Source organism: Xenopus tropicalis, chromosome 3 (genome assembly GCF_000004195.4).
Source record: "Xenopus tropicalis strain Nigerian chromosome 3, UCB_Xtro_10.0, whole genome shotgun sequence".
NCBI lineage: Eukaryota > Metazoa > Chordata > Amphibia > Anura > Pipidae > Xenopus > Xenopus tropicalis.
This window is the reverse complement of record NC_030679.2, coordinates 119,129,445-119,201,533: the sequence shown is the minus strand read 5'-3', so window position 1 is coordinate 119,201,533 and position 72,089 is coordinate 119,129,445. Positions and strand designations below refer to the sequence as shown.

General features: G+C 40.4%; 2 protein-coding genes across 3 annotated transcripts; both read left to right on the top strand.

Moving 5' to 3' along the window:
• Nucleotides 1–40,232: 40,232 nt before the first annotated feature.
• erlin2 (ER lipid raft associated 2) lies at nt 40,233–59,189 on the top strand. 2 transcript variants are annotated; one of them, NM_001016719.2, is made up of 12 exons: nt 40,233–40,287; nt 42,211–42,327; nt 43,430–43,511; nt 44,816–44,862; nt 47,816–47,877; nt 48,218–48,343; nt 48,468–48,541; nt 50,522–50,580; nt 52,039–52,130; nt 53,605–53,694; nt 53,823–53,902; nt 54,598–55,450. In NM_001016719.2, the coding sequence occupies exons 2-12, from the start codon at nt 42,221–42,223 to the stop codon at nt 54,784–54,786; spliced, it is 1,008 nt and encodes a 335-aa protein (NP_001016719.1). In that variant the 5' UTR covers nt 40,233–40,287; nt 42,211–42,220; the 3' UTR covers nt 54,787–55,450. The 2 variants fall into 2 exon arrangements, with proteins under 2 accessions (NP_001016719.1, XP_017947582.1); XM_018092093.2 differs by lacking the exon at nt 40,233–40,287 and adding an exon at nt 40,412–41,101 and having other exon boundaries at nt 54,598–59,189.
• Nucleotides 59,190–63,842: 4,653 nt separating this feature from the next.
• plpbp (pyridoxal phosphate binding protein) lies at nt 63,843–71,811 on the top strand. The gene is made up of 8 exons (XM_002932955.5): nt 63,843–64,000; nt 65,639–65,746; nt 66,923–66,958; nt 68,459–68,534; nt 68,665–68,799; nt 69,331–69,473; nt 70,044–70,142; nt 71,195–71,811. Exons 1-8 carry the CDS (start codon nt 63,911–63,913, stop codon nt 71,303–71,305), a joined length of 798 nt encoding a protein of 265 aa, XP_002933001.1. The 5' UTR covers nt 63,843–63,910; the 3' UTR covers nt 71,306–71,811.
• The last annotated feature ends 278 nt before the right edge of the window (nt 71,812–72,089 follow it).

Sequence of the window (72,089 nt, the reverse complement as noted above, 5' to 3'; positions counted from 1 at the left end):
CCAATACCCCTTTCCCAAAACAAATTCCATCTCTGGAAAGCAGACCTAATGACTTGCCAGGGGCAATGGCTATCATCAAGTGTCATATGGCTGTCAGCATGATGGCATGATGCTGGGCAATGAAAAATTGACATACTGTTTAGGGGTCAAGTACAGCTTCTGCTTGAGTCTGTTTTTTCAAGCTAAGGTTCTTAGTCCATTACTTGCTTTTAGGGGTGCAAGTCATCTGAATTTCCGACTTACAAAAATGATTAATGCAGAAATATCAGTAATGTGGAGGGAAGTTGTCCCAAGTTAGGGGAGAGGTACACTTTGTAGGAGCAGTCACTAGTAACATGTGGGGACAGTTTTCCTAAGTGCAACACAGTGATGATGGAATTCAGACAGTATTGATGTACTGTTGTAAAAAAAGAAAAGAAAACAGCAAACTGCAATATTTTTTGTACTTTGCACTCACATAGTAGATGAGCCTTCTAGTCTGCTATATTTCTGTAACAGGTTGGTGCAGACTATTAAACTATAGAGCATTCTAGCAATCACATTGTAGTGTATTTTGTTGGGAGCAGTTGCATTGTCTCTCAGGCAGCACAGATGCTCATGCATAGTAGGCATCACACCCTTTACTTGGGACCTTGGGAGCAGTTTAGAGCTTCATGGGGGTGTGCAATAAAGCCCCAAGCCAGTAGCATGATCTCATTCTATTTGTAGCAGCCCAGCTATTTCTCAACAAGAGATGACAGAATCTACCTCAATTGAACTGTAAGAAACATTTAACAAATGTAAGGGGTCCATACACCCAGAAGGGTGACAGTTTCACATGCCTTGTGTAAGGTTTATTCCTGTCCTGCCAAATATCCTGCCATTTATCTTCCTGGATTAGGCTGGAATGCTTCACTTAATGTCCTCTATAGGACAGAACCAGCTGTAATAAAAGAATTGGATGGAATGCCCAGTGTCAGAGGTCACAGTGGCTTATTGGCATTGTCTCCCACTTCTTTTCGAGTGATGGTAACCCTTAATGAGATACTCCCACAAAAAGTTTTTCCCCTTTTGCCAGTAAAGCCATTGTCATGCTCTCCTTTGTTTTACTCTAAGAGATTACTGCCATTTTCTGCATGCAATGAAAGGCTTATTTCCTGTAAATCGTGTAAATTTTATCTACTTCTGTCATTAGTCTTTTTTAGGAATGGAGATTTTTTAAAATCAAATACAGTGAAGTGGATGCAATGAGCAAAGTGCAATTTCGAGCACAAATGCCATGGTTTTTTTCCCCACAATGCATTGATTTTTCCCAAAATTCCAGATTCATTGCAGACTCAAGCAGGCAATTCTCTTGATATAATTGTGTTGTGCCTACCACTATTGCATTTGATTTACCAAAATGGACACAACTGAGTTTTTTTTTTTTATTATATATGAGTTAAAATTTAGCTATATACAGCAATAGAAGAATTTCTCTGGATTAGTAACATAGGATTTCAGCTGATTTCCCCTAATGTAAAGCAAGCGGTGAAAGGGATCAGTCTCTTTGGCTATTGACTATGGTAAAAATTTCAAGATGCCAATTGAGCTTTGCAGCTGTTAATGAGCCCTATAAACGTCAGTTTTATAGCTGCAAAGCATTAATATGGTTATGTTATAAAAGGCAAGAGCAGTAGCCCACAGCAACCAATCAGCAAGTAGCATTTACTGGTCACCTGTTTAAAAGCAAACATCTTGTTGGTCTGTCTACATAAAATGCCAGGGCCTATTCTGAATCCCAGTCCAGGCCTGTTTGTACTCCTACTACGTTTGCAGGAAATGTTGAGAGTACAGATCAGGAAGTTTGCATTGGCATATGAATTCAAATAAGGCAGAGAAAGAAAGTTATCCACAAAATGGGAAAAAGGACCAGATATGTCATCCAGTCCACTAAGTGACTTACATATGTCTTCTAGTGCACAGAAAAGTTTTATAAGAAGTCTTTAAAGGGATTCTGTCATGATTTTTATGCTGTACTTTTTATTTCTAAATTAAACTGTTTACACAAATAATTCACTCTACCATTTACAAATGTATTCTTGAACCAACAAATGTATTTTTTTGCTGTAATATTGGTGTGTAGGCGCCATCTCAGTGCATTGTGCCTGAGTCTGAGCTTTCAGAACGAGCCAGCGCTACACATTAGAACTGCTTTCAGGTAACCTATTGTTTCTCCTACTCCCATGTAACTGGAGGAGTCCCAAGCCGGACTTGGATTACTTACTATTGAGTGCTATTCTGATACCTACTGGGAACTGCTATCTTGCTCCCTTCCCATTGTTCTGCTGATCGGCTGCTGGGTGGGGGTGATATCACTCCAACTTGCAGCGCAGCAGTAAAGTGTGCCGGAAGTTTATCAGAACACAGGTCACATGGCTGTGGCACCCTGGGAAATGAAGAATATGGCTAGCCCCATGTAAAATTTTAAAATTAAATATAAAAAAAATCTGTATTTTGGAAAAACAGATTTCAATGCAAGACTCTACTGGAGAAGCTCTATTAACTGATGTGTTTAAAAAAAAACATGTTTTCCCATGACAGTATTCCTTTAAAAACAACATTATTTTATACTACAGTCTTTCACCACCCCCACCGCAATTACTAAGCCTGTCTTGTGCAACTAATGAGCGTATAACAAGCTTTTCTTGGTTTTAACTTAAATATAAAGGTCTTGATGCCTACAACACAAAAACAGAAGTGTTGAGATAATTATACTATGGAAAACTGAACCATTAGTGTTAAAGTGAGAAAAACAGCTGAAAAAGTTCCTCTCCATCTGCAAATGAACAGCATTGCGGCAAACCCTAAAAAGCCACTTTTGGTTGATGGCTGCCAACTGAACCCTCGAAGAGAACGTGTAACAGACGGTTAACTTGGTTAACTCTTTAGCACTGCCAGATAAACAGAGCAAACCTGTGTGAGTTCTCCAGAGGTTAATACATTGCCTCTGTACTGTATACTGCTCCAAAATATAATGTACACAGAATATTTGCTTGTTTTCTCACAAGGGAAACCCATGCAGGGAGGTTAACATGAGAGGTCACCGAACAATTGTTGTTTAACGGAGCACATTGTCTCTGAGCTGTTATCTGGCCTTTCTGATCACAAACACCAGGAGAGTTCTCAGCTACTTCACCAGGCAAAGTCCCCTTTCATCTGAGCTGTGCTATAAACATCGGCCTACAGAATCTCAAGCTCGGAAATGACTAATACCAAGTGCTGCTTTGTGCATGTAAAGTTGAGGCCCACTCAGCCAATAACACAACATTCCTTTTGTGTGCCGCATTTCCTTCTTCATCTTGATTTATATATTGTTATAGAATTATCTTACAACATTGTGTGGTGCAGGAGCAGGGCTTAGTAAATTCCATTGTGTGGAACCTGGCAATGTGGTGTTTATTATTATAACTATAGTTTTGTTCTTCTGTTGACCAATGAGAGCACTTGAGAATATCAAGTAGAGGCAAACATGTACTGAGAGGGCTATGATGCAACTGTAGCTCTCATGTCTGAAGTTTATTCCTCAACCCCACCCCAGTGTTGCCCGTTACTACTGACATGTTAAAGAAGAACTAAATCATTCGGTTTTTATACTGAATTTACTGTACCAGCCCAGAGGTCCAACAGCCCTGTAAAATTAATGATCAATGCCTTCAAAGTTGTCAATTGTCTTGTTGGTGGATCTACTTGTGATACAGTGTAGCTAGTAAAGGCAATTTAATTGTTGCAACTTTCCATGTGCCAAATGATTGAGGAAAATCCAGCATTTTGTTCCTTAGCCAGAAGCCATAGCATTTTTGCAGCTGCTAAGAAACATACAAATATCTACAGCTTGTATATTGTGCATGGCTGAAGCCCTAAATTATAGTCTAAAAAATGTAGATTTTTAATATTCATTAAGTAAAAAAACACTAAAAAAATCTGTTGTAATGCTGCTTTTTTTTTAGCCTTGCGAACCATTAAAATGACACACAAATTATGAATTTAAGGTATTTGATTTTGTCCTATGGTTTTAGTTAGGTTTTTTAATTCTTATTTTTTTAATAAGTAAGGTAACATTCAGGTTTTTAAAGATGTTGTAGTACAAAAAAAATACGAAAATTACACAAATACGAATTTTGGAAATTCATATTATGGAAAATAATGGCAAACATTTCTTTGGGGCCCCAGTTTGAAGGTAAGCAGAACTAGTAAATTGTTGGAGTCAGCAGAACACAAATTGATACAATAAATGGAGGGCAGGAGACAGCTGAGCTGAGCAATAAGAGCCTGCTGTTTGGTGAAGGACTTGCTCATCAGAGCAGCTCCCATAGAACATTGCCCAGCTGCAGCAAATAGTCCGTGTCCTGCATGCTGGTGGGGCATAAGGTGACTGTACGGTAACCTTATATTAAACCCTGGTTCTGCCGCAGAATAAAGCACAGCATTGCTTCAATGAGATGATAAAAATTATTATGGCATGAGTAGACCAGACCTCGCTCCTTATTTAACACAGGTTGCCTACAAAAATACATTACACTACCAGTAACTGATATCTAAGCAAATCTTACAGTACCAGGGCCTCAGTCCACCACAGTTACAAGGAGATTTTTCCCCAAATCCCCAAAATCCTCCGTTATTCTCTTACTAAGAGTCTGCCTCTCCCTCTGCCTGTTAGCAAGTCAGCCTGGCGCTTGAAAGCCACTAAAATTAGCTACAGTTGAGGCAGAAAATCAATCACTTAAAACACAATCAACATAGTGCATTAAGGGCAATAAAATTGATAGGATATTAGTGAGCCAGCAGCCGGGTAACAAATATGACAACCCAAATGGCTAATAATCAGCAGTAAAATTTAAACGATCTAATGAAAATGAATCAGGCCAAAAAATCCATGTGCAACAGTAGTCATAAATAGCAATATTGACATATCTGTGAAATCAATTCCACTCCCATACATTATCAGTGTGAGCGCCACGTTAGGCTTTAGATCATGCAGTAGCAATAAAAAAATTAATGGCTGTGTACGTGTGCTTATGTTTTTTTAATAATTTTGTATTCTGTATGTATTTTTGTTCTAATATTGACAGACCGGTGTCACACACTCACACTTTAACGGCTTATCAATGGACAGTTCATTGTGCATACACAATATTTGCACTTAGGCTAGGAATGAGAACATACGTCAGTCAGTTTCCTTATTGTGATGCCCAAAGAACATGAGGAATCCAGGCCAAAGAGACCTGTGGAAATTTACAGTGCAGGAAAGGACATGAAGTCTGAGTGCAAAAAAACATGATTGCACCCATCCCCACCCTGCTCTGCACTTAGTGAATGATCCCTGTATAGGGTTGCCTAGCTGGTAAAATACTAGCCAGGGCTGGGCCTGGTAGTACAAATTTACTGGCAATGTATTTGCCAGTAAATTTGTAATCGCATGTTGTCCACCTCCATCCTGCCCCCAATTCCAGGTCTTGTCCTATATTATACTGCTCCCCCCCCTTCCCGCCAGATCATTCCACAGAACAGTGATTTACCTGGGCTCTTTAATTTGATTGATAAACAACTCAGAGCCACTGATTAAGAGAGTTCTGCCTGGTTATAAGGATAGGATGACACGGGATGAAGTGTAATCAAACTATCTATAAAGATGGGGGCAAAGGAATCAAAGTAAAGCAGTGGAAGGGTTACTTTTCATTCAATGTACCTATAGTATATAAGTAAGCAGTGGTAGCAGTAGACCAATGGGTGCCTTTTACAATCTCTAAAAAAATATTTTCTCTTTAGGAAGATATGCCGGCATCCTCACAGGATAAAATTGGATTCTCTCTTTTGGACACATTACCTTGACCCTGTTCATACCTTATATGCTAACATATTCACAATTGTCAAAACACATTTTTAGCTATTCAAGCCAATTGCAGTGCTTTTCTACTTCAGCGGTTTGAAACAATGCATATAAAGTGCATTATTTGGGGAAAAAATTTAGAAACTCACAAAAACAAGTTGTGACAAACTTAACCCATAGCCAGGGTATAATGACACAATGTCTTAAAACATATTTTTCCCAAAAATGTGACCTAAAGCAAATACATGTGACCCCAGCTTTCCAACCAACTTTAGTTGGCATTTGGACATTGATCACATTACAGGATAGTAAATGAGATACTGGTTTCTTAATTCAGCTTCTAACATTCTGGACTTCCAAGACTGTATTAAAGGCCATCCAGCCATCCAGTAGTCCTGTAAAGAGTCACTATTCTCTGTTAGAAAATACTGTATTTAAAGGTAACAATGCCAAATATTGTGGTTGCTAGTTGAGATACCTTTGTTCTCTTCATTTTTGAACCTATTCATAATCCCAACAGTGGTCATTACTAAGTACTGGAATATTTTTGCTTCCTAACCTAAACCTCAGCAGTGGTCATTACTCAATACTAAAATATCTTCACTCTCCTAAACTTCAGATTCTCATCATATTCCCACCAGTGGTCACTACTCAATGCTGAAATATCTTTGTCTTAACCTTTGGAACTACCTTATATTCTTAGCTGTTGTCACCACTCGGTGCTGGAATATCTTTGCTTTTCTAACCTTCTGAATGTCCTCATATTCCCAGCAGTGGTCACTCCCCTGTGCTAGTATGTCTTCACTCTCCTGACCTTCTGAACCTCCACATATTACTAGCAGTAATCACTGTTCAATGCCTGAATATCTTTTCTCTCCTCACCTTCAGAACCTCCCCATATTCCCATCAGTGATCACAACCCAATGTTAGTTTGTCTTTATTCTCCTGACCTTCTGAACCTCCCCATATTTCCAGCAGTGAGCCAGTGTTCATTGTCTTAACTCTTCCCTACTTCTCAATCTTCCATATTACATTAGTGGGTCAGTACTCAGACCTGGAATATCTTCAACCCAACCTCCCCATATTCACAGAAATGGTCACCTTACATTACTGATTTTTTTACTTCCTTTCCTTTCCCAAGCCCCAGGTTGAAGTGCACTTAATGCCAACATTTCCCACAAATAGTGCTGTTATTTTGAAGTCTAAAAATTCCTTCTGCAGTTATTACTTTGTGCTTTTCATAAAAGTGCCTTCAATCAAGTCAGCTGACATTAAGAAGCCCTGTCCGACCGAAGGCTCTCGAACGGCATGCTTCAAGTATCTGGAATGCATTTGCACAATACATTTACAGAGCCTCTAGTTTTTATGCAGGCAAACCCCCCCCCCCCCCCCTGCTTTCCCAACTCCTTCAGGACATCATGCAGGCAACCTTCTCCATCCCCTTTTAATGCAGATAAATATAACTGATGTTATTTTATGTAACAGTAGAACTGTCTTTATTACTTTATGTGCTGCACTGCAGCCCTGTGATACATGTATACAGCTTTCTGCTCTGCAAAAGTAGAAAAACCGATTAAACCCCAAGGAGACATCTAGCTTACAGCTCTAGAGTTGAATTTACTTTATAAAAGTAATTCTTGACTCAAGCTGCTAAACCAATTGTGCCTTAGTAAAGCTTTGACTGGGATAAAGCTTGCGATGCGTTCAGTGCAAGGACTCCCCTCTATGTTTATCTCTGACTTAAAACCATACAACTAAATCAGAGGCTAATCTTGCTTGTCCTACTTGATTGAAAAACCTTGGCTGTTGTTAGCATTCCAGGAAGGCTGCCCCTTCTCTCACAAGACAGGGGGAAACAGTTCTCATATTAGAAAAATGGTTCCAATATGCCCCTCAAACAGCCTCTGTTATTCACCCACATATGATCATGAAAGAAAAGCTTGGAGTGATGGCACCACTATTATCCCTTATGTATATGTTTCCATGGCAACCACACTAATCCCCCTACCTACATGCAGTCTTTCTGCCACAGCCATGCTTGCTCCACCTTATAAACCATACATTACAAGCAGCACTGTCCCATTATCTACATTTATGAGTTTGAAAAAGCAGGCATAAGTACACTAGGGTCATTCCTGTCAAAACTCCCTTAGGAAATGCATCACTCAGAGGTACATGATATGTATATGTCAAATAAATGTGCAGTTTATAGAGTGGCTTTCATTTTTCCCATTAAATAAGACAAGGTGATAGCACCATACCCCTTCCAGCCATTTTACAGTAGGCAGAATATTATCTGTAGGGTAACACACGGGACCAGACTGGCAATCTGTGGGTTCAGGGAAATGCCAGAGGGGCTGCTGTAAGATGCCATAGACAGTCACTATTTATTGGGTCTGTGGGGGGGCTGTTTGGGCCTCTGTGTACTTGATATGCCAGGGCCTATTTTGAATCCTAGTCCAAGCCTTGTAAATAATATTCTTATAATTGTTGAGTTCTGACGTAATAACACACAATGATATAAGGAATAATATACTCCCTTATTGTAAATTATAAGGATATTATAAGTCACCAACAAATTTCATGACCATGCAAAAATCACAAGGCCACAGGCCTAAGAATATTTTTTACAGGGAATGTAAGGTAACAGCCCCCAGTGGTAATTGGGAAGGCTAGCTTCTAAAACAAAAATGGAGGTGAGGAACAGCTTGTGTTTTACATTACAAGGTAATAAGAATACACCAAAGCACAGAACATTAAACATTGGTACAGTCAGCATTATAACAAGTAGCAGTCTTGCTAATGGAAAAGTACAGAGAAGGCCTCTTTCCCTTCATTTCCCTTAAATTCTTATTTTTCAAGTGGATACATCTTGCTCAGAATATTCAAACAGGGAACAATAAATAGAAACGTTGCAAAGCAAGACGCTGATCAATACGAATGGTTAGAGTGCTTGTGGGAGCTTACAATCACTAACTTAATCACAAAAAGATAGGCTTTCATGTTCGCTATATCACAATTTCAGTTTATCACGTGCCATTCCCCTCATCACACTAAAGTATAGGATACACCGGGCAGCAATCATTTGTAAATCAATCGATGTTACAGTGTGTACGTATATTCCTACTGGTGCAGCCATTTCTCTGAGTGTTCTCCAGGGCAGATAATTGTTAGTATTCCGTTTGTAGGCTCAATGAAAGTTTGTCAGCAGTCTGCAAAGGTCACAAGGCAGCATGATCCATGAGTTTTAACAAAGAGGCATCTCCATGCTCAGATGATGAGAACCAAGCAGTCAACACACGCTTTTCCTACTACATGCCTTGAACACTTAAAAAAATACAACTTTTGGGTACATGGTAGGTGTTGGAGAACATCCCATGGAAAAGGAATAGCTTTGGGAGAGGCACCAATGTGCATTTCTCTCAGTCCTGAAGGTGTTATATTCACCTGAAAGCTTCAGTAGGACAACAAGAGAAAACGGCTTCCTATTCTGTTACATACACACTGTTATAGGTATGGGAACTATTATCTGGAATGCTTTGGAACTGGGACTTTCCTGATAAGAGGTATTTGTGTAATCTGATCACCATACATATTCCCTTCGTGTATAATAAAAGGCACAAAGTTTGCCCAGGAGTTGTAACCCATAGCAACCAATAAGATGCTTGAGTTTAAACATGCGAACAGTAAATGCTACCCAATGAACGGTTGCTATGGGTGGTAAGAAATGTAGTAAACTTTGCTCCGATAGGATTGTTTTGCCAGCAATATGGATTCATGCAGCTTAGTCACAATTGGGTACAAGGTATTGTGTTATTATCACACAAAATAAGAATAATTTGCTTAAAATTGAATCTTTCACATTGCTTTCCCAAATTTTTGGAGAATAACTGTATTGTATTCCTCTAAATGGGGTTTGCACCTTTGAATTATCTTTTAGTATGATGTAGAGGGAGATACTCTGAGACAATATGCAGTTGGTCTTCTTTTTTGTTATTTGTGGTTTTTTAATTATTTAGCTTTTCTTCAGCAGCTCTCCAGTTTGGAATTTTAGCAAATTACCAAATTCACCTAGCAAGTTTGAATAAAAGATTAGAATATGAACAGGCAAGCACCAGAATAGAAAGCAAAGTAATAAAAAATTACAATAACAAAAATACTGTAGCCTCACAAAGCGATAGTTTTGGCTTCTGGGGTCAGTGACCCCCTTTTTGAAGCTTGAAAGAGCCAGAAGAAGGCAACAAATTTAAAAACTATAAATAATGAAGACCAACTGAAAAGTGTCTAATAATTGGCCATTCTATAACAAATATAGTAGTACTGTCGGTCCATATCTCACAGTACATCGAAGTAAAGAAGGATACTGAAAGTAGTGATGCAAAATTTGACTGGCCAGTGGGGTAACAAGAAGGAATTGAATGAGCAGCAGTTCAAAACACAGCAAAAGTCACTTCCCCACTGAGATACCACATTAATAGGAGTACTCCCTGCTGATTGGTTGCTATAGGTGACCTATAAAGAGCTATAAAAAGCTTTACCCCTATATAACCCTAACTGGGAGTAATGTAATAACAAGAGCAAAGTTTGCTCCAGTTCTAAAAGGCCATATCCCCAGTCAGTTGGTAAAATTTACTGATCTGCCGTTCAGAAGCAAACGTCTTATTAGTTTCTAAGAATTCCTAGGCCTGGAATATTCATTGCATCTTAAATTAAATAGCTCCATGCATTTGGAGTCCAATCCACAGAGAGAGGTTTCCCTGAAGGGAGTAGGAACCTGACAAAGGACTGCACCCAGGACCCCTCAAGCCTGAAAGCTGCTAAACCATTGATGGTGGTTTTCTTCACTGGGGTGGGGTAGGTATAGTTTAGCACCAAAATTGTGATATTTGGTGCAGTTTTGGAATCTCTTTTACACAGATAGAGACTTGACAAAGAAAGAAGAATATTCTGAAAGCTTGCTATGGTCATCATCTTAGATCAGTGATCCCCAACCTGTGACTCAAAAGCAATATGTTGCTTGCCACCCCCTTTGATGTTGCATTCCATCACCTCAAAGCAGGGCAGAGCTTCCTACAGGCTGGCAGTCTACATGGGGCTACCAAACATCCAATCACAGCCCTTACTTTGCAACACCCAAGAACTTTTTTTATGCTTGTGTGACTCCCCAACAGTGTGGCTCATGGGTAAAACAGGTTGGGGACCTCTGATCTTAGATAGTATAATAATAATGGTACAATCTTCATCATTTACAGCACATTTAGGTTTAATTTCAGATTCATTACCCTATAACATTTTTACACAGAGCAATGTGTAGGCTGAGGTTTATGGGGTAATAATGTTATGATAATGTTAGATAAGCACAATGACAAAACCACTGTCTATCCATGTCATCACCAGCTCCTACAATGTGTTCCAAAAGAAACTACTCACTGTAGGGCCAAGGGGCTTATTTGCATGATTTACACAACCCCTTCTTTGGGTACCTTTTGTAACACCTCTAACCACCTGAACTGCAATATGCAGAACAGTATCCATATAAGCAAGTTTGGTCCTATGGCACCCAATTAATGATACTTTAGCTTTCCACAGCATGGGAAATGTTTGGTGGTTTTGTCTTTGCTGCTGTGCAACCAAACAAAATCTCTTCTAGATTACTGTCCTACGTATTTGACCTATCCTCAGGGGTCCCCAAAGGGGGACAGATCTCACATGCAAGAAGGAGTGAGTGAACTCATTTATACCATTGGATATATCTGTCAATAAACCAGCTAGACGGAAATAGAATCTCCTCGTCATGTGATATTAATCAACATTAGTGCAAGCCATTTATCACATCGGATGAAGTAAATAGGGCTGATAGGTTTCAGATACAGGAGAAAAGTAAGTATTGCAAATGAGGGCTTTGCAGGATTTATCACAGCTAATCGAATTCAGCCTACTGATAGCATCCTCCATGTTCGAGCTAAAAAAAAAAGCACGGAAGATGTAAAGCTCTCATTTCATCAGGAAGAGGAAGAACCCATAAAATGAAAAACATATTTGCATGTCTAAAGCGAAATCTTTATGTCTGCGACGAAAATCTGCTTTAAAGCTCTTTATGGGTTTTCCTTAATTTTTCCCCTCAATAACCTTATTTTGTTTGATTCCTTGCCCTTAAACTGCAGGTCTGGCTGTGCTTCTGATATCCCAGCTCTCCTTTTTAACAGTGCTGAGCAATGTAAATCATTACACACAGCTAAGCAAAACAGCTTGTGTTATTTAGTGCAGCCTAATGTATGGAGCTACTGTATGAAAGGTCACTTCAGTATTAATTCTCTGCTGCTTCTATACCCAGGTCTAATTTAGGATGCACAGCTTGTGCTGACAGCAGGATTTTTCTGTGCTGTTAAGGCTGTTAGGAAACACAGATCTGCCGGCTCTTTGTGATAGCCTGAGATTTAACACTTGGTGGCTGCAGTCCTACTAAATGCTGCTAAAACTCAGGCAAACATAGAGGGGAATTTACAGTGCTTTCTGGTTATTCCACCTCCAGCATCCACATCTGATGTTACAGTCTCTCTCCTCTCCTGTGTGCTCCACTTTACCATTCTGCAGGTAGACTGCAGGGAACCTTGGTTATTTGCCACCTTTCTGAGTTGCCTGATATCTCCTCTCCAGATGGGCAATCTGTGGCTTCTGGCAAACACCACAGGGGCTGCTGTAAGATGCCATAAACAGTCACTATTTAGTAGGCTGGTGGGGGGCTGTTTAGGCCTTTGTGTACCTGACTTGCCAGGGCCTATTTTGAATCCCAGTCCGGGCCTGGATGGAAGATGTAGAAATGAGCTACAGCTCCCCCTCATTTCCTCATTGATCCATTCATTCAGGACGTAAGCCCCAATGAACAGGTCAGTATCATGTGGCAATCCATGTGGGCAGCCAAATCTAACATTATCTAGAAGGATTATTAGTCAGATACCAGGCATATTTCCCCATGTGTGGCCTCCTCAATGATTATACACATGGAAAATAAGTAGCTGCTTCTTTTAGTAGGGTAGAAATAGATTTTATGGTTTTCTATGGCGCAAGTAGACATAGGAAAAACATAATCACATTTAACTAACTACAATTAGCATTACCAATCTCCCTGTGTGCCCTCAGCCTAGTAGCCTTATTATTAATATTATATCTATATACAGTATAAAATTTTTTATCTACACAGACAATTGACATGAAAGCCTCCAAAGCCATTTTATCTTGTTATCATGCAAATTGTAGCTGATGACTGTTAGACTACCACTAGTTCACAACCAAATAACAAGTAGTTTATACAGGGCAGAGATAACCCATGTGAAACACAATATTGATCTTAATGGCTCCATGGGTTCCATGATGATGAGAAAAGCCAATGGACACATCATACATCATGCATCTTGTTTCTCAATACTCAACACTGACTAATAGGCTGATTGATTTCTACAATGGATCACCTGGATGTCCTGTGCGTATTCTGTTCTGTATATATATATATATATACACTGTATATATATATATATATATATATATATATATATATATCAATCCAAATGGTGTCCGCACTCCAAGGCTCAATATTCTGCGGGGTGCTTAGCCAAAATTATGTATGCATAGAAAATAATCATCTGTGGCCAGCACACCCTTCAATGTTTCTTCAAAAAATTTTTTATTGCAGATATATTGTTAAAACCAACGTTTCGGTCCTTGTTTCGGTCCTTGAGAAAGGTCCTAACAAGGACCGAAACGTTGGTTTTAACAATATATCGGCAATAAAACATTTTTTGAAGAAACATTGAAGGGTGTGCTGGCCACAGATGATTATTTTCTATATATATATATATATATATATATATATATAGTATGTTGCAAAAAGACAGGCACTCACGTATAAGTAGGTCCAAGGGAGCCTGGGTGCAGTCCCAAAATAATAGATGGAATAGCTGTAGAGAGAGTCCGCACTCACAGGTCTTAAGAAAATATAGAAGTTTTATTCAAATCAACATCTAACGTTTCGGCTGCATCCACAGCCTTTCTCAAAGACGTCTTTGAGAAAGGCTGTGGATGCAGCCGAAACGTTAGATGTTGATTTGAATAAAACTTCTATATTTTCTTAAGACCTGTGAGTGCGGACTCTCTCTACAGCTATTCCATATATATATATATATGTGTGTGTGTGTGTGTGTGTGTATTTATATATGTTAAATGTGTAGTACACTGACATTTTACACTCCCACCAAGCCCAGTTTATAATAATGGGAGAAAGGCCATTTGCTTTGGTCCCCTACTCTCAAAGCGAATACCCGTGTCACCAAAATCAATGGTAAAATAACAAATTATGTATAATAACAACACTAAGGTCCAGCCTTTGTTTCTCCAATGCCCAGTTTTCCTGTCATGTAAAATAAGCAGTAAAAATGAACTGTTAATAATGGCTGATAAAAAATATTGCCATTTAGAACAAGGTATTGAAACAGAATTGCAGAGCACGGCATTTAGCATTAGTAAGGCAGAAAATCTATGTGCGAGGGGGCTGTCGATTCAGCATGGGGATCGTCGGACAGCCGGGACGCATCCGTCACATCGCCACACAATCATTTACAGTATGTCCTTTATAAGGTCACCAAAAAGCAACACAGTAATTACTCACAATCTATACCTCTTCCCTCATTACTTATCTTTAAGCTTCTCTGTTATCCATCACTGTTATTGGCTGCAAATAGGACGGCAAATGAGGGCGGCTGCTTTAGCTGAACGCTCCACTCAATACAATCACTGCTTGGATGCTATTTCAAACCCCTGTCTTCTGCCTCTTCGAAGAACATTTGTAACAAAAACTGAAAGACACATTCAAAGACATGAATCAGTATAGATTTTCTTGGGGATGGTAAAAGTCAATAAACCTTATTTCATTTCATTTTATCTTGGTAATAAATTGTCTTCTCTGAATCAGGCAATGATGTCAAACACTGCACAAACATGGAATAATGAAATACTTTCAGGCCATGATGTCAGTTGCGCCCCCAAGAAAGGCCTCAGCAATATTTCCCTTTTGGGGGTTGCGCAGAATAAATCTGGAGATGTCCAACCATTTTTGCCTGATTAGGAGCAACCTAAAAGTTGCAGGTTCTGCTCTTACTAAATACATGGAACAGCTGTCCCTATGTTTTATCACCTTGTCTAGTAAGAACGCGAGTTCAAAGCCTCACTTGTCATGCATCCATTTAGACTGAGGAGGTGAATATCTCAAGCGGACACTTCCCTGAGCCAATTCCAGCCTGTCATGCAATGATTAATTGGTGGTGGGGACACTGAAAGGCTTTTACAACCAGGTGCAAGGGAGCCAAATTTATCTTTAACCCCTTGATAGCAAGATGATGCTAATGAACAACCTAGGAAGGAAAATGACAGGACAATAATAACAAGTAACCTCAAAAACATAACATAAGCTAATGTTAAAGGAAAACTATACCCCAGAATAAATACTTAACCAACAGGCAGTTTATATCATATTAAGTGGCCTGTTAAACAATCTTACCAAATTGGTATATACATATATTTCAGTAAATATTGCCCTGTTACATCTTTTCCCTTGAGCCACCATTTTGTTATGGTCTGTGTGCTCCCTCAGAGATCACCTGACAGGAAGTGAGGCAACTCTAACTGTAATAGGAAGTAGTATTGGCGTAAAAGACAGAACTTTTTCCATTATTATTATTATTAACATTTATTTAGAAAACGCCAACATATTCCGCAGCGCTGTACAATAAGTGGGTTACATACATTGGACATACAGAGTAACATATAAAGCAATCAATAACCGATACAAGAGGTGAAGAGGGCCCTGCCCAAAAGAGCTTACAATCTACAACGTGTATGTGTGCCCTTGGTTTGTTTGTGTGCACTGTGAATCATAAGGTCCCATGGGTACCTTTAGTACTTGGTACTTGGTATATTTTTATATTTTTACTTGGTATATTTTTATTAAAAAGATTTATTTACATCAGCTGTTTATGCAATACATTTTCATAGTGACCTACATTGTTTGGGCGTATAGTTTTCCTTTAATGAGAAGAAACAATTTATTAAGAAGCTTGATATCTCAACATAGCATCATTTAAGTGGTTTTCACACATTTCGTTGGGAATATTCAAAGCAATGGTTGGCTACACAGACAGCTTCTAGTCCTGCCTACTTTAAAAACAATTTCAGCAAGCACTAATATCTATGCAAAATGCCTCTGGCAACTGGACAAATGGTCAATATTAAAAATAACATATTACCAAGTCCATAGCTATATTTTCTAGGCCTATGTAACAACTTAGTAGCTTGCTGCCATGACGTTTGGGTTGATAGGTATCATAAGGCAGGTAGGTATTTACCATACATCCATGGGGCACTGACGAGTACTCTGTTCTTGGAACACAAAAGCCATCATCTGTTTATTGAACACAATAGAGTCCATTCATTTAGGTGATGCAATGTGGAAAGCCAACACAGCTGTACCGTTGCAGAATTTAGTAACAGAACACTAACTTCCTTTAGAAAATGGCAATTACAAGGTTGTATTTGGCTGTAACAACTGGTGGGCAAACCAGTCTGATCATGTAATCATAATGATCATCCCTGTTCAGTGTAATTGGTGTGCCATGCCATGCTGGAAAACTTTTGTGTTCTATATGTTATGCAGTATGGCCTGAAATGTACCCTCTTTAGCAAATTTTCATTAGTATATATAGCCTTTAGGTGCAAATCTTTACACTAACTTCCTCCTCTTTGTATTACTTGCTTCCAGAGGAACCATGTGTGTAAAGAAACAAGGTGACCTAGTTAACTTTAAAATAGAACACCGGGGTTATGTAATGTAAGGCAATAAGCTTGCCCAGGAGCAGTATCCCATAACAGCCAATCAGCAGGTAAAATTTAGTGGTCACATGTTTAAAAGCAAACATTGTATTGGTTGCTATGGGTTACTGCTCCTGGGCAAACTTAGTGCCTTTTATTACATAAAGGGTCACAAAAGACCCAGAGAGACATCAGTTATCCTATACTTTTGAGATTCCTATCCTATAATTTTGTTGACCAAATCACATTGTAAAGGAATCCATAAATTGACTATAATCATACAGGGCAGCCAGAAAATAGCTATTGACCATGTTCAAATAAAGAGATAGGTAATCCTAATGTGCTGGACAGGAGGGAATCATAGAAAGGAACAACAGAGGGTAGGCACAATGGTGAGAAGGGCAAGGCCCTGGAAAACTTTTAAAAATATTATTCACAATAGAACACAACGAGTGCGTAAGCAACACTGAGCTTAACTTCTTTCAGCACCTGGCTGTGGATCTCTTTGGGGTTAAAGAGCCGGGAAGCAATATATACACATGTCATGAAATATGGCTGCAGACCAATACAGATGGTGCAGATGGCCCTGTTTGTAAGTGCTTGCAATCGTTAACATTTATTTCAAAGGAGCCAAACATATTCTGTGGAGCTTGTACAACCGTCCATCTAATGAAATTCAGACACCCAGCCAAAGTATATATAGAAACAGTGTAACAGAGTAACGGAGAGCACTGTGTTTATCCTGCCTAAATGATGTGAGAGGGAATGTTTGATAGGCAGGGGAAATGCTGGCTGAGTCTCAATTAACGGGGTGAGTGCAGTTTAGGCCGGTGATTGGTTGGCTATATGGATTCATTGGTAGTGGCAAGGCCCAAACTTGTCTGATCATCTATCTATCTATCATCTATCTATCTATCATCTATCTATCATCTATCTTATATATACAAAAACAGAAAAAATGGACACAGCACTCACTATTAAAATAAGTCTCTGACCCCTTTCTCACTGGGTTGAACAAACACAATATAATGTGCAACAGTACAGCCATTTTTAAAGTGCTAAACAGGAAATTACCACTAGGATATGACATCATTACAAAGGCTCAGCACACAATATTAACCCCCTAATTTCTTACTAAGTCTTATAATTGCAGTTGTTCATTCCACATTCTCAATATCCCAACCTCAGCTAAAAGAGAGAAAACAGAATAAATAGAAAAACAGTAGAAACAAATACTATTTCCAAAAAAACATATAAATCTTTATTTAATCTATTCGGTGCCAGTGAATTTAATTGATTGAAAAAAGGTTACCATGGCCTCTCCATAGATCTTACTTGCCCTATTCCATGTGGTATGGACGTATACAGTGAGGAGACTCACCACTATATTATCCCAATCATCCACATGGACAGACTGCAATTTTTCAGAAAAGTGATTGCTGTCACGGAGGTAGGACCTACCATGCAGTTAGGGCTATGCTATTATGTCCACTGCCTCAAGCACTGCTCTTCTATTACCCCTCTTCTCTGGGGCTTGATCTGTTATTACCGCCATTGCTAAAAGCACTGTTGTGCTAAAATGTGCACAGCTACATATGTCGCAGTTTCTATTATACCCAAATGATGCTACAGGCATTACAGTGCTATTTTCTCCATTGCTAAAGGCCCTGCTGTTTTGCTATGCCCGTGGTTTCAGGTGCCTTACTGCTGCTACAAGCACTGCTGTGCTGTTATCCCAACTGCTGTCAGTATTGATGGGCTTTTATCTGCCGTGCAACATTTGCTGCTGTGCTATTAACCTCTCTGTTAGTAAATTACAAATTACAAAAGAAAAGAAAATTTTATTAAATACAGTCTATGTTTTATATTTAATAAAATTTTCTTTTCTTTCTTTCTTGAGTGTGCAGACACTTTTTTGCTTTTATGATTATTTTTTGAGTCGCTGAATGGGTTTTCTCCGTGCACTGCACCTCGTTCTTGATTGAGGTTCTGGTAAGGTGTGCAGTCTGATATTTTGTACTATTCTGCATACAGGCATGGGACCTGTAATCCAGAATGCTTGGAACCTGGGGTTTGCCAGATAGCAACTCATTTTATAATTTGAAGCTCCATGCCTTAAGTCTAATAAAAATCATTTCAACATGAATTAAACCCAATAGGATTTTTTTTGCCTCCGATAAGAAGGAATTATAGCTTAGTTAAAGTACAAGGTACTGTTTTATTACTTTCTGGTTAACCGGTTTCCAGATAACAGATCTTAAACCTGTACTAGGTACTGAACCAATATCTTCCCAAACAAAAAACAGCTCTGTTAAGACCCAAGATGTGGATGAGCTACCCTTATATATATATTGTAATAGATTTTTTTTTATACAAAATGGTAGGGGGCTTGTCCAATAAAATCTGGCATTGTTAAATAGGGCGCAAGGCAATAATATATATAAAGGCAAGTCCTTCCAAACCCCTCACCCAAAGGTTACTGCTTTAAATTTTCCATCCCATGTTGTTAGGCAGAGGCTTTCCAGTGCTATGGCGGCTGGACGGCTGCTTCCTGCTCTGCAAAGGAGCCACATATGACGGTTTTATAATTACCAAAAACATATGGCAGAGCTCAGCATAAAAGAGATACAAATAGCTGCGCGCTGAGTAACAAAATAAGACTGATTAATTAGCTGTTGAAAAACACGGCCCAGTTTATATTCTCGGTTTCTCCAAATGGAAATTGCAGGGGACAGGTTGAGAAGGGAAGTCTGCAGGATGAATTTCGATGAAGTGCACGTTCAAAGCAAAGGCTCAGAGAGCCCCCCCCCCCCGTTTTTTTTTAAACAAGTAATCATTAAGTGCCAGCGTCAGGTGGAGTAATTATATTGAACTGGGGGTCAGGATATATTTTCTGCTCACACATTTCTGTGTTAAAAGTGGTTTTACTTTGCTTAGTTATTAGCACTTAAAGTCATTCTACAAGCCCCTCCTGATGCATTGTCAATAACCATTAATTACCAGTTTGCTTTCTTGTATCCCCAAAGATACTTATTTAGAGTAACTATCAAAATCTCCCCATCCTCTCCAATTATTATGTTAACTAAAATCTAGGAGTTAGGGAACTTGCCATGAAGAATTAGCAGAAAACTGTTATCTACTGTTGAATGAACAATGGCTGCCTCAGTTACAAATAGTACAACCTTGTAAAGAGAAACTGCTTTATATTAAGAAAAGAATGAAGTGGATTTTTAATAAATCCTAGTTATTTATACGTATTCCTATATTATTTTTCCTGTAAGGGGCCCTCCGCCCCAAAACCGGTTTTTGTATCATCAAAAAAAATAACACATATCAATATATAATTCTAAGCAACTTTCAAATCTGTGTTAATTAAACATTTCCAGTTGTTTTCAAGTAATAAGTAATTGCTATTGAAAGTGGTATTTGTTTATCCCTTTCTGTTCTTTGGGTCTGACTCCTAAAACAATGTAACAGGTGTCAGTCTACTCCATATGGACATTTACTTTGAGCCCAGGACACAAGTGCCAGAGCACTATGGGGCTCAAAAACATGACCCTTAGCATCTAGAATCTGCCTGCCCAGGTGTGCCCCCTCCTGTACTGACATGCATAGGCATCTCTGTATAAAGTGCAGCTCTTTGTGCTCAATTCTGGGAGTACAAAAATCTGCAAAAGGCCAAGAATCTCATTTTTTGATCCTTGCCTCTTGAAATACAGCAAATAAGCCCTGTATTGGTTATTTCTGAGATTTTCAACCCATTTTACCTTCATCGGACAATTCATTTAAGTTGTGAAACACAGGGTTTCATCTATGATGGTGGGGCAAGAGGCAAAGTGCACAAAAGAGGAATTGTGTGTTTTTTGCACTTTGCACCTCACCAGTGTTATTCTGTGCATGGTCCTAAACATAGAAAAAAGGCAGGCACTCCGGAATTTCAGTGAAAAAAGGCAGTTGTTCACGAAAACGTGAAGTAAAATCACAAAAAGTTCATTATAGGCCTATGATTAATTACCGCTAGGTACGAAATGCGTACGGCTTATTGTATCATGTATAATAAACTTTTTGTGATTTTACTTCAGCTTTTCGTGAACAACTGCCTTTTTTCACTTAAATTCTGGAGTGCCTGCCTTTTTTCTATGTTTGCGATGTATCCATGATGGCTCCCTAAAGCTGAAGGTCTGGGGCATGAACACCTGGGCCCATCTATACTACGGGTGAGATTTTGATGAACTTTCCACTTATGAGCATATGTTTCCCTCTATTTGTATTTTGTGCATGCTCCTATACACATAACTCTTTGTGCTTAACATGGTTTGGAACATAGATATGTACTGGCAACCCTTAAGTGACATTCACGGTGAGCAAAGCATAATCCCCAGAGGATGGTGCTAGCAGGAAGCCCTGTGCTTAACACTTGCTATACATGGCTCCCTTGCACCCACACAAGCCTGGACTGGCAGTCTGTGACAGCAGAAGGGCTGCCATAAGATGCCATAGACAGTCACTATTTATAGGGCTGGTGGAGGGATATTTGGGCCTCTGTGTACTTGGAAGTTCCAGGGCCTATTTTGAATCCCAGTTTAAATCTGTGCCCATACAAGCTGCTCTCTGTGCCCTGCACACAATTTCTATTTAGCTCTGATGGCAGCTTTCGCATATAAGCTGTTGCTTTTCTTAAACAAATGCTACAGACTAATTTTCATGGTGTAACAAATACCCAGCAAATAGAATGCTTCCATTGCTTGTAGCACAAAAATACAGGATACTTAAGCTACATCCCCACAGGTGCATGTTGGGAAAAGATTTGGGCTAATACCATTAACCAAAGGCTGGTGTAAATTTATCTCAAAAAATGTTATTAACAAAAATCTTATCTGAAAGTTCTGCACTGTCAGACATCAAAATGATTAGTTGTGGGAAACCAGAGGAAGGGGTCCTCACTTGTTGGGGCAACAGTATGGTCCAATGGGGCTCCCACAAGATACTATTAATAGGGAAGGAAGTGCCCTAAAACTGCATTAGTTCTAAGAGAAAGGGGTAAATACAAAATATTTTAATAAGCAATAAAATAGCAAAAAATGTACCAAAGACATCTTTTTTGGACTTATAAGGAGTCCACAACAACATAATGCAAGTGGGTTGACTTTACTCAGTCTAACAACTTGTCACAGCCCTATGGCTCTACAAATAAGTGCTACTCCATTTAAACAAATCTGTTCATCATCAACAACCTTATAGTGGTCATAACTGATTCTAACCCGCATCTAAAATGGATCTTCACTCTTGAGATTTGCAGAATGTTGGGGTGAATATTGCATTGAGAAGCAATAATTGTAGACAGACAGATGTGTATCTAGAAGTGCTGGGGCTCATAGAAACATTTATCTGCTGAACCACAGCTGTCAGCATCCCCATGTGTGAATATGAAAAGTAAACGGGAAACATTAAAGCACTTCATTCATGAAACAAGGAAAATACTAGAAAAAGATCCTTATGCAGTTGGGCTATGATTATTGGAACAAAAAGTGCACACTTCATGCGTATTATACTGCCCATACCATCACCTGTAAAGTCAGTCTATTGATTTAGTTATGCCAGATTTACTCTCAAACTCCTACTTACAGGATCATTTTTTTAGAGAATTCTCAAAAGAAAGGACTTTTGAGGACATGTGGGCTGAAAACTCAGCAGAAATGTTTAATGTCAAACTGCAGCTGCAAATATTTATATAGAAAATATGAAAAATAGAGGTTTTGTTCAAGGGCAGGCAAAAAAACTTTATAATTTGGAATTTGGAATACAAAAGTAGTAAAGCATAAAGCAAGAAGGGTAATAGAAATTGTATAGTAAAAAAGGGTAGTTACTAGTGGCATAAATATGGAGGAACGAGACAACGCAGTCGCAAGGGGAGGGGTCTGGAGGACAGAGCTGTATGGTTGTATTGACAATAAAGTTCTCTTGTACCACACTTGTATTAAAGGTGCATCAAAATGCACCCTTTGCTCCTCGCTATAGTTGTAGGGAAAAAACATGGTCATTACACTTGATTTTATACTTTGCTCACTGCACTTGTGGAAGCAAGTTAGTCTTCTGGTTTTAGAGTAAAGATATATTGTCGATCAGGAGCCCCCAACCTTTTTTACCCACAAGCCACATTGTAAAAATAGTTAGGGAGCAACACAAGCATAAAAGGCCAAATAAAGGCTGTTGGCTATGTGGCAGCCCCTATACCCTACAAGAGAATTTATTTGTCAATACACCTGGTTTTTATGCAGTATCAAAACTTGCCTCCAAGCCAGGAATTCAAAAATAAGCACCTGCTTTGAGGCCACTGGGAGCAACTTCCAAGGGGTTGGTGGCCTACATGTTGCTCACAAGCTACTGCTTGGGGATCACTGTTATAGATCAACCCATGGTTATATTAAAGCCATCAGAAACCTGAACCAGAAGACCCTGATAATTACTGAGGTAGTTGAGCCTATTCACTGTTATAGTTTGCTAATCTCTACCATGAAGAGGGCCTTCCAAAAAACAGAAACCTCTGGAAATGAGTAGGAAACTGAGCAGGACATGGGCCCACCTTTTTTCCTGCATGTATATATACGGCTCACAGGTACTAGTTAGCAGCACTAATTAAGGAACACATGGAAAGTGAGGAGAAGATAAAAACAACTGAAAGAAGAAAAAGTGCCCTAGCAAATTGCCTGTCCCAGCTAAGAAGCTGACCCATTAAGCTGTGATAGCTGCAACATCTTTCAGGATTAAGCCCTGTTTAGCAAGTCTCATTTGCATGAAAAACCCATGTATCTTCCTTAACAGGCAGTTGCGGTTGAGCATGTGACTATTCTTCATCTGTTCTATATAGCAGCAAACTGCATCATGAATTGTTTGGTCATAAATAATGCTGTACACACACTCAGAGATCTGCGCAGATAAGAATGTCCTTTATTTCCTTTCCCACAGAAGATAAAACAGTGACCACATAGCCCCTATTCCAAACACTTCCTCTGCCTGACAGAGGCCAAGAATGATTACCGTCCATTAACGGGGCTAATGAGATCTAGCGTGCATATGGATACAGAACCTGCTGCTGGAAGCACATACACCTCCCTTAATGACTTGTTGTTGCCTTCATTTATTTGATGTATGTACATAAGGTGTTCTCTTAGGATGGGGAAAAAATGCAAACAGGTAACTGCGGGAAAGGTGGACCGTGGATACAGAAGGTATGAGAAAGCATGCAATTTCTATTTCAGCAAAAAACATGTCTTTAAATCCTGGATGTTCCAAAAATGTCAATATCAACCATATCAGTATACAGGCATGTTCCACATAAACAACTGTTGCTTTAGCCCTGTAATTTGTTAGCAACCAATCAGCTTTTATTATTCTAGCTGCAGTAGACTAGCAGACTAGTATTTGACTGACCTAGTGCTACATTTTATTTAGCAGAAACTCTTTAGACCTGTAACACACAGATTAAATAGACAGACAAATAGATGATGATAGATGATGATAGATAGATAGATAGATAGATAGATAGATAGATAGATGATAGATAGATAGATAGATAGATAGATAGATAGATGATAGATAGATAGATAGATAGATAGATAGATAGATAGATAGATAGATAGATAGATAGATAGATGATAGATAGATAGATGATAATAGATGATAGATAGATAGATAGATAGACAGCAGCCCATCTGGTATTTTCTAGAACCCACAGATTGCCAGTCTGGGCCTAGCCAGTGACTAATGGGGAGCCAAACTGCGCTATCTGGAGAGAAGCACAGGCAGTCCAGGTTGAGGCAGGCAGCAAGAACAGGCCAAGGCCAGGGTAAATCAGTAAAAGTCAGGTCATAATGAAAGGATCAGTATGGAGGCTCAGTGAACAGCACTCCTGCCTTACAGCACTGGGATTCTGAGTTCAATCCCAGCCAGGGCACTATATGTATGTTCTCCTTGTGTCTGTGTGACCCCCAAGTACTCCAGTTCTTCCACACTCCAAAAACATACACTGACTGCTGAATAAACCGACCATAGTGTGTGTAAATGTGATAAGGACCTTAGATGTAAGCTCCTCTGGGGCAGGGACTGATTTGAATGATGTATAGTATCTGTAAAACACTGCAGAAATGTGTTGGCACTAAAAAAATAACTGGGATCAATTCAAATAGTACAGGAGATGCTGGGTTCTTAGAAACAGAACCAAGAGGACCTAGCAATTAGCTAAGGTTATGGGAGACAGATTTTTCAGAATTCAAGCGCGATCATGAGTACTTTTGAGCAGGGCCGGATTTCCCTCTGAGGCACCCCGAGGCCGCCCCTGTGGGTGTCCCCCTCTGCGCATGCGCGAACGCGCCCCCAGTGCACCTGCGCGAATGCGACCCCCGTGCGCATGCGCGAACGCGCCCTCTCTCCAGTGCGCATGCACAAACGCTCCTGTAAACTCCCATACGGAGCAGTGGGGAGAGGTCCCGACTGCTCCGTATGGGAGCCAAATTTAAAAATTCTCTTGCGGCGGGGCGGCATGCCGCCCCTAAACTTCTGCCGCCCTAGGCCCAGGGCTTTGTGGCCTCTCCACAAATCCGGGCCTGCTTTTGAGTGCCCTCTGAAGCTAACAACTGAGCATTATCCCAGGTCTTGGTCTTCATGAAGGAGTCGTGAATTATGGGTATTTTTATTGGTTAACTTAGCACTTTTTTCTACAATGAGGCTTATGATCCAAAAAAGGGCTCGAAATAGAGGGGACTTAAAAGCATGGAAGACACCATTGGAGGTATGCCTGTGAAAGGAGATTAACTCTTTAGTAGACATTTCTTGTCCTTTAAATGTGGAAAATTCGCTGCCTGTTGATTTCATCATAAACTTGGCAGATTTTAACAGCCATTTTTTTATATTTGAGTTTTTGGCACGTAATAAATCTCAAGTATTTGAGTTTCGGAGCTCAAATTTGAATATAGCCATGGTCGCAAAAAACAACTTGTAGCTTTTAATTTTAAACTTAGTCAAGTTTTCAGTGGCTTAATAAATCTCGAATATTCAAGTTTCAGAAACTCAGATAAAAAAATAGCTACAATCTCTGTATTTTCCAGCAAAAAACTCAAAATGCAGTAAAATCTAATTTCAAAGGTTGATAAAGAAGTCTGCTTCTTAGCATCCAAGAAGGGCCCTATAGTGCTACAAGCCCCATTCTGTTGGTGCATGGATGAAAATTAGTAAACGATGGATTCTGGCAAATGCCAGAGGGACTGCTATAAGATGTCACAAACTCACTATTTATTGGGGGGGCTGTTTAGGCCTCTGTGTACTTGAAATGCCAGGCCATTTTGAATCCCAGTCTGGACATATTGCTGCCCCCCACTGTCCATGGTTAATCTGCATTACCCGCAGGCGATACAGTTCCTGAATTTGCCTTTCCCTTTACTTATATTAAAATACTTGCACGTAAAACATTTTCCATGCAAAGATCAGACTTTATCACTGAAAAATGAGCAAGAAGCTGGATTTAAATATAGACAAAGGAATTTAGGGGAGTTTTGTCTCCTGTGGGTAGCGCAGATTTCTCCCAGGCATCAAATCTTCCTATATCTTATTGGCCTTGGTTGGTTTGTATGTGAATGTGAGATAATGCTGCTTTTGAACTGACTGTGGGTGTGTAGTGCTTTCTTCTGTTTTAGTCTGCTCCTGTATAATATAGAATGGAATGCATGTTTCACCTTTTCCATAGCTGGTTTGCTGGTTTCATAAAAGACATTTATTCACCCTTTAAAGTACTACATGGCATTGCTGAATAAGAGAAATGCAAAAAAAAAAAAAACTTTTACTTCTCTTGCATCTGCCATTCAAAAGCAGTAAAAAAATCCTTCTTCCTGACTACTGAATGGCAGTCTGTGAATTATTAACTTTGACTGTATCCCATGATATTTTGCTTATCCAAAAAGATATATACTATTCAGGGCAGCTTCCATTACACCTCACCACTCAGCATTCCATAACTTTACTGCCCCCATTGCTCAAGGTGGAAACACCTTTCCTTCTAATCTAATGGGGTGACCTCTGTTCCTTCTCCATGTCCGTGATGAATGAAGTCCTCTAAGATTTGCCTGGATTGACCTCAAACATATTTGTTAAAAGTGACCTTATCACCTCAACAACGTTCCTTCTCCCAAGAAAGCAAGCTCAGTTTTGACAGCCTTTCCTCACAATTTTAATGTTCCATTACTGTTATGAATTTAGTTGCACCTCTCCACACTCTTCTGTAATATCCTTCTTCATACAGAATTGTACAGAGCGATCAAGATGCAGTCTTACCAGGGATTTATGGAGAAGCAATAGTATGCTTTTATCCCTTGAGTTGATGCCTCTTTTTATACACAGAAGTACTTTGTTGGTTTTTATAGGCACTAAGCGATGCTGCATACCATTGTGAAAACATGTTATAGACAATAACCCCCAAATCCTTCTCAATTAAGAAGCCTTCAAGCAATGTCCCATATTTGTTCTTTAGAAGCAGTGTGTATTTGCTTTTCTTTTCAGCCTTACCATTATCGCTAATAAACCGCATGTCCTTCATCCCTCAGATTATCCCAGTCACTCTGTAGAATGGTCACTTTATGCATAGATCTTATTATTTCATGCAGTTTGCATTATCAGCTGTCACAGGAACAGTCCATTCATTGGCAGCTGCAAGGTCAGCGCTCCATAAGAGTTGCACAAAACAGCATTAACTGCCCTACTCTATATGTGCATGCTATACATTAGTTCTCTGTCCAAGTTAAAATAGCAGGCCTGGACTGGCAATCAGTGGATTGTGGCAAATGCCAGAGGAGCTGCTGTGAGAAGCCATAAACAGTCACTATTTAGCGGCCTGGTAGGGGCTTTTTGGGCTTCTATGTACTTGAAATGCCAGGGCATATTTGAATCCCAGTCTGGGCCTGACAAATAGTTTGCCCAGACCCCACAGGCCTTCATATACTTATTTAATGCCATGGAGGCACCATGTTACAGTCTAGGCAAAATAAATCAAATCCTCTGAGCGTAAGGGCCTATTTCTATACACATCACCATGGAGAAAGCAAATCCGTACCACAACATTTATGTTTTTAGAAAAGAATAATGCCACCTGGTTATGAGTAAAGGCTGGGGACATATATGTGGAAGGGTATCACATAAATAAGGGATGTCCCTAGGATTTTTCAGAACCCCAACTTCTAGCATTCCCCTTGTAGGTTGGACATCCCTACAATACATACTATGCCACATATTGACTTATGAAAATGTGTGTTATTATTGTTTTTTTCTGGTAAAATGCAGTAATTTTCCTGCTTGATGATTTTTTTTCACATTTATGAAAACCTTTCCTGACATTCTGAAATGTTTGGCAACTTTTCTAAAGGATTGAAAAACAATGAGTTATCTGGTTCATTTATCAAAGCATTTCCCTACTTCCCCTATTGTTATTTTCTCCAGAGAATGTACTCAAGCTTTTAGTAGCTGAAAACCATTTTATCCTATGGGCCAAAGTCTGTTCCAAATCCAAATGAGAAACAGTGGTCCTTATTGAAGTGCATAATCATCATCTGACCAAGCTGAACAACCTGGAGCAAATCTGTCTGGATGTATGGGCCAAAACTACTTTGAAACAGTGTGTAAAGCTGCAGCTTGCAGGAAAAAATAATTTACAAATGTTAAAATGGGGGATTGGATAACTGGATACAAAAAGCATATTTTAGTTTCCATTTCTAATACCTCTTACGATTTTGTTAACATAAAAGAATGTTACAGTAATAAACACTAAGGGGCTGATTTACTAACCCACGAACGGGTCGAAATGAGTCCGATTGCGTTTTTTTCGTAAAGATCGGTATTTTGCGATTTTTTCGTATTTTTTGCGATTTTTTCGGCGTCTTTACGAATTTTTCGTTACCAATACGATTTTTGCGTAAAAACGCGAGTTTTTCATAGCCATTACGAAAGTTGCGTAAAATCTTGCGATTTTTCGTAGCGTTAGAACTTGCGCAAAAAGTTGCGCTTTTTTCGTAGCGTTAAAACTTACGCGAAACTTTGCACCTTTTAAGTTTTAACGCTACGAAAAAGGCGCAACTTTTCACGTAAGTTTTAACGCTACGGAAAAAACGCAAGATTTTACGCAACTTTCGTAAAGGCTACGAAAAACTCGCGTTTTTACGCAAAAATCATATTGGTAACGAAAAATTCGTAAAGACGCCGAAAAAATCGCAAAACATACGAAAAAGTCGCAAAATGTTCGTTTTCAAGTCGGAACTTTTCCAATTCGGGTCGGATTCGTGGGTTAGTAAATCAGCCCCTAAGAACCACATTTCAGTGCAGAATTTAATTACTCCATAATATGAAACATATTGAAGGGTACAAATACATGGGACTTTATAAGTCAAGCTTACAGGTCTATGGTTTCCTTACTGAGAACAAAATCCTTTTTCAAATATTTTTTACTAATATAAGTTAAAGAACCAAAGTTCTGATTAGTTGCCAAGAGTAACTGCCAGGGTCTGACTGTGCCGTTGGGACACCGGGAAGAAACCCGGTGGGCCCTGGCTATCATGGGCCCAGCCAACCCAGACCCAATCCCCGCTTGGAAGCATTGGCACTCCCCCACTGACCTCCTTCCCCTGATTGCAGCAAGGTAAGTATGAAGTATATATGCTTCAAAGGAGTTGGGCGGGCAGTGGGGGCCCCCTATGGGGTGCTGGGGGCCCGTGAATTGGCAGCCCCAGAGGGCCCCACATACCCAGTACGGCCCTGGTAACTTCATTACACAACCACCACCTGGTATCTAAAATGCATCATGTATTATAAATGACCACAACATTTGTAGTCATTTTATTTAGACCCAATAAAGGACTGACCCAGAGTGAACACCTTTTAAGTTGAGTAGCTGAAACCCCGCTGAACAGATTGATATTTGTACCATGTCCATGCATTAAAATCCCAAAGGTACATCCTATCTTTATATTATTTCATTTGAATGCTCATGTAACCATTATATTACTGTCCTATTGCGCATTAACTGAATACACTAAATTGCAATCCTATTTCTAAATGATTCCAGTACAATAAAATTCTTCACTGTACTGGACACAGAATGAAGAGACCGCTAGTCCGCTGTATTTAAATCAGAATGAATGTTAAATGATCCTCTGGGATACAATCAGAATGATGAGGTTAAATCAGAATAGAGTATTACAATCAGAATAATCATCATATCTGCCAGGTCCCCCTGTATGGTAGTGTGAAACACTGTTAGGGAATCTCTCAAACGACAGATTTCAAAAATGTCACATCACACTACATCATGCACAGGGGCTGTCATGGGTGTGTGTAGGGATAGTGCTAGGGCTATGCATAGAGAAGCAATAGATGGACCTAAACTGAAGGTGCAGATGTTGCCTAACTTATTATTCTGATTATTTTAATCAAGACTGTAGTCTCTGTTCAGCTTGCTGAGCTTTCTGGGGCTTTCAAAAAAAGGGCAAACTGCATTTGTTATAATATTACTCCACATCATTGTATTTTGAAAGCTGATGAAATTACTTCCATCTTAAACAGACTGATGAAACCATATGGATTCCCAAACACTGGGTGTAATAAACCTGGCACCAGGTCTACTAACCCTTAGCAACCAAGCAGCATTTACTGGTCACTGGTTTGAAAGTAAAGATCTGATTATGGCTTGCTAGAACGTGCAAGGTTTGGTCATATTAAGTAGGTAGCAGGGGGGCGTTGGTTTTGTGGCTCTGCATATTTTAGCACTATACTTGCTAACAGTTGGACACTATACTCGCTAACAGTGCGTTACAATCTGTGACAAGTGTGGTCTGAATGGTTTGTTACAAAGATAGCTAGAATATTTGCCACCCACAGCCCCTTTAAAATGAATGGTCTCCAGATGTCTTGAAAACTAAGAAAATAGATGCTCAGGTGATGCTCAAGTTCTCAGGCCTGGACTGGCAATCTGTAGATTCTGGCACATGCCAGAGGGGCTGCTGTAAGATTCCATAGACAGTAACTATTTTTTGGGCTGGTGGGGGGCTGATGTGCCATAGTTAAGCCATAATAGGGTGCCAGCAGGATTGACTGAACATGGTTGAACGTAGCAGAAAAAAACCAGGGAGGTCTGTTAAGACAATCTCTTGCTTCTAGGTACCAATGTGGCTTGAGGAAAGGCAAGGCAGATGGATAAAAAAAGAGTGGAACAAAGCAAGGAAGAAAATAGACCTTCAGACTGAAACAAGGCCCTTACTGACTGGAGACTAAGCATGAGATCACATTTACGGACCAGAATGGAACATGACTGTACAAGGGCTGTAGGACAGAATTAAGAACATGCCAGGGGTGGGCAGAAACAGGTAATATCGGCTGAAACAAGTATGGTTAGGACGTAGCAAGACAGGCTTGACAGGAGCATTGGAAATTGGAACAAAGAAAGGTGGCCTTAGGCAACAGATCCAAAGCTTAATAACACTTGGCAGGACATAACAGGGAATCCTTTTAATGGGCAGTATCTAGCAGGAACACTGCTTTTTAAAGAGCAACCAAATAAGAGCAATGTGAAACCACATGCATGACACCAAGCATTCTTGCCTGCCAGGAGTGAGACACTAATGTGCACAAATAATAGCCTTGAAGGGACATCATCTCACTGTCCTCACTGCAAGGACTTTCTGTGCCCAAGGTAGAACAGCTTTTTTGCTTTTTTCAGTGGATGCACATGTGTAGATATTATTGAATGAAGTGATCACCTGGAGGTTCTTGACAGTAACCCTGAAAAGTACTAAACAGAGTAACCACCTAATATCTTGCATTAAATACAATTTATCAGGGGAGCTGCCTTTACAATTGGGTTTTTTTAATTCCAATTTGAAATTCTGTAGTGTTTGCCAAGTTTCATAGCAAAATCAATGATTTAAAGCAAGTACAAGTTCCATAGAATGATCAATGAGCAATAAGTGGTACATTCAAAGCAAGTACAAGTTCCAAAGAATGATCAATGAGCAATAAGAGGTACATTTATAGTGAGTGCAGTAAAATGGCTTTATTACAAGAATACTTGATTTTTTATCCAAAAAATCCAAAAATCTTGAAAATACGAGTGTTATCACCAAGTGACATGGCAAGGTTTGTTTGGTTCCCATGCTTTTGTGCTCAAGAAATGAGGAATGAAAGGCTTAAGCGTGGGTATACTTTCATGGAAAGGCCTCGCAAGTCAGACCACCAGGATTAAATATTCAAAGCAGGGTTTTGGCTTCCCTCCAACATGATGTGTGGGCAGTCATCAGGTGGCAGAGAGGGCAGGAAAGTCTGGGGCTCCCACTCTGCAAATTCTAAGTGCTGGAAAAAGTAAAAAGTAAAAAAAATCTGCCCCTATAGGAACCCCAAAATATTTGTAGTAGCGTAAGATTTTCTAGAATCCATAAGAATTTACCCTACATTATTATTCCTGCATTCTAGCAGCAGAAGAGTTAAGGGTCAGGGAGAAGAACTGCAGGCTCTTTAAGTGCTGTGTGAGAAAGGAAGGGCTGTCGGACCTCATTAGTTGTCAGAACTAACAATACAGAGCTGACAATGAAGGTAATTTGGAGCCTGTTGGCCATTAATCATTTCCATGACAAGCCTGACGGGAGCATGGAGCCTCTGCTCAGTTTAGGGTTACATGTGTGTCTGTTTATACATGTGCATTACTGATGGTGCTTCTCATGTCAGAGAGGAAAAAAGACTCATTAGTCAGGAATCCTGCTCTGTTAAGTGGAATCGGTGACAAGGTCCAACAGTTGCCACGGATGTCACAGGAGCGCACAGACAGAACCATCTTTGTTCTCCAAGGCAGAACAATACGGAAAAAAGAGAAGTGAAACACATAGGCTGAGTGACACGTTTTATCAGGAAAATCATTTAGAGATTCCAATGTGATGACAATACAGAGTGTTAGACACAGGGCTGGCTGATTTACACCTGTCAATAAGGTTACCTATGTTATATTGGAGGAAATGGATTGCAGCCTGTGCAGACATAGTGTGTGGAAAGTTCTATTAACCCAGTGGTTTTAGATTATTCTCATGGTTTAGAGCTCTGCTCTTCCAACTGGAAGCTTGCAGGCAAGTGTTGGTCATCCAAGAGACTTTCATGGCCCTTCAGATTGTAGTATAGTTAATAATTTTCCCATTTTATGGACATTATACCTTTGGGATAGAATTGGTTTAGAGCCTGAATGTCCATGTACAACAGATTTTTTAACATCATGTCTTTAAAAATATATGTTGAGTCTTTTTCCATGAGGTGTGCCTCTACCACCACAACAGGACCACAATATAGGGGGAACATTTACTAAGACTCTGGACTATTGTTATAATTAACATTTATTTATAAAGCGCCAACATATTCCGCAGCGCTGTACAATAAGTCAATAAGTGGGTTTCATACACTGGACATACAGAGTAACATATAAAGCAATCAATAACCGATACAAGAGCTGAAAAGAGCCCTGCCCAAAAGAGCTTACAATCTACAAGAAAAAGGGCTCATTTAAGAGTTTGGCTGATCTCTGCACCTCACGCCAGATAAAAAATCCAGTGCAAGTTTTGAAGTGCAGTTCCGGCCATAGGTCAGATTGTGAGTTTAGGAGTATTGAATGCCATGCTGTAGATACTGATAGTGGACAGGTAGAGGATTGGAGGGGAGACGTCTACATGCTTCCCCCACCCATTCCTCAGGAATACAACATGGAGCAAATGCAAGTCACCACACTCAGTTTAGAAGTGTAGAGACCTGGGGCAATAATTGTACTTGCAGGGCATGGCGCAAAGTGCAAAACAAGTGAATTGTGCATGTTTTTTTACACCCTGGCCTGCAGATACTAAATGATCCCTACAGCATTACTTTATTCACTTGACACCGACTGGTTAAAACCACAGAACTGTAAGAGTAGCCCATATTTCAGGTGGCTGCCTTTATATGAAACATACAATAGTTATAATATCTCTATTTACCACTCTGATCTCTAAAAAGGGCTCATTTCGGTTTTCTGCCGCTCCGTTGTAACTGAGAATAGCTGGGTCTGCCACTAAAATGCATAAAGCAGTTGCACTACTATGCAGATTATATACATCATCTGCTGAACAGGCATTTGCCATATTGCTTGGGAGCAATAGATCACTTATTGTGACGTTACAGCAAGTTAGAACTAACGAACATATTCTCATTAAGAGGAGTGTTTCATATGATCATGATTTGTTGTTATACTTCTGGCATCACTGATTAAATGGCAAATTCCTGTCCTGTCCCTGACTGACTGGCAGTGTTTTTGAGTATAAATGGATACCCTATGCTTGTGTAAATTAATGGATACCCTATACCTGCGTAAGTGATAGCGACAGGCAAGGAAATGCTAGGAGATGTGTGCCTATAGCCCTGCCTCCTACTCATGGAACCAGTACCAGAAAGGTGAGTCCGTAGCCTGTTCTGATCTAGTGATGTGTGGGCCGGCCCAAACCCGCTTGATCCGTAGCCACACCCATGGGTTGCAAGCCTGCCCGCAAATCACCAGTGGCTACTAAAGTGTTAATAAAGTCTGACTATTCTAACTTATTTCAGGTGTATTTTCACAACACATCTCATATTTTGTTAAAATTGTGCCAAATTTGTGCTTTTGTGGGCAAAATGCGCTGTATTATCTCTTGGTGTAAATTCACTGTGAAAAATTGGCAGTCGATTTTCCTCATAATACAAATGTAGCAGTAAAAATCTAGAGAATTACTCCAAGAAGAAATGATGCGTGTGGGAGGAGGTGATATAGAAAATTAGATACAAAAGGGGCTGCCCTTGATGGCAGTTCCCCAACCTGAACCCGGAGAATCTTCTCTTGGTGAACATGTACTTTTAGCAAACTGGGGAAAAACTAGAGAAGCAATGTGAATTTACGGCAATGCAAAAATAATTTTTACCAATGTGGAGTTGATTCTCCTTAACCCATATTTTATAAGTAAAAAATGTAATGTATGTATGTATATTTCTATTTGGATACTTATGTAAACAGCGCTGTACAGCAGAACAATAAATTAATAAAGACAGGGGGTCACTACAATGATGGATAAATAAATACAAAGTATAATATTGAATACAAATAAATAAAAAGTACAGTTGCATTAAAGATTCCACAGAGCTAAATGTCAAAGAGACAAGAGAATGGAGGTCCCTGCCCTGTAGAGCTTACACTCTTAATCTACATACTACAAATATGAACTTTCACCCTTTAGAAAATAGGCCCATTAGAACTCTGCTTGTGCCCCATACTACGTTTTCTCATTTCCACCGCCGACCGCCTGCTGTCGGGTCATTTATATGCGTGTGCCTGCCTGCCCTGTCCCTGTGGGGACATCAAAGATAATAAAGTCCGGAGCAGGTATATAAATAATGACGACTTGCTGGGACAGCTTTTTGTCAACAAATTAGGAGCATCATTTGCTATATGCAGGCACAACTGGGACAATAATAATAATAAACAATAATACATATAAGGTACCCCGTTTACTTTTCGTGCTGGCATTGAGGTTGTGTAAGAGGATGCCAATGGTACACCCATAATGATGCCAATACAACACGAGTGCCATTTATAATCAGAAGCGAGTATCACAGTATTGCCTCTGCCTTTTAGGAGTGGAGCCATCAGGTAAACAAACTGCAGTGAAAAGGACCTAGGACAGAATTCCAGATGAGGGTATAAGAGGGGATGGAGTTTAATGGGAGTGATTTGGGTAACTGGAGTTCAAGGGAAACCAGAAGGGGGCACTGTGACCTATTTTTCACCATGACCAACCAAAGTGCATCCACAAGTATAAAGGGCATCCTTTACATGGATGTGCCATCACACAAGCCGATGGAGGGATTGTAAGGTTTTCTGGAACAGACCATAATGTCAGGTTAAATTTGGATGTCATAACTTGTACAATCCTTTTCCAGAGTAGCAACATTAAAACTGCCTGGTACTTTATAAATAAATAATAACAAAACAACATATTTTCCAGGCCAAGGCAAAATTCCCACTGTGCTAACAATAAATCACCCTGGAGTGATATCTGATGCTTAACAGCCCCCCAGATGAATTTCATTACTACACCAAATCCACAAAGGATCGTAGAAACTCTAACATAACTGCGTCTGTCCTTTCTCATGTATATTAGTCTAAACCTGTCACCATAATTAGGCTTTAAAGTACATTGTTTGTACTATGTAAATAAAAATACACAGGCACACAAGGCATCAGTCTACTCACAGACCACAAACTACTAATTGGAAGAAATAACTCCATGGGCTGAAATAGACTGTATAATGGGGAGGGGGTGCTCTTTGGTTAATAATGTAGTTAAGCTCTTATGAATGCAATACAGACTTTTAGGATTGCCACCTTTCTGTAGGTAAAAGCTGGACATGGGGATCAGTATGTATGTATATCTTTATTTATGAAGCGCTACTTACGCTGTACAGTAGGGAAAGACTGCACAATTAAGGAGAATTAAAGTGCCCTATATAAAGGACTCCTCCAGAGGACCCTCTCAACTACAACACCCACACTCCCATGTAACTAATCATACACAGCAAAGCAACAAAGTGGATTTCAGGTCTGGATTTGTGGGCAGGCCACAAAGCGGTATCTTTAGTTAAAGGAACTGTAACACTAAAAAATAAAAATGTGTTAAAATAATTAAAATATGATGTACTGTTGCCCTGCACTGGTAAAAATTGTGTGTTTGCCTTAGAAAGACTACTATAGTTAATTGAAATAGCTGCTGTGTAGCCATGGGGGCAGCCATTTTAATTGAAAAAGGAGAAAAGGCACAGGTTACATAAGAAGATAACAGATAAACTGTGTAGAATACAATGGGAATCTATGCTACTTATCTGTTATCTGCTTAGTAACCTGCGCCTTTTCTCCTTTTTTCAATTTAAATGGCTGCCCCCATGGCTACACAGCAGGGTATTTATATAAGCTGTAGTAGTGTTTATGAAGAAAACACACAACTTTTATCAGTGCAGAGCAAAAGTATATAATATATTAATTATTTTTATACGCTTTCATTTTTTGGTGTTACTGTTCCTTTAAAGGCAGCCAGCCTAGTGGTACCCATAAGAGATATCTCCCCCTGGCAGGGTTGGCAACCCCCATGTCTGGATGGTTATTGTTCCACCCATGGCTCTCTGACCAGGAGCACATGCAGTTAAAGTCAATCTGGTTCCACTTTCCATGCTCCTTGCAGTATTCCATAGTTTCGGTGACGTGGTTTGGACAGGAAGAGAGGCCTCTGCAAGTTTTCTATGATGTATGGAGCACCTCCATTCTCATTCTATGGGGAGGAGCTTTCCTGTACTGGGTGTAACATAGCAACACAATGTAAAAGAAAGGTGACTAGACTACAGGTCAAGTCACCAAGCAAATATCTGATGGATTGAAAATTGTGCAGCATTTATTACATTCTCCCAATAAGTTGAAGTTGTGCTTTTCCTTTCAGGCTGGTTAAGGGGCAGCACATAACATGAAGCAACATCATTTTTCTAGAAAGGCAAAAATGTACTGATTCTGACTCCTAATACATTCAAATTGTAATGAAAAAAATACAATAAGTTACAATGTCCCATTTCAAATATAATAGTCATAATAACGTACAGGTATGGCACCTGTTATCCAGAATAAGGGATGTTTCCATGAGTTATATCTTCATACCTTCAGTCTACTAAAAAATCATTTGGGCATTAAATAAACTAATATTTATTTTAGGATTGTTTTGCCTCCAATAAGGATTAATTATATCTTAGCTGGGAACAAGCACAAGGTACTGTTTTTTGTTTTTAATTATAGAGAAAAGGAAATCATTTTTAAAAATGTTAATTATTTGATTGAAATGGAGTCTGTTGGAGACGGAAGTAATTCAGAGCTAATATGGGGTAATGGATCCCATACCTGTTCTTCGCTGCTGTAAGAATAAAGCCCAACCTCACCCCTAACACTCCCCCTGCACCATCTGCTCATTTGCAGCCATCTGTAGCTCACTGCCAGCCCTACCAGGTAGTTTGCCGCCACTTGTCACCAGTCCTATCCCCAGTGCTCCATGTAGAAAGGGCTAGGCACGAAGAGAGAAGTGGGAACTGTGCAACCCCCGTCCCCCCAGACTCGCACCAAAGGCACCTGCCTACCCCTAGTTCTATCTCAGTATTATCTAGGGGGCTAGTAACACAACACTACAGTCAGATTTCAGGACATTATGCTTTCAGTCCACTCATATGTTCACCCACTCCATGAAGAACACTGCAGGAGGGAATCCGAGAATGAAGGAAGGTGCATCTACTAATGATAACTAATAGAGCCCTATGCCATACAGGGTCATTTTACGGCACCATTGGGCCCAGGGCAATATTTATTGGTGGGCCCCCACTGCCCCAAGAAATTTGTGATAGAATAACTCTCAAGCATGTGAAGTTCAATAACGTCAAGCAGTTAAGCAATGGTCTGCGCTTACTGAAGTAGAAATGATGCCCAAGATAAATGACAAAATGGTAATGCTGGTAATGTTATATACCATGCAGCAGAGCTATTCCAGTTGATTAAAATGAGGGGTCTGCCATCTCTGCAGGAAGCTTCTGCTAAAAGTTATATGAAAGGTGTGCTAGTGACCCCCCTATCCTGGTGGGCCTTGTGCAAATGGCCCTTTTACCCATTTATTAAGGCACAAGGACCAATATTACATAGTTTCATAGTTACATAGGGTTGAAAAAAGACGAGAGTCCATCAAGTTCAACCCTTCCAAGTAAACCCAGCACGTGAAGTAGAAGTTAGCTAGGGAAAAAAGTTGAACCTGATGAACCCCTTCTTTTCTTCCTCTGCTACTATGTAATTATGTGATACATTTCTGTAAACAAAAGGCGCCACAAAAAACCTAACATCATATTCTTTATTTGAGAACTAAAAAGTATTAGCATTTCAATTTATTTTTAAATGGACAACACAAGAATGTTCATGGGCCCCCTGGGCACCCTTAAGCAGCCCTTTGGATACCAAGCTTTGGAGCGGGTAGGTGGTGCCTTGCTATTGCCGAGAGCACAATTGATTTAAAAATCAGAATTTAGGCTCTTAAAGTTACCGGGGGTGGCTTTTTACAGGCAGCGTTCTCACTTGCCTCATGGTAGCAGCAGGGCCGTATCTGTATATAGGCACCAAAGGGTCTGTGTCTAGGGCGGCACTCGGGTGCCTAAATAACTGTAAAATTACAAAAAAAATAAAACACCGTCCCAGCTGCCTGATGATACCTATATAAATTTGGTGGCAGAGCTGGGGGGTGAGGTGCTGAGGGCAATTGTGGATGGGGGATGTGCCACATCTATGTATGTAAGTATATTTTGATTTATCTAGCACTGCTTATGTATGTAGCCCTGTATGGCATTTCTATAGCCTCTTATGTACACTTAGAGCTCCCTTTAAACAGGCTATGCATTGCATAAGTCAGAGATGCCTACCTGCCTACAGGGGTGTATTTAGGTCTGCTGCCACCCTAGGCACTGGACCTAAATACACCCCCCTTAGGCGTGTAGGTGTCATCACACCCATGCACCTCCATCGCAAGTGTCACTTCCTGACCCCCTATGCCTCAGCACTCCTAGCTCAGTTGTCGGATTTCCTATGGAAAACTGCGGTAGCTGGGGGCAAATATTATTTTATTTTATTTTAATTAAAAAACTAACATATAGGCACCAAGGGCCGCCTATATGTAAATACGGCCCTGTCTGCCCAAACTAAAACCCTCTAGCTGTTGTCCTTGGCTGCCAGAAGGATAGCATTTTTATATCTACCCTATTCCCTCAAAACAGGTTTGTTTTATTTTATATATTTTTTTTTTTTTAAACTGAAATATTTTATTGATTTTTTTAGAAATACAAAGAAGATGTCCTGTTTTTAAAGAGAAGTGAGTTGGTAAATGAGGTAAAGGTAAGAAAGTAAGAAAAAAGGAATATACGATAAACATATAACATATAAATGATGGCTGGGTTATAAATACTACAGTATCTATTTATTTTATACATCATTTCTTATATATTACCCAGCCAATCTGTTCATCGCTCACATCAATCCCTACACCAGTCAATCTTATTTGTCAAGGAACAAAAACACATCTTTGTGTTCTGAGGGAGCCAATACATCTACCAGTAAGAATTATAAATAAAACATTTTAATTACAGATATTTATCCTTAGCTTAGAAGATGAATGAAATAGTAGTACTAGGTAAGTATTTCTTACCCTTATAAATTCCAAATACCGACCTCTGGCTCCACCTGGTGGCATGTATCTACATAAGCACTTCCGTTATTAAAAGGGCAAAGGCGCCCGTAACAAAGATGTCTGCGTGTTCGGCACCTAGCGTGTTCCATACCCAGGGTGAAAGCTATGACGCTCACAGGAGCGACACCCGGAAGAAAGTGCAGTTCTTGCAGGTGTTGCAGAAAGAAGATTAGGATCGATGAGAAGCGGGGCCCTAGAGGTGCAGCAATAAAGGTCGGAAGGACCTCCAACTGGTCTCATAGCGTGGGCTGCAGTTTATTGTGGGTTGTGTGTGTGTATTGGGTGGGGGGGGGGTGGGAAGGAAGTCAGAACAGGGGGTTTATCTTAGCAATGCGAGTTTAAAATGCAGCTTTTTCTCAGTCTCTCACTCAGGCCTTTGAAATGGTTAATAATTGACCTGTTCCACAGACATTATTCTAGCCGGATAGCAGGTCTTGCACCTCCTCTGTAAGCCAAAGCATATGGTGCAATGGTGAAGAGACCATTATTTTAGGAAATTGGATGTATTGTTTTAATTAGTGATGTTTTATATAATGTATCGTGCATGCTTTTACAGCCTGTCAGATACTGTACGAGTCGGTGCATGTGTGGCCGCCTTTAGTTTTACTAGAGATACTGAACTCTGTATAAACAACTCCCTCCCATTGTCCTTTGTTGTGGTTGTTACAGATAAGCCAAGGATGTGGGGAGTTATTAGTGTGGCAGTAAATAATTTTCTGCCTTGCGAGTTATAAACATAAAGCAGTTTCATTTTCCCTGTTTGGCTTAAGAAGTAACAAACACTATACATTTGCTTTAATTCAAATAATAGGTAACAGTATATTTAGCACAAGCGGCAAAGTCGTAAAACAAGATGGGACGCTGCCCCTTTATATAGTAATGCACAGAGGTCTGGTCTTGCTGGGACTGAGCAGCTTTCCATCAGGTAGAAGGGCGAGGAAAGGAATGTGACTTCCCCTGGCAGGGAAATATCAGAACCTACTGCTTCTTTAAAGATGAAGTAAATCTCTCAGTTAAAAATTAACAGGTACTCGCATGCCGCAGGCTTATTTGTCTCTTAAAGTGTTTTCAAAGTTCAGTGGCTACAGAGTTACCAACTAAACTCCTTTATAATTTTATGGGAGTGTTTAACATAAGTATATATTGCCCCATGTATAGACTCTCCAGCAAACAAGTTAGTTGTTAAAGGAAAACTATACCCTCCCTTGTTGACATGAGCTCATTCAATTTTTATGTAGAAAAGGTGCTAAAACACAATCTGAACTTCTAAACGTAGAAATAAATACATTTTTTTTTTTTACACAGACATAAGTGATTCAACTGATTGAAGGAAACCATGATAATACTTATTGTACAGCGCTGCGGAATATGTTGGCGCTTTATAAATAAATGTTAATGTAATGTAATAATCTATGCTTGACTTGTACGAACCACTTCCCTAGCCCTCTTCGACTCACGGTGTAATGCAGCCATTCCCCCTCAGTTTCTTCTATTGTGAAGTGATGAATTTTGTCACTTAAAGTCCCTCTGTTTCCTATATTGGGTGGTGCACAGATTCACACTTTACAATAAAACAAGCATTACACTGCATTGTGAACCTAAGGTGGGGGAGAATGGTTCTTGCAAGTATCATGAGTACCTTCCAATTTGTGGGATCCGGTAAAAATAAAATATCTATTAAAACAAAAAAAATTATATATATATATATATATATATATATATATATATTTATATATATATATATATTTTTTTTTTTTTTCAATTAGTGGTTTTTTGGTTTTTTTTTAACATAAAACCAACTGAATGAACTCATATTAAAAGGAGTTATTATTTCCCTCTAAAAGTAGTTTGCCTTTAGGGCGAAGACACACGTGGCGATTAGTGGCCGTGGGTTTTAATTAACCTAGTCGCAGTGACTTTTTGCCCATATTGTATAATTGTGTCACCACGACAGATCGCTCGCTCGTTTTCGTTGCACGAATTAGTTGCCACAACTTTTTTAAAAGTTGCGCCGACTGATCGCCCAGTGTGTCTTTGCCCTTAATTTGTACCGTGCAGCAGTATTTGTATTTGTGCCATAGCAAAGCATAGAGATGGCTTTTACAGGGCTGAACGATTTCTTTTTCTTTTCCATAGAAACCTGAGAATGTCCCACGCTGGAGCTATCGCTGCCATAGGAGTTGCACTTATTGCTGCTGCTCTCTTCTCAGCTATTCATAAGATAGAAGAGGGGCATGTAGGGGTGTATTACAGGTACACACTAATCATATGATATCATCTGAATTAGCTTTTTCTCCATGCAGCCCCTTCTCCAATATTGCCTACTTAAGGTGGCCATACACACAGTGATTTTCAATCTTTTGTGCAACCAGGGGATTGTTCCCACCCTCCACAGACATTCAGGGCTGAATCATCAGATATGGAGGTAGAAACAATAGAAATTCTACCTCCTTCTGCCGATTCAGCCCTGAACGTAGATTTTGCTCGAGCGCCTTCAATGGTGCCCAATCGAAATATTTTAACCTGGCCAATCGTCAAGCCAACTGATATCCGCAGCCTTTTGTGATATTGGTCGCCTCGTCGAGCCACCATACACGCGCCGAATGTCGTACGAAACAAGGTTTCGTACAATATCATATTCGGCGCGTGTATGGCCAGCTTTAGAGCTGGTGATTGCAACACCCTCTGGCAGTGCACAAGAGAGAGCCTGGTACTCTACATGGAAGGTCAAATTAGAGCAGAGCAAAGACTAAAAATAAATGGATACATAATACAACAGTATATGATTTAGAAAATCACATTTGTCCCTGTCCCAGTGAAGTTTACAGTCTGTGACATTCACCCACACTTGGTCAGTTTTCTCAGGAGCCAGCTAACCTGCCCGTATATCATTTGGGTTGTGGGAGGAAACCTGAAACTAGAGTGCCCGTTTATGGGTTGTTGGTAGTTCACATATATATCTACATATGCTCTAAGGGTTCACAGAAAATCATGAATTGTAAGTGCACTGTTTTGCCGGCTCTCTTTTTAACTCTTTTCCTGCCAGTATTACAGAATCTATGCTATCAGTAATGAAAGTGACTGCCCTCTAATGACACTGAATCTACATTTTGAGGTTTAAGGATAAGGTATGGAAGCAATGTACTGCTTCCATAATGCAACTATACCCTGTCAAACATTAGGGTTAAACTGGGATTATTCATATTTGCTCAGGTTAAGTTGGGGGTAAATTTTATATCTTCCAACAAATACATGTTCTAGAGCAGGACTAACTGCGATGCATGTGATCTGAACCTCTCTATTTTTTATGTAAAGACCTCATTGAGACTGAACCACTTGTTCTCTCTTTCTGTAGGGGAGGAGCCTTGCTGACTTCCACCAGCGGCCCTGGTTTCCACTTAATGCTCCCTTTTATAACATCTTTCAAATCAGTGCAGGTAAGGACAAGACCATACAACGCAGCCCATTGTGTAATCCCTTTCTGCATTGTGTGGCTTTGCAGTGATTTTCACTGTTACAATATGTGGCCTTTATGTTTGGATGATTTCCTTTCATAAGCTTTTGTGTGTGGTTCTGTTCTCTAAAGTAACACTTCTGAACAAGGCGTCTTATATTTAGTAAAAGCATGTCCCCATACAGTTCTGTGCTCTGGGACTTGGGAGTCTTGTTTTCTTTGGGAGGTGTTGCTTTTTGAAAATGTGTACTTTTGATGGGTTATTCATCTGCTGGGAATGCAGGGACCTGTATAACTAGCTTTGCTTGCTTCCGTTGTTCTCATGAATTGGGCAATGTTTGTGCTTCTTACAGTTTGTTTCTGATTTGTAAATCCCATGCTCTGGTGATATCCTATATCACGAGCCTGCCTTTATATGCAACCTTTAGATGTGTCAGTAGTTTCCTATGTGAGTAGTCACATTAATAGTAGGGTGAATACTAAACCAGTAGCCATTTGTTTTACTGAAATGTATGGAGGAACTACCATGTTCAAAATAATGTGCTTGAAAACACCTTGCTTGAGGATATAAATAAATTTTGTAATATAATGGTTGCTTATACTGTAGGCTAAAGGAAGTGACTGATTATTAGTTTAACCTTTATTCCAGTTGGACATTGACAGATGTGGTGGCCAAATTACCCCCCCCCACCAAGCAGGCAGAACAATAGGAAGGGAGCAAGATAACAGCTCCCAGTAGGTATCAGAATAGCACTCAATAGTAAGAAATCTAAGTCCTGCTTGGGACTCCTCCAGTTACATGGGAGTAAGAGAAACAATAGGTTACTTAAAAGCAGTTCTAATGTGTAGTGCTGGCTCCTTCTGAAAGCCCAGACTCAGGCACAATGCATTGAGATGGCGCCTACACACCAATATTACTAAAAAAGAAATACATTTCTTTTTTAGTAATTATTTCTTTTTTTAGAATTATTTGTGTAAACTGTAATTTAGAAATAAAAAATCATGACAGTATCCCTTTTACATATACTAAGGCTGTGCACCCAGTTGAGTTTGAGCAGGCGAGGTGGAGCAGTTTCAGGCTCCTTTGGCCAAGGTTATGTGCCTGCATGAGACCAGAAATTATGTGTCTGTAAATAACAATGTCAGTGTTTCTTCGGTCGTAATTGAGATTTACAAAATACTGGTTTTGGGGGACCCAGATGTATGCATTATTCAGCCCTCCATTGGGTGCTTCCGGTGGGTCACTGCTGTGTAAAAATATTTATTTTATACTACTTTTACCTACAGAGCACAATGCAGACAGATGAGGTAAAGAATGTCCCTTGTGGTACCAGGTAAGGGCTGAATCTTTTCCTGAAAATGCTGTTTCTGTTAGGCACAATAATGCTCACAGTTATTAATCATATCTATTATTTAGTGTAGTGCAGCCAGTTTCATGATATCCTTCAGACACAATTGTTCAGGTATAATGGGGGAAATGTACAAATTGGCACAGCAGAGAATGAGCAGATAAGTGTCTTGTAATGTTACTTCACTTAGAACTAACCAGAGAAATGCCAGATAACATTGTAATCAACTGAAATGCTTTGAAAGTTACATCACTTTTTTATGCTTCATGTCAAAAGTTTTACCCTATAACCAAATTATCTAAGCAGAGCAACATTGCAAGACTTTCCTTTTTTTTCTATTAGCTTAATTTTATCCTATCTGTATCCAGTTAGCCAAAATGAACAGCAGGTGGTGCTGTTTTAAAAAAATATTAGCAGTGTAAAAACTGCTAATATAGTTACATAGTTACATAGGGTTGAAAAAAGACCAGTGTCCATCAAGTTCAACCCATCCAAGTAAACCCAGCACACCTAACCCACACCTACCAATCTATACACTCACATACATAAACTATAAATACAACCACTAGTACTAACTGTAGATATTAGTATCACAATAGCCTTTGATATTCTGATTGATCAAGAACTCATCCAGGCCCCTCTTAAAGGCATTAACAGAATCTGCCATTACCACATCACTAGGAAGGGCATTCCACAACCTCACTGCCCTCACCGTGAAAAACCACCTACGCTGCTTCAAATGGAAGCTCCTTTCCTCTAATCTAAAGGGGTGACCTCTGGTGCGTTGATTGTTTTTATGGGAAAAAAGAACATCCCCCAACTGCCTATAATCCCCTCTAATGTACTTGTACAGAGTAATCATGTCCCCTCTCAAGCGCCTCTTTTCCAGAGAAAACAACCCCAACCTCGACAGTCTCACCTCATAGTTTAAATCTTCCATCCCCTTTACCAGTTTAGTTGCACGTCTCTGCACTTTCTCCAGCTCATTAATATCCTTCTTAAGGACTGGAGCCCAAAACTGCACTGCATACTCAAGGTGAGGCCTTACCAGGGACCTATAAAGGGGCAAAATTATGTTCTCATCCCTTGAGTCAATGCCCTTTTTTATACAAGACAGCACTTTATTTGCTTTAGTAGCCACAGAATGACACTGCCTGGAATTAGACAACTTGTGATCTACAAAAACCCCCAGATCCTTCTCCATTAAGGAAACCCCCAACACACTACCATTCAGTAGATAGTTTGCGTTTATATTATTTCTACCAAAGTGCATAACTTTGCACTTATCAACATTGAACCTCATTTTCCAGTTTGCTGCCCAGTTATCTAATTTTGTCAAATCGCTCTGCAAAGCGGCAGCATCCTGCATGGAACTTATAGTTTTGCACAATTTAGTGTCATCAGCAAAAATAGACACAGTACTGTCTATGCCCACCTCCAGGTCATTAATAAACAAGTTAAACAGCAAAGGCCCAAGGACTGACCCCTGCGGTACTCCACTAACCACACTGGTCCAATTAGAAAATGTTCCATTTACAACCACTCTTTGTACTCTATCCTTCAGCCAGTTCTCTATCCAATTACAAATATTATGTTCTAGGCCAATATTCCTTAATTTGATCATTAACCTTCTGTGAGGTACTGTATCAAACGCTTTAGCAAAGTCCAAGTAGATGACATCAACTGCCATTCCAGCATCAAGGTTCCTGCTCACCTCCTCATAAAAGGCGACTAAATTAGTCTGGCAAGATCTGTTACGCATAAAACCATGCTGGCACAAACTAATAGTATTGTGAACTGCAATGTATTCAAGTACCCTATCCCTTATTACCCCTTCCAAAAGTTTTCCTACTACTGATGTCAGACTAACAGGCCTATAGTTTTCAGGCTGAGAACGGGATCCCTTTTTAAATAACGGCACCACATTAGCAATCCGCCAGTCTCTTGGCACCATGCCAGACCTCAATGAATCCTGAAAAATTAAGTGAAGAGGTTTGGCAATCACAGCGCTCAGCTCATTTAATACCCTGGGATGAATCCCATCCGGCCCTGGACCTTTGTTTACCTTTACATGTTCAAGTCTCTTTTGAATTTCCTCCTGAGTGACCCACGCGTCCGTAGCTAAATTACTAGAACTGGGCATATTACAAGGGAAGCCTTCATTATCTGGCTCCTCAGATGTATAGACAGATGAAAAATAAGAGTTCAAAATTTCAGCTTTTTCCCCGTTTTCATCAACCAACGTACCCCCCCGTGATAATAAAGTTCCCACCCCTTCTTGCTTCATTTTTTTACTATTCACATAATTAAAAAATAATTTTGGATTCTTTTTACTCCTAGCTGCAATATCCCTTTCCATCTCTATTTTAGCTTGCCTGATAGCTTTTTTGCATGCTTTATTTGCTTCCTTGTACCTGATGAAAGTTTCCGCTGTCCCAGCTAACTTGAGTGCCCTAAAAGCACGTCTTTTCTTACCAACCTCGACAATAACACTTTTATTCAGCCATAAAAGTTTTGCTTTGCGATGCCTCTCCTTGCTTACAAGGGGGATATACTGTTGTGTATACCTACAAAGCAATGTTTTAAAGATGTTCCATTTTCCTTCTGTGTCTAACCCCATGAAAAGCCTTTCCCAGTTGACACATTGCAGAGATGCCCTTATACTGGCAAAGTCTGCACGTCTAATATCTCAACAACTAGAAAAGAAAACAATAACAATGACAAAGCTGCTCAGTTGAGCAGCCGCATGTTGTATGTGAGTGGGTATATGTTATATATATATATATATATATATATATATATATATAATGCAAGTTACCTAATAAGTCTTTTATTAATGCTAGTAGTAATATCTTGTATATATTTAAGATGCAATATGTGTTGCATTTTATTTTAACATGAATAATTTGCATAATACCTCATTTCAAAACTCTTGCAGTGGCGGCGTCATGATCTATTTTGACAGAATTGAAGTAGTTAATTACCTGATTCCCAGTGCTGGTGAGTATTTGAAGTGCCGAGAACAAGCTGAGTGACCAGTCAGCTGGCATTGCCTCTTCCAATTAGTTTTAGTGGATGCTAAGATTCTAGTTCAGCTAAAGCACAACTTGGCTGTGTGTGGGGGTTTTGAGCTTGGTCTGTGTATAGCAGGCTCTTTTTGGGGCTGATGACATTCTGTAGGCATACCCAATAACAATTGACTACATATTTCTGACTTGTATTCATGCAGTTCTACCAAACCCAGACAGTTCTGTGTAGTCTCTGCTAGGAAGTTGCAGTGTTTTGGGTGTATTATCCGGAACACCACACAACACTAACCTGTTCTGCACTCTCCCACTAGTGTATGATATAGTGAAGAACTACACTGCCGACTATGATAAAACGTTGATATTCAACAAGATCCACCATGAGCTGAACCAGTTCTGCAGTGTCCATAACTTGCAAGAGGTGTACATAGAGCTGTTTGGTAGGTAACTGGAGAATTCTCGGTAATCTAGAACTCCCCGGGCCTGTGGAGTTTTCACTGGTCCTTCACCTTACAGTTTATGTGACCGTTACAGATGTCTAATTCTGCTTTGTTTTTCTCTCAGACCAGATTGACGAGAATCTTAAGCTAGCGTTACAGAAGGATCTCAACTCGATGGCTCCTGGGCTTGTAATTCAGGTATCTTGTTGCTGTTACATATGCATTGCTGGTTGTTATTAGGGATGCACTGAATGTAGTTTTTTGGGGATTCGTCTGAATTTAAAATCTGAATATTTATTTGCTAATGCAAATTTGTCGAGGGAGGATTTTTCCTAAAGTCCCATGATTGTAAGGGTTCTTATTTGTTGGGCCAAGCACTTGGATCTGGCTGAATCTGATTTCTAAAAAAAAAAAAAAAAAAAAGCCTATGATTCAACTGTTATTGGAGGCTGCACTTATTCAGTGAGACACCAATGCCCTAACCAGGCCCTATATGTACAGCTGCACCTTAGGCCTGTGAAAGCTGGGAATGTCTCTTTGGGTGCTTAATTCTGCGTCTCTGTGTTTAAGCCTGCACGGAAATGCTGAAGTAGACTGCATATGAAATTTACTTAATGCCTTTGAAATAATCCTATTAACATTATACAGTACACATCCCTAAGTATCCTGATTAATCCCTGCTACCTGGACTGTAGGCAGAGTACAATTTAGCCATCAAGCTGCAAACAGTGCCGAGTACATAGAATTTTCATCCCTTCCATTACCTGCTTAGACAAGACTATGGTGTTCAATATCCTTTAGCCGCTGGTAGTAACCATTGGTACATTGTATGGGAAATGCACGGCTATAGGGCCAAGCATGGTGTGAATCAGGGAAGAGCATAGCAAATATGGGGCATATTTATTAAAGGCTGAAATAGAGTTCACCCTGTAGTAAATATTCCCCTACAACTACCTATACAGGTAAATATAGAGTAGTGGGGTACCCTCTGGCCAAATGTGGTGAACTCTAATTTTCTCCAGTTATATTCAATATATCCAGTCCTTGTGCCACTGGCTGCACATTTCTAATACACTATAATGGGAAGCAGCCTCTAGTGGTTCTCTGCATTTTAATCACTACAATCGCTATAATCTTTCCATAGAAAAACTGTTTCTATTTTCCCTCACTTAAAGGAAAAGTATAATCACTGTAGGGGGGGGTGCCAAAATGGTAGGCTCGCCCCAGTTATTGTAATCACTTACCTGATACCCGGGCTCCTGTCATCATAAAACTGCACTGACTTGAGGTAGTTGCGAATAAGCGTTCCTCTTATCAGCTTTTCATTCTACTGCACACGTGCAAGCAGCGCAAAGACAGAAGAAGAAAGAGAAACACTTGCTCACAGACAGGGCCGGATTTGTCTTCTGGGCGCCCCTAGGCCGCCCCCGTTGATTGCCCCCCCCCCCCAATGCGCATGCGCGAACAACCGCTCGCCCCCCCCGGTGCGATACTAATATCTATAGTTAGTATTAGTGGTTGTATATATAGTTTATGTATGTGAGTGTATAGATTGGTGGGTGTGGGTTGTGTGTGCTGGGTTTACTTGGATGGGTTGAACTTGATGGACTCTGCTCTTTTTTCAACCCTATGTAACTGTGCATGCGCATACATTTAAAGCCCCATACGGAGCAGTGGGGAGAAGTTCCCACTGCTCCGTATTGAAAAAAACTTTAAAAATTCCATTGCGGCGGGGCGGCATGCCGCCCCTACATTTCTGCCACCCTAGGCCCGAGCGTTTGTGGCCTCTCCACAAATCCGGGCCTGCTCACAGGTACCCCAGGCTGGTGCAGGTTTCTGCTAACAGAAGCACCAGCAAGGGTATCCGGTAAGTAATTACAATCACTGGGCAGTACCTATCAATTTGGCATCCGTCATTATACCTTTCCTTCAAAGTCTGAAAGTTGTAGTTATCAGCTATAATAGAGAAAGAATGATTTAAAAGTTGCTAAACTGTTAGGCTGACCTTGGTTCCTGAGTCTTTGGGAGAGGTACTTTTATATCCATCTCCAGTGTCAAACCTGCAGAAGTGCTCTGCCACCATCTATATAAGCGAAACAATAATAAAGAAGATAAAACAAACTTGTAGAAACCTGCACATGTATAAAGGGTGTGTAATTATTTTTTTTTTCTCTGCAGGCTGTGAGAGTTACCAAACCCAACATCCCTGAAGCCATCCGCAGAAACTATGAGCTCATGTAAGGAATTTGCCCTTTTGATAAAGATTAACAGGCAGATTTATCATATATAGAAGTAGGACATTCTCACTGGTTTTCCATTCTTTTCCGTGGGGTGGAATCCACTCAGATACTTACTCCCTGACATTTCCAACAGTTATTTTCTTTTTGTCGTGGATACAAAATAGTAAAGCAGCTTGGTATAAAATATATGAGGCATTTCCTGTATAAACAATCATTGTCACTTGATAAATCAGCCTCTGTAATATCTGTATGCTTGGCTACCATATGCCGTGTTCAGGTTCATGGTGTTTCCCAAATTAAAATAAGGTGTTCAAAACCTTTCCTAAAATAAAAGCATAGATAAGCAAAGCTACGAATGTTGCCCCTGAGAGAGAGGGAAATTAGCAGCTCTCTATAAGACTAAAGATTAATTTTCATGCTTCTGTACACTGGAATTTGCATTCATGAGAGAGAGTGCATGCTCATTTTGCTACTCTGGAACATACTGGAGTTAAGAATATAAGGAAAGTTTTCTCAAAGAAATTGACTGGCACAGCACAACCAATGCAGTGAGGGCATCTCCTTGCATTTATTAAGTCAAATACAACCTTTGGCGGCATACTCCCTGAAACATTATATTTAACCCTATAAACACAGGGGAGGTCCCGGTGGTGCATTGATTGTTCTATACCAGTCAATATCTTCAATTATTGCAATTGGTGAGGTGCTAATTCCCCTACAGATTGAGCACTGCACTGCAAATTTATAGGAGCATGGGTTGTGCAGTTGCTACCTTAGTTGCTACCTTGTACATGCAATGGAAAGTTTTCTTACCATTCATTTTATAGGATTTGGCCCTCTGTGAGTTCCCAACTTTGTTTTTTTTTTATTAGAGCCTCTGTTGTAATCTGGGGTCCATACTATCAGTTATTCACAGGAAATAGACTCCCTATAAGGCTCAAGGGATGACTTAGATCTGTTTAAAACAAAATCAATATGCCCTTTCTGCTTCTATTTGTTATTGCTCTGTCACTAGTGGGCCTTTATGCCTCCAACTACACGCTGTCGTCAGCCAAAGAAGGTATTGTAAATCTGTGTCTTATCTCTGTAGCATCCTTATTAGGATGAAGACACTGAGCTACTAGTAGCAGCTACTTTTTCACAGCTACTAAACTCCAGAAAATACCCTGCCATAGACAATAATGAGAATTGCCTCTGCTAAACCACACGTAGAGACAATTATCAGTAAATAATCAGCATTGTCTATTTAGTAGCCACAACAAGTAGCTGCTACTAGTAGCTCCATGTGTCTTCACTCTTAGAAGTGACCGAAACTGAGACTTTCAAAATTTAAGTAAAAGAAGGGGTTATTTGCTACAGAAACGCACACACAAAAAATATATGTGGGTTCTAGATTCCTTTTGTCTTTAACAACCTGGAAAGTTTAATTTGCATTTGTTGTATCTTGGTCTGCAGGGAAAGTGAAAAAACCAAACTGCTCATTGCTGCCCAGAAGCAGAAGGTTGTGGAAAAGGAGGCTGAGACTGAGCGGAAGAAAGCCATTATTGGTGAGTGATAGAGAGTTACAAAAACATTGAGTTTTTTCCTCCTGAAAGTGCTGATATACTGCTCCTCTGCTCTGGCCAAACACATTGTTGCTCCCATCATGCTCCACTAAATGTGGTCCAGCTCTCTCCGTTATGTGATGAAAGTACAGGTATGGGATCCATTATCCAGATTCCCAATATGCAGAAAGCTTCAGGGAAGGCATCTTCCATTTTAATCAAAGAAATAAAGTTTTACAATCTATTTCCATTTTCTCTGTAGTAATAAAACAGTACCTTGTACTTAGCACAAACTAAGATATAATTAATCCTAATTGGAGGCAAAACAATCCTGTTGGGTTTTAATGTTTAAATGATGTGGACCCAGCTCCTGAGCATTCTGGATAACAGGTCTCATGCCTGTACTGAAGGTGCAGGAAAAAGTTGATATACCGTGCTAGCCAGTCAAAATGTTACAGGGTAACCCTTTTGAAATAAAAATGAACAAAAGTGGTCTAAAGGTGATACTGTACCTTTATTGGCTAACTAAGATAACCATAGCAACCTTTCAGAACATTTTAGTTCCATTTTAGTAATCAGCTTGAAAAAGGAACTAAATTGTTCTGAAAGCTTGCTATGGTTATCTTAGTTAGCCAATAAAGGTATCACCTTTATACAACTTTTGTTATTTTTTATTTCAAAGGGTTACCCTGTAGCCACTGGTGGAATATATAAAATGTTAAAGGGATTCTGTCATGGGAAAACATGATTTTTATTTTTTATATAAGTGCATTAGTAAAGAGCACTGCTCCAGCAGAACTCTGGACTGAAATCTGTTTTCAAAAAAGCAAAGATTATTTTATATTTAATTTTTTTTCGTTTCCCCAGGTGCCCTTAGCCATGTGGCTTGAGCTCTGGTTAACTTCAGTCAGTCTCTAGGGCTACATTTTTTAGGCAGGCGAAGGGAAGTGGGTCTGCTTTCTTCCACAGCTCTGTATTGGCACTGACTTGTACATCTTCCGCCAGAGTGCAGGTACACGGAGTGGAGCAAAGATTGGCCTTAAAGGAATACTGTCATGGGAAAACCTGTTTTATTCAAAATGCATCAGTTAATAGAGCTTCTCCAGCAGAATCCTGCATTGAAATTTGTTTTTCAAAAGTGCAAACAGATTTTTTTTTTTTTTTATTGAAATTTCACATAAGAGAAACAATAAGTGATCTGAAAGCAAGGCACCTAATTACAACCTACACACCAATATTACAACTAAAAAAAATATATTTGTTGGTTCAAGAATAAAATTGTAAATAGTAAAGTGAATTATTTGCTATGTAAACAGCATAGCATCTTCAGGCCAATCTCTTCTCTGCTCCATGTACCTGCACTCAGGTGAAAGCAGTACGTGTAAGTGCTGATACACAGAGCTGCTCATTATTTTGGCTGACTGGCTGCATAATGATGGTAAACAATAAAGCTTTGTTATATGTTTTTTTCCAACAGAGGCAGAAAAAGTTGCTCAGGTGGCAGAGATCAAATATGGGCAGAAAGTCATGGAGAAGGAAACCGAGAAGAAAATTTCTGAAATTGAAGGTGGGCTATGGAAATACACCTCTAACTGAGATAGTTTGTGAGGTCATATCTAGCAATGACACTTATAGGAGACTGCAAGGCCATAGTAGCCCTGTTGAAAAGCAAACAATCTCTACTCTTCTATGCAGATTCTGCGTTTGTTGCGAGAGAGAAGGCAAAAGCTGATGCCGAGTATTATACTTCACAGAAAACGGCTGATGCTAACAGGGTATGTAAACAGACACAATGTCCTAATTCCTATATTCCATCAATTTAATTGTCCTTCATACCTATGTTTCCCTTTGCATTTTCTCTGTCTCTCCTTCTTAACCTCTACCTGCACCAGTGGTGCTCACTAAATACTAGAATTCTTCAGTAACCAGTGCCAGTGACCTTTGACCTGCACATTCTACTCTCAGTATATTAAATACCCAGATAGCATTGCTGTTCTTATATGAACAGTTCAAATGCTCTCCTCTTCAAACAATTTCAGAAAGTGACCCTTGCAACTGCATTAATGCTATGTGCTGTGGGTTGTTACACACTCATTGGACACATTGTGGCTTGCAGCCCCTCGTGCCCTTTCCCTGTCAGTTATATTCTGTATAATTGATAATGGCTCATGTCCTCTGACAGAAACCCACTATATAACCTCTACTGTAAAAAAACAAAATGTTCTATTTTGAGGGACAGTATTAGATGGCATCATAAGACTATAAGGTTTAGTTCAGATGCATTTCCTGTACCCCATTGATGAAGGTTTTTATTTGCTATTGAGTGCTGGCTCTGCCATCCTTTCCTTCTTTTCTGCCCAATGCCCATCCCCTATGCACTTGTTTCCTTACCCTGCACTTGATTCTTTAACTTCATCTCTCTTGTCACTACCCCAACATATAACCTTCTTCTTCATTTCTCTCTGTGCAGCTTAAACTAACCCCAGAATACTTGCAACTCGTGAAATATCAGGCAATTGCGGCCAACAGTAAGATCTATTTTGGCCAAGATATCCCAAACATGTTCATGGACAGCTCGGCAGGGCCTTCAGTTCAGTCAGCGACACTGCTTCAGGATGATTCACCAGCTCTTAATGAACCTGCAGTAGGCGACGAGTAAAAGTAGGGCCTGGAGGCCGCAACCTTTTTAGGAACAAATATTCAAATTGGAACAGCAATCTTTTTTTTTAAATTAAAACACATTTGTATGTACCATTCAAACTTATTGCATAAACACCTGCAATTTTAATAAGGTAAGAGGATATTAGCTCTGGGACTATAGAAACAAACACTTTTGTATTCATCGAGCGGAACAAACCAAATGATTTACATCGAGGGTCACGGGTATTATAAAATTATATACATGCGGGGCTGCAGTTTGGCACACTGCGTCTTCGTGTATAGTTACTTAAGGCATATTATTTACAGTGAAGTATAAACATATGAAAAATGTTCTTATTTTGATTTCAAACTTGTTGGTGGCATTGCCTATGTAGTAACTCCCCAAATTGCCCTCCATTGTCCCCTGTGAGCATCACCACTAAGCATCAGTTCTTGTGCTTAAAAATAAGAATCAACTGACAAATTGCGAAACTGGTTTTCTCATAGGGGTCATATCATGAATTTGTAACCCGAGCATTGGTCCTGTCACAGCAGGGAAGGGGCAAAATGCTGATCTGCATGGGCCTCGTCTGGGCCAAAAAGCTGGGGGTTACACATTAATGATATTAGCAGTGAAAAACTGAAAATCTAGTAAATTGTGAAAACTTAACTTAAAAAAAAAATGTAAGTTACGAAAGTGCTCACAGGAACATTCTGGGCAATTCAACGATATATAGTAAAATGGAGTACAGCTTAAAAGTCATTACTTTTTTAGATACGCAACTTCTGTACAACTATAACTCTCAGTAGCCTTCAATTGTGGCTTTATGTTGGAGAGCTGCAGTTTGGACATAACTGTTGCAATGAAGGAAATCTCCTGGGGCATAAATGTGAAGCAGCTCAGCTTATTATGAACCCATAACACTATTAGCAAGATATGTGCAGATGTATGCGCTCCCCTGCCTACTGTGCTCCGTTGCATCTGCAGACTCTTGCACAGATGCCCATGTCTGGTGTTAGAGGATACTGGAAGTAGGGGGGTGGGTAGGTTGGGTTTTATATTACTACTCTATAAATGCATGCATCCGCCTCATGCGCCTACCTATCTATTAAAGGAGAATTAAAGCCTTAAAATGAGTGTGTCTACAAAAAATACTCTATTTTATATGCTCAGCAGAGAGGTTCAGCAGCCCTGTAACACTAATGTTACAAAGTTGTCCAATGAAGCACCACATCTTGTTAGGCCAGCCTTTGAATGTCAGTGACACTGCACATGCTCAGTGTGCTTTGGGCTGCTGTTTAGAAACTAATCTAAGGGGTCTTCAGAAATCTCTGAGCAGAAAAATGAGGTTCAGCTGTAGAGAAAAACCTGATGCCACAGTGCACTGATTTCTAGTCAGCCTTGTTTTGTGATTTCTAGATGATATATAGATGTATACATACACTGTATACACTGACAGCAGCACAGAGTATGTGCAGTGAATCAGCAGTAAAGAAGATGAGGAGCTACTGGGGGCAACTTTATTAGATCCCTGCTAAAGGGCTCTAGTCACCATGGAGTCACCATGTAGAACCCCAAAACATAATGTGCAGCATTTCTAGCCCAATCCCAATTCTGCGCTAAGCTTTAGTTCTCCTTTAATAAAATTCTAACATCCTACATAAGCGCTGCTTTGCATTAGGTTGACGTGGTGACCTTTTTTGCGTTACCTTGTTAGGCTAAGGCTTCTGTTTACTGCACAATGCTTAATAACAAAGTGAAAAGAATTAATGTTTCTCCATATAGATATGAAGATATTTTTTTCTTGCAGTTAGACCTGTTCTCTGGTAACCTTTAATCAGATAGAGCAATTTAATGATTATTTGCTTTGCATTCAGATCATATGGACTCCTCAGGAATTTCATGTTAGGGCTGTTGCTCTAAATTTATATGGCTCTTATGCACTTATTCACTCTCTAGTGTGTTTATATGGGCTTTTACGTTGTACAGTCAGTCTCTAGTTACTCTCTATTTGGATACACGTTGCATCCCGTTTTACCATCTCACATTTAGTAGCAAAATGACAATGCAGCAATGTATTTTTTGTTTGCAAACTTCTTGGAAATGTTACATTGCGTTGAACGTGGAAACTGTGGGATATAAAGGCTTAGTTTTTTGACTGATGTAGCTCTGGGGCTGTAAACTGTATAATGGTAACAAATGTGCACCAACTGCTGTTCTGAACCCTGCATTATAATGGGGGCCCCCTACACAGCCCTTAGCCCTCCTCCTTACAGCATTACTGGGTACCCCCTAAATGGGACCATTTGCTGTAAAAAGCATGGTAGTGCAGCAGGGTTGGTGGGCTTTATCTTTCTTCAGTCTGGACCAAAAGCAGCACCAGATGGAGCACACCAACCCTGCTGTGTTTCTCCCCTTTGTTTTTATACAGGTATTTAGAGGGTCCCTGCTGGTGTGGTTTGGGAGGGCTCTGGAGGGGGCAGTTTTTACTCTGTATTTAGTTCTCCTTTATAAAACGACTGAAAAGTACCTGTCACTGTGATGATTCTCACAGGGATCCGGTTTTGCTGGGTTAATACCCTTTGCAGGAGGATCCTCCAGGCCAGTGATCCCCAGCCAGTGGTTCAGGAGCAGCATTTTGCTAACCAACCCCTTGGGTGTTGCGCCCAGTGGCCTCAAAGCTGTTGCTTATTTTTGAATTCCTGCCTTTAGGGCAAGTTTTGGTCGCAAAAAAAAAACAGATGTACTGCCAAACAGAGCCTTCTTTAGACTGCCAGTCCACATAGGAGCTAGCCCTTATTTGGCACCCTCATTTTCATTCTTGAGTTGCTCCCTAACTCTTTTTACATTTGAGTGTGGCTCACTGGTAAAAAAAGATTGGGGATCTTCAACTGCAAGTGTTTAGGAGAGAACATTAGACAATTTTTTTTGTCTGAGGTTATACAACCTGTTTATGTCACTGTTAAAATAACATTTATATGTATGAGAGCTTTGATCAAATCTTAGTGAGGTACAAACTAGGAAATAACGTAAGAGCAGTACTTCAACAAGTTTTTAAATCATTTATAATCCACTTATTCCTTTAGGTTGTGTAAGAGTAAATCAAACTATGCAGCCTCAATTTAAACACAAGCGATATTAAAGCAAATATTTGATGTTCTGAAATAAGGCATTATTGTTCTTGGCAACTATCTAAATATAGCCTTTGGGTAAATAGGTGAGTATTCTCTTAGGAGCATATTTATCCAACACTTCAAAATATTTTGCAATGTCCCTTTTGGTCCTACCTATTGGTCACCATCCCTTTAAGTTATCCAGTGGGCCGAATTAAATGGGTATTGTTGCATTTGGTCATCCATCGCAATGGACATTGGAGCAGACAGCCTAATGTGGCAGGAAGGAAAGGGAAATTGCAGCTCATCTCACTTGTTTATATATGTATATCTTGCTTGTCCAGTAGGAAGGGGTATTGTCGGATTACTTTTTTTCAGTTTGAAAAGACTGATTGTGATCAAACAGGGCTGAATAGAAGGCCTGCCAAAAACTGACACCCTAAAGTACCATATATGGCCGGATTGTCAGGCCGGATAGTCTGAACCAGCCAAACTGCCTGGCCAAATCTGCATGTATGACCAGCCTTAAGGAAAAAACAAGCAAGCTAAATTGCCACAGCAAGCTAAATTGGCAACTGGGAGCTAATAAAAATTGGAAGCCCATGAGCCTGAATTATTTGCCACATTAGTATGTCTTCAAAGCAAATATTCATACAACATTGTTTAAAAGGAGACATTTTGCACACTGCAAGGTGCCCTTTTTTTATTATAAGGAATGTGATCTCCTTCTGCGTGTCTGTTTTCACTGTCCAGGAGCCCAGAAGGTCCTGTAAGCAGCTGAAATACATACATGAAACACACTACTCTGCTTAAAATGTAGTAGGGAGATTCTAGTTATACCACTGGTTGAACTTTATTGTTCTGGACACTTTATGAGTTGGGTAAAAAATTCTAAAGACCTTCTACCTTTATAGAGCAATTCAAATAATATTTTAATGTCCCAATTGTAAATGATGCCACTTTTGTGGGGATCCCAGGGTATTACAAATATAGAGTTTATGTTTGGGGTCTGATTTAGTGAATGTTGTTTCTTTACAGTTCCCTAAGCTTTACATTATTCTGAGCACTGAGAAAGTTGAAATGACACTACTTTATGCAGTTCTCTAAATTGTATTTCAGTTTTCTAATTGATGTTATGGTAATGCCATGTTTTATTTTTTTCTGCATAGATGAAATTTGACAGATTGTAAAAGATATTTGTTTGTCTAACGCTGTGCTCAAACTAAACATCATCCTGCCATTGGTACTACCTAATGGGTAATGTTTACTGAACAAATAAATAAATAGATTTGTATTTGCCTTTTCCTATTTGCTGTTGTCTGTACTGTCCCAAAACTTCAGTTCGATACTCATGAAAGCCAGAACTATTTTGTTTTTTTTGTGTTATGTGCCTTTCTATTGCTTTTACACCGAATATTCCTTTTTATATCTACAAGAGGGAACTCTTAGGGGGAGATTTATCAATCCACGAACGGTCCGATCGTTTGTTCGATCGGACCGTTCATGTTTTCTGCGACTTTTTCGTTCCTTGCGTATTTTCACAGTTTTTTTCGCGTTTATTTTTCGTACTGTGTGTAAAAAAAAAAAAAAAAAAAAGCCCACAATTATCGTATCCAATCCAAATTTTTCCCATTCGCGATTCGAATTTGTGTCTTAATAAATCTGCCCCATAGAATCTCTCCACAGAGTACATGCTCCCTTCCCATAAACTGGTGTTGCTATGAGGGAATCTAGACTCTGTTTGGGGCTAGTCTGTGGGCAGGTTGGGGAACTTGCTGGCTTAGAAAGAGCAAAGGACTAACTAAGTGGAGTGAGGACTAGGTTTAGAATTCTCATCTACAGGATACCCATCCAACAAAGGGTATAATAAAAAGATTCTTGAAAGCTACTAAAACAGTATTCTTTCTCATATTTTCTAATAAAATTAAACAAGAGTCTGCAGGCTGTTCTAGGTACACAGAGGAAATCGGGAAGGATGCGGGCAGCTTTAAAACTGTAAAAAAACACACAAAAAGGAATCTTGCCCATTTATGACCACCTGGTTCCCCCTGGTCATTCCCACACCAAAATAATAATGTCACTTCAGGAAGGAACTTCTTCAGGTGTGTTTGGGTATGGAAAGACAATGTAAAGTCAATGTGGGTGTGTGGGCCGGGTCAGATCACAGGGGTGTGGGTCTACCAAAACAGATCTGTGCAGGACTCTGAAACAAGGCAGGATTTATAATTGTGGTTTGAGCTATAATTTTATAACTTTTTTGTTGATGAAGCTTGGAAACCACCAGGCTAAAAGACCCATCTGTTCTTAAGGACTAGGTATTACTGTACCTCTCTTTCTCACAAAGCTAATAAATTCAAGGGACTTCACTCTGTACTTGATATTATCAATGGTTATTGTGATTTATGTTCATTCCATTGCTAGAGATATCTGCCTTGTGTCATAAAACAGCCTGCCAGGTATGTCTGACTAATAAAAAACAGGCTGTGCCACAGAGGCTTCCGACACTATCTTCTGGGTAAAATAAGTGACTGTGTGATGAACGTGGAATCAACTGTTGGAAAGAGAGAACAGAAATCCCCCAGACCACATAAAACATGAAAGCAACGGAGAGACCAATTTATGTTCAGAGCATGGATACCAAGAAAAGAAGGAAAAGCAAGAACATGGCCTGGCTGCGAAAGCAAAGATAGAATATGTCAGTGATCTCATTAACAACACTCTCCCATCCACAAAATAGCACATTGCAATGGTAATAATAACTTTACAAATACTGTAAGACTGATATACTGATAAACACTCTCCTCAAAAACAATGCACCAACACATTTCTTATACTTTGTTTGCCTTTTCTTAATTCTTATCTTTGAGGGGTTACAGAGCACATGATAAATTGATTCTCTTTTTTTTTTTTTTAAATAAGTTTCGATTTTGCATATTTTTTCAATACAAACAGGTAAAATAACAAAAAGAAGAAACGAAAACAAGGTGAGGCAGAGGCACCATATTGAAAAGTTAACAGAAAATAAAGAGGAGTGTTGTACATTCAGACAATTTGTAGATCTAGCCATGTTCTCCATATAGCATTACATTTCTCTGGACAACCTCTTACTACATAAGTACAGTTTTGGCTTGGCATGAAATCATTTACCAACTTATGCCAAAATTGTAGGGGGGGGGGTGTTAATTTAAAGGCTTATTGTTCTGATTTCTTTGTATGTGTGGATTACTTGGGTTTTTACCAACATCTGGTATAAATTCCTTGTCAATAGCCCCATTAGAAATATATTTACTGAGAAGAATGTTGAGGTGTTCAATATATTTTCCCTGCTGTATGTAGTGAGATTATCACTAGGGTAAGTGTCTTATTCTTTCCCAGTATTTTTGGTAAATATTTCAAGAAAAATGTCTTCATGACTGCAGTGGAAACAAACAGACTCGGAGTTCTTTTGTTTGCATGAAAGCATATAGCCATCATGCTAAAGAATGTTATAGGGAGGGTATATTTTGCACTCCGTAACTATATGTCTATCTATCAATATGTCTTATGCTTAGCTTTTTAAATGGGGCCAAGCCACCATTGCAAGGTACATAACAGTTCATCAGAATCTCTAATAAGGGATTTATAGTTATATGACTATATACTCCAGTTATTTAATAACTAACTGCCCTAAAAAGTTTTATTTTGTATCTAAGGCCAAGTAGCTGCCATGCACATAAATACAGGGTTTCCTTTTTTAAGTATAGCGAGGTGGAGGGTTCATTCCTTTAATTATATATTTAATCTGTCTGCTAGACGATTGATGAGTTAGTTGTATAATATTAACCCAGGCGAGGACATTCATTAACTGCTCTGTTACAAGCTGGGTTGATATCTGTGCAAAGTATGCACCCCATCCAGGGCACGTCTGTTCATTCCTAGCAGTGTTGGACCAGGGACCCATTCTCCAAATGGTTTTTCTTTCCCGCTTCATTCATTTCTTTATTCTGTTAATCACTTCTACTTACATGTTACAATCTATCTTTCCCTCTGTGGTTTTTTTTTTTTGTTAACATATACAAGCAAATAACTGGGTGAGGAGGGCCCTCTGACACTTGGCCCACCTGGAGTTTTCCTCATATGCTGGAGGGCCAGTCCAGCATTTATTCCCAGAATGCATTGCAATTACAATTACCTTTAATTCATAACAGTTAATGATTACAAGATTATGGTAATTCTGAATGGAAATTTACTGAAACGTGCCAATGTTATTAATAGGCAATTAAACTTTGGGAAGTATTATTTCCAGAACAGCCCTAAGCCACAGCACCCAGAGGGGTATGCATACCTCCCAACATTTGAAAAATGAAAAGAGGGACAAAAAGTTTTGGTGCACGTAGCGCAGCAAATTTTTGACCACGCCCACTTTTGTGGCCACGCCCCAATCACCACACCCCATTTTTTGTAAAAATACTCCTTTTATATAGATGAAATGGCGAGATCAGACGCAAATGTGCTATACCCTCATACTGTACTACCTAAGGAAAACAATATAGCAACTCCTACATTAAAATACAAATATAGAGAGAAGGCAGTCAGTTATAAGTGAGTTATAACTATCTACCAGTTTTGCCCCCCATACACAGGTGCCCCCCATACACAGGAGCCCCCCCCCATACACAGGAGCCCCGCCACACACAGTGTCCCCTATACACAGTAGCCCCCCATACACAGTAGCCCCCCATACACAGTGCCCCCCATACACAGTGTCCCCCATACACAGTGCCCCCCATACACAGTAGCCCCCCATACACAGTGCCCCCTATACACAGTAGCCCCCCATACACAGAGCCCCCCATACACACTAGCCCCCCCATACACAGTGCCCCCTATACACAGTAGCCCCCCATACACAGTGCCCCCTATACACAGTAGCCCCCCATACACAGAGCCCCCCATACACACTAGCCCCCCCATACACAGTGCCCCCTATACACAGTAGCCCCCATACACAGTGCCCCCTATACACAGTAGCCCCCATACACAGTGCCAGGGACAAGCGAACAACCGCCGTCTCCCTACCCCGCCCCCCCTGCGCGCCGGCGAGTGCGCATGCTCATACATTTAAAACCCCATACGGAGCAGTGGGGAGAAGTTCCCACTGCTCCGTATTGAAAAAAACTTAAAAATTCCATTGCCGCAGGGCGGCATGCCGCCCCTACTTTTCTGCCGCCCTAGGCCCGGGCCTTTGTGGCCTCTCCACAAATCCGGGCCTGCACAGTGCCCCCTATACACAGTAGCCCCCCCATACACAGTGCCCCCTATACACAGTACCCCCCACAGTAGCTCCTCCTTCTTCTGCGGCTCCTCTCCTTATGTGGCGGCGAAAAGGCCCTTTATATGGTTGCGCCCGTGTGTAATGATGTCACACGTACCCACAGGCGCAACCTTATAAAAGGGCCTGTTGTGCTGTATAAGGAGCCGCATAACGAGAAAAGCCGCTGGGGAAGTCTGAACGTCCGGCTCCAGCCAGCGCATCCCGCAATGTGGGACATTCATGGAACTATCTGGGACAGCGGGATGCGCCATGAAAAGCGGGACTGTCTCGCGAAAAGCGGTGTATGTGTCTGCTATATTTTATGAATGAGCGATACTTCCCCTGCGTGCTGTGCTCTGCCAGAGATTCCCAGGAGTGAGAGATATATGTTAGGGGTGGGAAGGTGAAACTGCCCAGCACACAAATAAAGGCAGCAGCCTCTTCTGCCTGATAAAAGACAGAGCCCCCTCAGCCCCTGACCCACTGAGCAGGAGAGGAATGCAGCCAATGCCAATAGTTAACCCTTGCCTGTCACAAATGCTCCTCCCAGGACAATTAAACATCAAGGTAAGGCTGTGAGCTTGAGTGTAGCAGGGAAGATTGAAGAGTTATGGGGGCGGGGCTTAATTCCCCAGAGCAGAGCATTCTGATTGGATACAGCTAGGATTGCCCGTATCCTATTGGTTGTCTGGTGAGGGTTCCTCTATGACCCGTAAAGCGGAAGTAGAAAGTGAGAATGTGGAGAGCAGGCATGTCAGAGGAGATAGGGAAAGCTCTGCAGTGTGTGCGGGAGAGGGTTCAACATGCAGCAGCCAGGAGGCTCAAGGTGAGGGGGCGATACGGCAGGGCCAGTGAGGAGCATATACATCCAAAATATGCTGCTTTGTGCTCCCTGTTCATGTATAGTTCTTCCTGCTGTCCCGGATTCACTGTTAGATGTCCCGCTTTTCAGCTTTGCCATTTAATTGATTGCTGTGCCTGCTCTGCTCTGGGGAATAAAGCCCCGCCCCCATAACTCTTCAATCTCCCCTGCTACACTCAAGCTCACAGCCTTACCTTGATGTTTAATTGTCCTGGGAGGAGCATTTGTGACAGGCAAGGGTTAACTATTGGCATTGGCTGCATTCCTCTCCTGCTCAGTGGGTCAGGGGCTGAGGGGGCTCTGGCTTTTATCAGGCAGAAGAGGCTGCTGCCTTTATTTGTGTGCTGGGCAGTTTCACCTTCCCACCCCTAACATATATCTCTCACTCCTGGGAATCTCTGGCAGAGCACAGCATGCAGGGGAAGTATCGCTCATTCATAAAATATAGCAGACACATACACCGCTTTTCGCGGGACAGTCCCGCTTTTCATGGCGCATCCCGCTGTCCCAGATAGTTCCATGAATGTCCCACACTGTGGGATGCGCCGGCTGGAGCCGGACGTTCAGACTTCCCCGGCGGCTTTACTCGTTATGCGGCTCCTTATACAGCACAACAGGCCCTTTTATAAGGTTGCGCCTGTGGGTACGTGTGACATCATTACGCACGGGCACAACCATATAAAGGGCCTGTCGCCGCCGCATAAGGAGAGGAGCCGCAGAAGAAGGAGGAGCTACTGTGGGGGGTAATGTGTATGGGGGGGTAATGTGTATAGGGGGCACTGTGTATAGGGGGCACTGTGTATGGGGGGGCTACTGTGTATAGGGGGCACTGTGCAGGCCCGGATTTGTGGAGAGGCCACAAAGGCCCGGGCCTAGGGCGGCAGAAATGTAGGGGCGGCATGCCACCCCGCCGCAATGGAATTTTTAAAGTTTTTTTCAATACGGAGCAGTGGGAACTTCTCCCCACTGCTCCGTATGGGGCTTTAAATGTATGAGCATGCGCACTCGCCGGCGCGCAGGGGGGGCGGGGTAGGGAGACAAGCGGTTGTCATTTGCGCATGCGCATTGGGGGGGCGCGGGCTGTTCAACGGGGTGGCCTAGGGGCGCGCCGAAAACAAATCCTGTGTATAGGGGACACTGTGTGTGGCGGGGCTCCTGTGTATGGGGGGGCTCCTGTGTATGGGGGGCACCTGTGTATGGGGGGCAAAACTGGTAGATAGTTATAACTCACTAATAACTCACTGCCTTCTCTCTATATTTGTATTTTAATGTAGGAGTTGCTATATTGTTTTCCTTAGGTAGTACAGTATGAGGGTATAGCACATTTGCGTCTGATCCCGCCATTTCATCTATATAAAAGGAGTATTTTTACAAAAAATGGGGTGTGGTAATTGGGGCGTGGCCACAAAAGTGGGCTTGTCAAAAAATTTGCCACGCTACGCGCACCAAAACTTTTTGTCCTTCTTTTCATTTTTCAAATGTTGGGAGGTATGATATAACAATAGAGAAGTATTGATGTATACATGAAAACACACACATACACACACGCACCTCTAATTACACAGCCTGTCATTTTCTTCAGATTACCATCTTTTTTTTCAGACTCTGCCAGCGATTGATCCCAGGCTGGTGGCGGTCAGTAAAACGAAGCCAGTGGACATGGTAATTGATGCTTACAGCCATGGGCAGCGATACTTTGGAGAAAACTATGTGAGTTTATGATCCCTCATTATTCTAACTAGAGCCAGTATTTATGTGGGGGGTAATAAGATAACTACTGATAAGTAAACAAGAGTCTTAGGGCAGTGACACATGGGGAGATTAGTTGCACCACCCGAAGTTTCCTCTCAAGGCGACTTCGACAAATCGCCGGTGGGATGGCATTGCAGAGATTTGTCGGGGCGCGACTAATCTCCCTGTGTACGCCTGCCCTTAGGGTGAAGTAACACGGAGCTACAGCTGCTTGTCAGGGCTACTAAAATATACAGTGCTGATCATTTACTGATAATTGTCTCTACGTGTGTTTTAGCAGAGGCAATTCTCAGTATTGTCTATGGCAGGGTATTTTCTGATGTTTAGTAGCTGTGAAAAAGTAGCTGCTACTAGTAGCTCTGTGTGTCTCCACCCTTAAGGTAGCTGTACTTTGAAGATCTGCTTGTTTGGTGAGTTCCCCAGACAAGCTGATCCTGACCTCAGCCACCTGACAATTTTTAGCCAGATATCAGTAGGCCTGTCGTAGGGTCCCATACACAGGGACCTGCCGTCTGAAGTGACTGAATCCGTATCTTAAATGGCCAAGGCTTGTATGGCCATGTATTGAAGTTAAAGGAAATAGCTCGGCTACAATTTGGCGTCAGGCCACCTACTATTGCCTCCCTCATGCTGATACTTGTTTGTGCTGTATGGCCTTCACTCAGAAATTGCAAGTGCAAGTTATTGTTATTAAAGGGTTTGCGTACTAACACCTCAGTGGTGAGACCTTTTAAGGTTCACTTATAACAGGGTCTTAGTAAGCAGTGGCACTGACTGATGGAGTTTAAGTGAGCATAGTTCATTAACCTTTCCAGCACTGGGCTCTCCATCGCTTTGATCCCTGAACCTAAGGGCAGGTTATTCCACCCTCATGATTCCTCCAGTTGCCCCTCTAATTTGCATTATGTTTAAGTAACCCATGGAGGTGTAGCTGGAAGCAGAGAGGGAATGCAAAACCTGATACTGCAAGCCAGGTAATGCCAGCAGGGTGGCACAAGATTTTTAAACAGGATTATTTTTGCCCTGTTTGATTATTACAGAGATTATTTCCCATTAATGAGATCCCGATGCTTCATTATTTCCTGTTTATATTCCTGTATTTAATAAAACCTCTATCACTGTCTGTCTCTGTAGGTACAAGAGTTAGCTGAAAAGGCTTCAGATCCAAATGTAAGTAATGTATTGTATCTCTGCCTCTTGAGTTTCATGTTTCTTTTAAAATAAAAACAGTTTCAAGTAGGGATGCACTGAATCCAGGATTCGGTTCGGTATTCGGCCAGGATTCAGCCTTTTTTGGTAGGATTCAGATTTGGCCAAATTCATGGTCCTGGCTGAACCGAATCTGAATCCTAAAAATCATGTGACTTTTTGTCACATTAACATGAAAGTGGAAAATTTTTCGCCCCGTGCACGGCAACATTTAACCCTTCCAAATCCTAATTAGCGTATGCCGAATCACCGGCAGTGGATTTGGGGGTTTGGCCGAACCCAAAGTACTGGATTCGGTGCATCCCTAGTTTTAAGAATATGCTAACATTACAGTATGAGTAGATTTGTTTATTTAATGGAGAACAAAACCTTAAACCATTGGGGGCTGCCAGGTTGTTAGGCACCCTCAGTGATTCTAGTCATTTACCTGTTATTTCGGGCTAATGCTTCTCTTCATTAAAAAAACCACGCCACGCCATCTTCTTTATTTCCCTGGTGTCCCCTGCACCATTCTAGGAGGATGAATGTTCATTACAGAACTCTCAGAAAAATTTTTGTACTGTGTATGTGCTGGCCCAATCCCAGTGGGGGGACACCAGGAAGATTGGAAATAGATGGCACTCAGCAAACCGTGCCTTGGCCTTGTGTGTTTTTAAAGACGTGGAGCAGCAGCCCGGGATAGCAGGTAGTGATTAAAATCAATGGGGGTTCCTAACAACCACATTATATATAACCTGTTAGAATATACTTGGTCTCTTGGATTCTAAAGCCCTCACCTGAAAGACAAAGCAATGTATATGACAAGCATTTCACTTGTTACATCATACCATAAATCTTTGTGTCTTCACCTTCTAAGCTTCTTTAGTGCTTTATCCACCCTTTCATCGGAAGGCCTTGTGCCTCAGCTTGTCGCTACTCCTACAAGTTTATGCCTTACAACTGAAGCTGTACACTTCTGGCCTGGGGTACCTACTTAAAAATGAGTAGTTCACCTATATATTAACTGTGTTAGTAATATTCTGAGACAATGGCCAATGTATCTTCATGTCAGTAGGGCCAAGAGCGCTAAGGCCTGCAAGGGCATATCAGTATGTGGAGGTGCAGCTCATCTCCAGATACACAGGGCCTTGGCGTGGGATGTGCCTCCTGCTTTTCCCTACCTTGTGTGCAGGGTAAGGGAACTGGCAATGGGGGTGGATACTAGAAAACCCTGCCCACCCGCTTGTGGCACTAGCAGGTAACCAATTGCATTTTTACTTTACTATACTACTTGTAGTAGACTCATTAAAACAAATTGCTGATTGCTTGCCACCCACTGGTAACTTCACCAGTGCAATTTAGCAAATATGTTATTAATTCAGCTCCACTGTATCTCAAGGTGAGCCCAGTGTCTGATTAGGTTTTTGTCTGTATGTGTAAAGCCTCCTTCTGGTTACTACTGATCACTGTTGTTCTTTTCAGCTTTTGGCATCGTGCCCCGACATAAAATGGCACTTTATTGGACATCTCCAGAAGACACACATCAACAAGTTAGTTGGTAAGGTCCCTTCAGTGGCACCCAGTTGTGCACTCATTGAACCATGTTTGGGGGAGGTGGGGGGGGGGGAATCTGTAGATATTATTGCACATATTTGGCCATAACTCATCTTTCGAATTTCACTTCACAGGTGTCCCAAACCTCTACATTCTGGAAACTATAGACTCCATAAAACTGGCTGACAAGGTGAACAGTTCCTGGCAAAAAAAGGGATCATCGGAAAAGCTAAAGGTTATGGTGCAGGTGAACACAAGCAGTGAGGACAGTAAGTGCACAGTGCCTGCAAAAGGTTTGCATTATTACCCAAAGCCCCAAAGGGTGTATAAAATAGATATCCCCAAAATGTTATTTGTTCTCTTATAGGCTCCCTGGCATAGGTGTTATTGGGCAGCTGGATAGTCAAAAATATACATCCTTGATAGAAATGCTTTGCTGAATATCCAGCACTGGAAGTATTTTTTAGTAAAATACATGCCACAAGAAGGCATGCCCATATTAGGTATAGTAATATAGTAACTTGGGTTGAAAATAAGACCATATTCCATATCTATATAGAACCTTCCTAACTGCTAACTAGCAGTTACTATCTATAGTGGACATTTTGCCAAAAGATGCCATACATTAGCAGGCCATTAGCCTTAGCCTTATAAACAGTTGCCAAAGTGTGGATGCAACAATAAACATCCAAGACGTTCTATAGATCTGGTAATCATTTTATGTGTATGGTGGAGGGGAATGAGAAATCAGTTTCCATTGTTACCATGTTCCTTAAATGTCCACTTCTACATTGTTTTAGGCAAACATGGCCTTGCACCCACTGAAACCACTGAACTTGTTAAACATATCAGAGAGAAATGCTCCAGTCTGGAATTTGTGGGGCTTATGACAATCGGAAGCTTCGGTTATGATATAACCCAGGGGCCCAACCCAGATTTTCAGGTATTTTAAATTTTATAGGGAAGAGGGGTTTCTAGAAAGTGCTTTAGATGTTTTCCTGAACCATTAGTTGGCTCAGAAAAACCCAGAAACAGAGAAGCAGGGTCAGACTGGGCCAGTGGGAACAATGGGGAAAAAACTCAGCGGGCCCTGCTGACCTAGACCTAATCCTCACCTGTTGCTCCCTGCTGCTGCCACTCTCAATGCCCTTCCTCACCCAATTGATGCAAAGTATAAGGTACATACGTGGGGGTGGGGTTGAGGTTTGCATTGGTAGAGTGGGTGGGTGAACAGGCGGTTGGGGGCCCCTGCGGTAGCAGCCCTGGTGGGCCCATAGTGCAACAAAACTTTCTCACTGTCCTAAAAGGATTCTATAGAGTGACAGAGCATGGTAAGTGTCCTCTGGTGCAGCCACAATGATATGAATAATAAACATGGCAGCTGGAAAAGGTTCCTGCAAAGTGTACAGGGCTGGGGTTTATATTTGAGATCAGTTTGCAGTAGGTACTGGTATACAGTGACATGTACTATAACACAGCTTATAAATTCGTACAACTATTGTTCCCTATGTAGATGCTGCTGGCTCAGCGAGAAGAGGTGTGTGAAAAACTAGGACTTCAAATCGATTCTGTGGAGCTCAGTATGGGAATGTCCTCAGACTTTGAGCATGCAGTAAGTATATTGTTTACTTATTTATTTACAGAGAGTATACATCATTCTTATCAGTCCCTGCACCAGTGGAGCTTACAATCTAGGGTCCCAATAAGGCATACATAGTGAGGACAGTTTCACCAGGAACCTGGACTTGTCACCCACACACAAAAAGCTGGATAATAAAAGTTCTTAAAAAATTAAACATGAAACCCAAATTCTTTTTTTAATTAAATCATCCATACCTGTTATAAATGTACGTGTATTTAAAAATCGGAGCTGTCAATCATATATTGCCTGCCCCACCTCTATGCCACAGTCATAGAGGCAGGGCAGGAAATATATAATTGACAGCTTAGATTTTTAATTACAATTACTTTGACTTTCCATTCAGCACTTCCTAGATATCCCCTAGATGGCAAATGAATATGATTTTGGATGAAACAAAGCTTGCCTTAATAACAGTGTACACAAAATGGCATCTGTCAGTTTGATGTGACTGTAAATTCCAAGACTGAAGGAAAAAGAAATTCAATAATTTATATAGTGTAAGTAAAGTTTATCTTGCTCTGCTAACATGATACAGAAGGATTTGGAATGATTTCTTAGAGTGACAGGTCCACGTTAACCTACCTGTACGTTGTTTGAGTATAGGTGGAAACCACAGTTTACTAAAGTAATCTGTACAGATACAGGGAGAATAAAAAATATGTATAAAAATTGAATTCATGCATCTGACACATTAATTCATATTATATGAATGGTATTTTCCACTTGCCATTTAGTTCTAGTTCTATGTCTTAGTGATAACCTCAGTCCTGCCTTATTCATAAAGTATTTTCAGTTGGTAGGGTGCTTCCATCCTATATATATGATGGTGCAGTTTTCCTAATATATTTACTTTTATTGTACACAGTTAATAACTAATAACTTGTACCCTAAAGAGATCATAGCTGCCCATCATTTTTGGTCCCTGGCTCTTTAGTGCCGTTAGACTTCTGTATTAATAAATACCTCATTGTGATAACCATGCCCTTATCACTTGCCCTTTCATTCTCTTCCTTGGTCTGCAGATTGAGGTTGGCTCCACTAATGTACGAATTGGCAGCACTATCTTTGGTGAGCGGGTTTACTCTAAAGCTGTGAAGGAAGATGCAAATGTAACCAGCACAAAGGAGTCGTAGGCCCTTAAAGTACAAGGGCAGGGAACCACAGGCAGAGCAAGAAGGTGCTAAAAATATGGATGTTAAAAATGTTCTGTAGTCAGTTTCACCTCCTTTGTGCCAAGTGTCGCATTTGTTTTTGATGACACATCCATAACTAATTTTCCTGAAATGGACCTGAATGAAGAACCATTTTATGTGATCACCATTTTGAGAGAATAATGAAACTGGATCTCATTTCACTGCATCTTATCTTATGCACACTAGTGCCTCAAAACTAATCGCACTGGAGGACTGTGCTGCTCAGAATATTCTCTTTATAGCAAATAACTTTTATGGCATAGGTGTACTAAGCAGGTTTACTAGTGCAACCCTGTCATCCATAATAAGCTACCTTGGGCTACAGAAATTAACATGGGCCTCAGATAAGTTAAGTTAAGTTTAGATTTCCCTTCATCGGATTAATGAATGTGATATCCCAGATGTGCTTGGCAGTTATGAAATAAAAGTGCAATCTGGGGATAGTCTTTTGCTTCTGTAAATCTTTTTGACCCCTGAGTAAGGACTAATTAGCTGCTGGACTTTATAGTGAACAGTTCTTTTATTGTGAGGTACATGCATTTTGTTAAGCGTGTCCCAAAGTGGCCACAACTTTTTATCTTCTACTTAGTTCACAGAAGTGCATCTGCAGTTAAATGGAATAAGTGTATTCTCAAATGTGCCCAGCAGGTGTCACCGTTTAACAGCACAAAGCCTGGGATGTAACGTGTTCTACAACCAATGATTTTTTAGGCACATACAGGCA

Excerpts from the sequence above, each read along its gene's own strand:
- erlin2 (XM_018092093.2), top strand. The coding sequence starts at position 42,221 with ATGTCCCACGCTGGAGCTATCGCTGCCATAGGAGTTGCACTTATTGCT. Across the intron at positions 44,863-47,815 it reads AATGTCCCTTGTGGTACCAG|TGGCGGCGTCATGATCTATT; the intron begins GTAAGGGCTGAA and ends AAACTCTTGCAG. Across the intron at positions 53,903-54,597 it reads AAACGGCTGATGCTAACAGG|CTTAAACTAACCCCAGAATA; the intron begins GTATGTAAACAG and ends CTCTCTGTGCAG.
- plpbp (XM_002932955.5), top strand. The coding sequence starts at position 63,911 with ATGTGGAGAGCAGGCATGTCAGAGGAGATAGGGAAAGCTCTGCAGTGT. Across the intron at positions 68,800-69,330 it reads GAACACAAGCAGTGAGGACA|GCAAACATGGCCTTGCACCC; the intron begins GTAAGTGCACAG and ends ACATTGTTTTAG. Across the intron at positions 69,474-70,043 it reads GGCCCAACCCAGATTTTCAG|ATGCTGCTGGCTCAGCGAGA; the intron begins GTATTTTAAATT and ends TTCCCTATGTAG.